The 72089-nt window shown below is 40.1% G+C and overlaps 3 protein-coding genes and 1 long non-coding RNA gene across 5 annotated transcripts; 3 read left to right on the plus strand and 1 right to left on the minus strand.

The window, feature by feature from the left end:
* The first annotated feature begins 11609 nt into the window (after nt 1–11609).
* FERD3L (Fer3 like bHLH transcription factor) lies at nt 11610–12101 on the plus strand. The gene has a single exon (XM_032865826.1). The coding sequence runs from the start codon at nt 11610–11612 to the stop codon at nt 12099–12101; it is 492 nt and encodes a 163-aa protein (XP_032721717.1).
* A 305-nt stretch (nt 12102–12406) lies between these two features.
* LOC116877144 lies at nt 12407–38976 on the minus strand. 2 transcript variants are annotated; one of them, XR_004384553.1, is made up of 3 exons: nt 38780–38976; nt 32303–32443; nt 12407–12461 (listed from the first exon to the last, which is right to left on the minus strand). It is a non-coding gene; the product is annotated as an uncharacterized LOC116877144 (long non-coding RNA). The 2 variants fall into 2 exon arrangements; XR_004384554.1 differs by lacking the exon at nt 12407–12461 and adding an exon at nt 14423–14670.
* A 3940-nt stretch (nt 38977–42916) lies between these two features.
* On the plus strand, nt 42917–44993 carry LOC116878710 (collagen alpha-1(I) chain-like). The gene is made up of 3 exons (XM_032876466.1): nt 42917–43078; nt 43931–44474; nt 44674–44993. The coding sequence occupies exons 1-3, from the start codon at nt 42917–42919 to the stop codon at nt 44991–44993; spliced, it is 1026 nt and encodes a 341-aa protein (XP_032732357.1).
* On the plus strand, nt 44884–46256 carry TWIST1 (twist family bHLH transcription factor 1). Its single transcript, XM_032873673.1, has 2 exons — nt 44884–45647; nt 46197–46256. The coding sequence occupies exon 1, from the start codon at nt 44997–44999 to the stop codon at nt 45603–45605; it is 609 nt and encodes a 202-aa protein (XP_032729564.1). The 5' UTR covers nt 44884–44996; the 3' UTR covers nt 45606–45647; nt 46197–46256.
* Nucleotides 46257–72089: the final 25833 nt, after the last annotated feature.

Raw genomic sequence — 72089 nt, forward strand, 5'->3', positions numbered from 1 at the left:
ACTTCCCCTTGTGAAGTAAGATGGGGACTAGAGAGAGGCCTCGTGCTCTTCCTAAGTGCTAGTGTTTTCTTTGTATTACTGTTACTACAAAAAGTCTCCGTTGATTCCTTCAAGACTCTAGTAGCACCCTATTAAACTTCAGTTTTTCATAACTTTAAATAAGATTCTGAAAATGGCCTATTTTAAGATATAAATGTAGGGCTTCATTCCACAATGATTCCAACATTCATTGAAATCAACCTTCTCTTGTTAGAGAACAAAGACCCTAAAATGGAACATTCCAGATTAATATTGTACTAAGGTAAAAATAATCCACTGCTTTACTCGGGTATTACTCACAGCCTATCTTATCAGAAAAAGAGCTGCTCCCTCCGGGTATTCATGAAAAGTGAAACTGATTATTTAAATGCCAGAAAATGCCTTGGTCTGGACTGGGACATACTAAGAGAAATACTTAAGCTGGACTCGAACGCATACCTTGAATGAGAAAAGACACAGAGAAGAGGTAAACATCAGATGCACAATATATAGTAAGTTCTCAAAAGTATTGCATCATACGATGACCGCTCCCTCACTGCCCGCCAAGGTGGGCTTCCACATCACGGAAATGGACCAGTCCCGGTCCGACTCCTTCCGGCAGGTGCTGCCGCCGCCGCCCACCGCCACGCCTAAGGCCCCGTGGTCCTCCCGCTGCGCAGCCCCAAGACGGCGCGCGCACTAGCAACCCGAACCCACTTTCGCCCAGCGAGTCTGAGCACCGCAAAGCAGTGTCCATGGCGCCAGCACCTGCGTCCCCTGGAAGCTCCGTCGCCTAGTCCCTGGAGCGGTGTCCCGGGAGGCTAGGAGGCGCCTCCCACGTTTGTCAGCGAGTCCCTATCCACCCTGTACCCCTCGGGCCCCCGCCTGCTGCCCGCGGCTCCGCGGACTTGGCCCAGCACGCGGAGGGCTTTGGAGTTCCCGCCGCGACCCGTGGTCGAAGCCTCAAGTCCCGCCCCCCTGCCCACCCCGCCCACCATATGCATGGAGGACCCCTAGGGCGCGGTGCGGTCGCCGCCACCACCGAGGCAGGCCGGAAGAACAGAAGCTCTCCGCTGTAACCGGAAGTCCCTAGCCCGTCTCGACCCTAGCACTTCCGCCCCCAAAACCACCTGAAGACCACTGCCAAAATCCAGGGGCTGGCCGGTGCGTACCGAGCGAGTCGACCAGTCTGCGGCCAGACCGAGCCCGGTGAGCCAGGAGGTGGGCGCCCCTGTCCAGAAAGTCCTTAGTCCCAAAACGGCCTCGAGGCCCGGGTGGTCGACAGCCCCGCCCAGCTCCCAGTCTACCTCAACGTGGCTTACCTGCCCCGCGGGAGCAGCGCCTACTGGGCGGAGGAGGAGCTCTTCCACCCGCGCGCGCTTCGCTTTAAGAGCGGCGCGGAGACCAGAGCACGTAAGAGGGCATGCGCGGGCGTCCCAATAGTGCTGTCCCCCGGGCGAGCCGCAGTGGAATTGGGTGGGACCTACAAAATTCAAAAGTGGGTCACCCTTTTTTATTTTAATATCATAATACCAGTCATATATTGGCCTAGCGGAAAGGGATATTGATCATGAGATCTGAGAGTCAATGAATAAAAGTATGGCAAGAAGAGCAAAATGGGTAGAAAGAAAAAAGGCAAAAAGGCATAATATGGAACGCTGAAAAAGTCTAAGGCCTTAGAGACCCAACCATTATAATATTGTGTGTGTTTGGCATGTTTCTTCACAGATGAGAGAAAGCGAATTGACAATGGCTAACAACGTAAGATATTGCTCGCAGTGTTGTTACTTTATTCTAAGGGCAACACTGAACCAGCTCATACTTTCCATATACTTTCTATAGCATGCCAAGTTCAAACGTGATATCCAAACAAGGTCAAAGTTACCACACTGTGAGCTACAGTTAGAACAAAACAAATCATGAAAAAAAAATTTTTTTTAAGCTATGGAGTACAGATAATTGTCAGAAACTTTAAAAAATACTCGACCATTTTTCTTTTCTCCAAGATCTTAACAATTTAACTCCAGTATCTGATCTTCCCTGCTATCTTCAATTGTCTACCATATTATAACAGTATCTTGTAATGAATTGAAAGAAGTTTATCATACACACTTCCTAGTGGATTCCAACTGAAGATAACCAATCTGGAGATAATGGTCCCAAGAGCCACTTCAAAGTCAACTGGACATAGAGAAGATAACAGATCAAACCATAGTGCATAATCATAAATAAACTAAATAAACCCAGGTAGGAGTAACAGAGAATAAATTTTAAATCCTGGAGAAATAAAGAGATAAACCGGGACTGCATACATTTGTGACATAAGGTGTGAGGAGATTTGAGAATAGATCAATGGATATGGCGACTGGTGTGGCAACTTAATTTTAAAAGTCTTTAAGTTAGGACACCTGGGTGACTCAAGTTGGTAAGCAGCTGCCTTTGGCTTGGGTCACGATCCCAGGGTCCTGGGATTGAGCCCCACATCAAGCTCCCTGCTCAAAGGGGAGCCTGCTTCTCCCTCTCACAAGACCCCTGCTTGGATCCCCTCTCTCACTGTCTCTCTCTGTCAAATAAATAAATAAAATCTTAAAAAAAAAAAAAGTCCTTTAAGTTAGTAGTATGTGGGTGAGCCGTTGTGGCCCTAAAAGACAAAAGTGAAACCCAGAGTAAATGTATTGAAAGAGGTCTAGAAAGAAGAAAACAAAAGTGTATAACAAACCACTTTGCCAAATAAGATGACTGGTATGATATTAATACCACTTGGTTGGGATGAAAGGAAATTTATTTTAAAAATTGGAATTTTCTCTTGCCATAGATGAACACTTGTGAGAGTGCTCTGGAGAGTCATCATCCTTCAGGACCCACAGAGATAATGACAGTCATGGCTTCCACCATGATGATGGTTTTCTCCATCCATGATACTAACCAATATGGAGATTCCATAATCCTCAAATGATAGCTATAAGAAGCCACAAAGAGGCTAAAGACAGTGGCAGGATAACCAGAAAACCCTGCCCAAGGAAGGCTGGTGAGTCAAGAAACAGGAAAATGGTTAGGAACCGTTTCACTTCAAAGTTTCACTTTGTTAGTTTTGAAACAGCCAGCATTTTTAAGCTTAAGTAAATCACTTAAATTTAGAAGAGATAATATGGGACAGAAATAAATCTAAATGATACCCTTGGTATCCTTACTTAAAGAAAGTTATTTAATGAAAATATCTAGTGAACCCAATACAATATCCTTCACTGAAGAAAAAAGGTGATTAAAAGCATCCAAACTCAATGCAAATCAAATTGAACATGCAATTCCTCAGACTGAAAGTTATCAAAGAAATAATTGTGTTAGACTCTGTGCTGATATCAGAAATATAAAGACATGAGTTAGTGGGAAGCATTTTAGAGAGTCTTCTGCATAAGGCTGTTGTATTAAAGGAAATAATATATGCACAGCATTTAATCCGTGGTAAGTATTCAAAAACATTTATTATTAATACTATTGCAAAATGGTGGGGGGGGTGTTTTTTTTAATGGTGGGTTTTTATAGTTGTCTTGGAGTTTCTTGGGAGGGGTAACTCCCCTCGATTACTCACAGGTGACTCCTGTGAAAGTTAAAGAGGGAGGGGGAACAGAATTGAGCTGCCAAGAGCTTGAGGCCATAATACTTATATGACACGTGCGGGGGTCGGGGGGGAGAAGAGAGGAGGAATGAAGACAACACAGTAAGAACATCAAACTATGATGCAGACCTGAAAAAAAAGCTCTGCAAACATACTAGGGAGCAAATATCACTTATTAGGAAGTCCCACATTAGGTAGAAATGGCCAGGGTCTAGTTCCTTCTGTGCTGAGGCTAACCAGAAAGAGTATAGCCTCACCTCGAATGCTGCAGTGACTCCGAAGGCACCAAGGATGGAGCGTGCTGGCTAACTGCAGTCCTTGCGGCTGAAAAAGAAATCTAGTCTGTGCACTTCCATGGTTACCACTAGGAGTTCATATTCTAATGAGGGAAACTGAAAGTACAGAAGTGAAGAAATAAATACACACTGTGCCAGATGTTTTGTGTGCTTTGGAGAAAGATAAAGCAATGCAAGAGGGTTAGGGAGTACAAGAGAGAGGAAGTACTAGTTTATATAGGATGGTCAAGAGTGCTTCTCTGATAAGCCAGCATCATCCAGGGGCCTGAAGGAAGAGAAGGCGTGAGTTATGTGGATATCTAAGAAAGGAGTATTGCAGTCAGATGCAACAGAAATACAAAGGCACTGGGACAGATTATGTGCCTACATGTCTGAGGAACAGCAGAGACCAGCATAGCTAAAGCAGAGTGAGGAAAGGGGGAAAATAAGAGATGAGTTCTCATGGGCATTCAAGTATTTATTCAAATATCACTTTCCAATCAGATTGTTCCATGATAACTATGTAAAAAAAAAAAAAAAAAACCTGTGGGGTGCCTGGGTGGCTCAGTTGGTCGGGTAACTGCCTTCCACTCGGGTCAAGATCCCAGAGTCCTGGGATCGAGTCCAGCGTTGGCCTCCCAGGGAGTCTGCTTCTCCCTCTGACCTTTTCCGCTCTTGTGGTCTCTCTCAGTCTCTCTCTCAAATAAATAAATAAAATCTTTAAGTAAATAAATAAAATAGCCACCTGTCACTAACTCTCAGTATTCATGATATCACTTATACTAAGCAGTTTTTTCCCATAGCACTTACCACCCTCAACACCATAAAGAATTTTTTTGTGTTTCCAACTTGTTTACTGATATATATCAGATTCCTACATCAATGCCACAAGGGTTAAGCTTGTCATAGGCATTCAATAAAAATTTGTTGAAAAAATTGTATAGTGTATTTTTAATTTAGTGTGCAATGCATTTAGTGTATAATAGAATAACAGATTATAATTGTATATATTGATGCAGGTAGTACACTCATATATAACATTAATTTTAAATATAATTCATTTTCTTATAAAGTAGGAGTGTCTTTAAATAAGTTAAACCAAATTAAATTGTCCACTTTTTTTAGGTTAAAAAATAGTTTGATTTTTGGAAGTTACATATGTTTCAACTTAATATTTTCCCCATATCATACATAAATAGTATAACAGGAAAAACTTTTGAAAAATTATTAAATTGCAAAGTCACACATATAGTGTTTAATCTCCAAATATACAAAGAACTTATGGAGTTAAGGATGACTATCAAATCTATAATGTTTATTACAAAAGAAAGTCATATTTTAAAGTAATGTGCAAAAATATAATATAGGAAAGGAGAGGAAAAAGGAAATTATTTGGGGTAGTAGTTTATAACATCCTGAGGGATTTTTCTTCACACCTCTTTAGTTTTCCACATGTTTTTCAAAAAGAAAGACTTTGGAAAGGGTTCAAACAACAACTAATGTAAGATCTAATATAATAGAAAATTTGGAAAATACATTTATTCCAAAGGCTAACTGAAGTGGAACTATTTCATGTGAAGAGGAAAAACCTGAGACAAAAAAAAATTAATATCTGACTTTAAGCCATATTTATAAGTGATACTTTAAAAAAGATATAGGGCTGCTTGGGTGGTATAATCGGTTAAGCCTTCATCCTTTGGTTTCCGCTCAGGTCATGATCTCAGGGTCATGGAATCTGTTTGAGTTTCTCTCACCCTCTCCCATGCCCCTCCCCCTGCACACACACATTCTTTCTCTCTCTCTCAAATAAATGAATAAATATTTTAAAATAGATATAAAGTAGCATATCACACCCAAAAAGCAAATAACCCAGTTAAGAAATGGGCAGAATACATGAATAGACATTTTTTTCAAAGAAGACATACAGATGGATAACAGATACATCAATATCACTCATCATCAGAGAAATACAAATAAAAAACACAATGAAATATCACCTCACACTGGTCAGAATGGCTAAAATCAACAACACAAGGAACAACAGTCAGTGAAGATGCAGAAGAAGGGGAACCCTCTTGCACTGGTTGGTGGGAACAAAACCTGGTGCAGCCACTCTGGAAAACAGTATAGAGGTTCCTCAAAAAGTTAAAAAACAGAACTACCCAAAACCCCCAGCAATTGCACTACTAGGTATTTACCCATAGGATACAAAAATACAGATTCAGAAGGGTACATGCACCCTGATGTTTATGTCAACATTATCACAATAGCGAAACTATGGAGAGAGCCCAAATGTCCCTCAACTGATGAGTAGATAAAGAAAAGGTGGGTGTGTATGTGTCTATATATACGGATATATCTGTGTATATACTTATATATATGTACACACACAATGGAATGTTATTCAGTCATCGAAAAGAATGAAATCTTGCCATTTGCCAATGACGTGGATGGAGCTAGAGTATATTCTGCTAAGCAGAATAAGTCAGTCAGAGAAAGACAAATACCATATGATTTTACTCACACGTGGAACTTAAGAAACAAAACAGATGAATATATGGGAAGGAGGGGAAGAGAAAAGAGAGAGGGAAACAAGCCATAAGAGACCCTTAATGACAGAGAACCAATTGAGGGTTGATAGAGGGTGGGGATGGGTTAAATGGGTGATGGGTATGAAGGAGGGCACTTGTCATGATGAACACTGTGTGTTATATGTAAGTGATGAACCACTAAATTCTACTCCTGAAGCAAATATTACACTATATACTAACCAGAACTTAAATAAAAATTTGAAAAAAAAAATAATAACAATAAAGTAGCATATCTATCTGTTCCATCTTTCAAGTCATTGTCTAATTTTTGGGGTACCAACAGAAAACACACCAATAAATAAAGAGCTCTGAGATACACTGGAAATGTATCTTTTTCTTATATATGAAGCTGAATTTGAGAGGTACAGCTCTACTCTGTTAGGGCATGTCAAGTAACAGCTTTCTGTTGCCCTGCATTACCTAGGGCAGGATTCAGCAACTACAGCCTGAGAATAAAATTCTGCTGCCACCTACTTTTGTAAGTAAAATTCTATTGGAGCTCTGCTACCTCCATTCATTGATGTATTTTCTGTGGCTGTTTTCACCTTACAGTGGTAGAACTGAGGAGTTGTGACAGAGATCACATAGCCTACAAAACCTGAAATAGGTACTATCTGGCCCTGTATAGAAAAAAGTCTCCTAGCCCATGCCATTGGGTGTTGTCATCTACATGGTCAGTGCTAGCTCTCCACCGAAGAACCCACATTCCAGGATAGGGGAAGAGAACAAAAGACCAAATGGAAGGAAAAAATCGCATTTCCTAAGACCAACTTGAACTTGCACATATTATGTCTCATTTACTATATTGTCATGGGTTAGACATGCTCAGCAAAAATGCAGTGGGTCAGAAATGTGCCCAGCTAACATATGTGTGGGTGGGTCTGTTATTAAAAGGAAAAAGGGTAAGTAGATACTGCAGAACGCTGAAGAGTTTCTGCCACAGATATGGGGCGTGGGGGGAGTGTCAGTACAGTTGGAAATAAGAGTGGAAAGGATAAATAAACCTCTTGAGACATCTGCCTTAATTGAATAAATTTTGACAATTAGGAGCACATCACAAAGTAGAAGACTGCCTTTCCAGAATTATGTCTCTTCCTTACTTATTCCTAGTGAAATGTAATTCACCCCAAAACTGGTAATGCTTATATTTTAAAGAGCAGATCATCAGGGCACCTTGGTGGCTCAGTCATCAAGCGTCTGCCTTTGGGTCAGGTCATGATCCCAGCGTCCTATGATCCAGCCCCGCATCAGGCTCCCTGCTCAGAGGGAAGCCTGCTTCTCCCTCTCCCACTCCCCCTGCTTGTGTTCCCTCTCTCGCTGCGTCTCTGTCAAAAGAAATAAATAACATTTAAATAAATAAATAAATAAAAGCAAAGAGCAGATCGTCATATTTTATATTTGTTTTCTTTCAATGACGAGAAATACGCCTTCAGTCTGGGAAAGTGTAACGTTAGCCTGGTATGTATGATTCCTCTGCAGAGCCTCTTCTTACTCTGTAACACACATCAGTGTAATTTCAGTGATAGTATCTACATATTCAGTTGCTTCAGGAGCATTTTTACACCTCCTATCCCTCTTCCTGACACACATATACAATATAAACAAGATATGTGCTCACCAACTAGATATTCATTTACATGCTTGAATGCTTTATGTTAGCAAGTCCCCATAAGAGGTATCCCAAGGAATGTGAAGATAGGCATATTAAATTGGGCAGAGTCAGCAACTACAGTTCAACAGTTAAATCCAGCCCACTACCTGATGTTGTAAATAAAGTTTCAGAGACCACAGCCATTCTTTCTCATTTACATATTGTCTATGGCTACCTTTATACTACAAAAGCAAAGTTGAGTAGTTCCACAGAGATTGTACAACCTGTAAAAAGCCTACATTTCTATTTTGCCAATTAAAGAGAAAGTTTGCCAATCCCTGAACGACGGCATTCTGAGGAGCCCTTACTTTCATTTGAATTCAGGATTATAAGTAGAATAGCAAGAAGTTAACTTGAAGGTAAGCAAGAATTTAACTCTAAGTATAGACAGACCCTAGAATTGATATTTATATTTCTTGAATTTTTTTCCTGGAGCTTCTAAGGGCAGTAAAGGTACTGATTTCCTTTGGAAATACTTTAACAAGATGAATAAGTTTAATGAGGATTAATGGTTCCTTCCAATGGGATGAACTGTTTCATATCATTTATATAAACTTACTACATTTACTATATATGTTTACTGTGAAACCAAATATCCACAAAACCATTTTTTTAAATTTTTTAAAAGACTATTTATTTATTTATTTATTTGCCAGAGGAAGGGGGAGAGAGAACACATGCAGGCAGAGCAACAGGCAAAGGGAGAGGGAGAAGCAGTGTCCCCACTGAGCAGGGGGTCCTCCATATGGGGCTCCATCCCAAGACCCTGAGATCATGACCTGAACCAAAGGCAGATGTTTAACCCACTGAGCCACTCAGGTGCCCCTCCAAAAAAATTATTTGAAAATTAGAGATGTTTCAAAATAAGCAGAGAAAAACAATTTCACTTATTTCTGTTCCACATTTATAAACAAAAAATAGAGTCAATCATTACAACTTAGAGTTTAACATTTTTGCTCTAATTGTGTCACCATGATTAGAACCTTGTAGGATAAACTGAAGTTTTTGTGGTATAAGCAGAAGTGTTAATTTTGGGATTTTTTTTTACATTTTGGGGTATTTTTTAAAGATTTTGGGATTTTTTATTGCTACAGATATACCTATTAAGACATTTTAAATAAATTCCCTAATATTTTAATATTGATATTTCAACCCAATCCTATGCATTGGGTTCCATTAATTTTGTTGCATTCTTTTGTGATAAGGTTATTGAAATATTCATACCTTTCTATAAAATCATGAAGAATTTTAGTCCAAGAAAAATGTTTCAAGTCCCATGATAGCTTCTGACATCTATTTTATTAAATTTTACTTTTAAATCTCTCTCATGTTTCCCTTCAGTAAGTGTCCTAATATATTCTGTTGTCAAACTAGATTCTTACAATATGAGGTATTTAATCCATTTACGTTTGCATTTAAAAAAGAAAAGTCATGAGAAATATTTAACAACTAAAAATCAAAGATAAAATATGTCCAAATACTGAATAACGCATTAAGTTAAACAAGAACTAGAAAGCATGTTAATGCTTGTCAAAACAAAAAATAATTCTCCCATTTAGTTATCCTTTAGCTACTGTTGAAATTCCAATTCGTTTTTTTTAATTTCTCAGTCTTCTCTTTGAAAGAAGTTGAGTAAAAATCAATAGGTAATCATAATCAAGGACCTCATGTTCATTAACATCTTTCAAGAACATATATTTCAATTCTTCTCTGCCTGAGTTATCACAATGCACATTGGAGCATAAAGAATAAATGCAAGAGAAAAGAAAATCAACCACAGGACAAAAGAGCAAGGGAGAACACAGACACAAATGGGTTAAAAGAACGAATGAATGAGAGAAAAGGAAAAATTCAAGACGATACTGCTTTAATAGTATCTAGGAGTACACAGGGGAAGGCTAGGAAGAAAATTGTGCTGACCTGTAAGAAATAGGCTGCTTCTGGGAGCTGTCCAATGTACTAACCAAACTGCCACACAACTTACCTCCTTAGTAGGAACTGTCTTCAGGGATTCTTCCTTGAACCAAGGCATCTCTTTACTCGTCTTTTACAGCTATTTCTTCTAAGCAATCTTTAAAACGATTTTCCAATATATTACTCTGCCCTTCCGTGTCTTCTTAAAAATCCCTATACTGAATAATTAAGTAAATATAGCCAGTGGCAAAAAAGGAAATATGAACCCGTCTTTGTTAAAATATTAGAGATAATATGAAATCAGTAAAATTTCATTTTCTTTTACCAAATTTTAAATTTCCTTTCATCTCAAAAACATGATCTAATGATAGCTTTTAAATCTCCCTTAAATTGAACTAATATAGTCTCCACTCTTAAGTCCTGTAGGGTAGCACAAATCAATGAGAAAAACAAGCCAGAAGGATGTGAGGATTTATCTTTGTTCACAAATACCGATGGGCAATTTAAAAGTCGAAAGATTTCACAACAGAGGGCTGATCGACCCATTGGCCTATCAAAGGGTAAATCGCATTATTGAAAGGAAATTGAAGTTGTTTTGTTTGGGCAGGGGGCGAGGGTTTGCTTTGCCCCCCACACTGGGGTTACATAGTTAAATACAATCAGAGAAAATATTAGGAGCCTTTTTTTTTTCCCATTTTATTGCCATCATAACTTTTGCCCTGAAGTAATTTCTTCCACTTTACATGAGTAGGAGATAAGTAGGGAAGGGAAACTCAAGTATCTCTGTTGTTAGGGTGATTACAACAAAACGGACTTTAGAAGTCGGGTTTGTAACACCGCAGGAGAGCTGTTTCGATGCCCTGGAAGGAGAAAGCCGGTTCCAACAGCGACTCTGGGGAATGCGCTCTCCGCCCCCCCTACCGTGCTTACTTAAGCTAATGGAAGATCCTGCCTTTCAGTATCGGCTGCACTGGGATACCAGACAAACAGCTCCCCTCGACCCCTGGCAGACAGGGCCCCTCTTCAGGACCTCATTAAAAGCACATGCACTTATTTCACACCCATTGGCAGCCTCCGGTGGCAAGACTCAGGACTCCTACTCTGAAGCCAAGGAGAAGCCAGAGTGGTGGAAAACATCCTCGCTTTGAAAATCCAAAGCTAAATTAAAAGAGCTACATGAGATAAGGAGCCTGAAGAATATTAGTTGGCTGCGGGGGTGAGGAGAGGCACAAAAAGCACAGCAGGTAAGAGGCTGGGGGTTGTCGCCAAAGTGTCCCAGGTGGCTCATGGAAAGGGATCTCAGAATTGGAGGCCTGTCCCTTTGAGACTTCCACGCGTGCTCAAGCTTGTCTTCTTCCATCAGTTTCGAGAGGACGACCTTGTCAGAGCCTTCCCTATCGGTGCCACTAATCCTGTTATCATCTTGGTTATAAATATTAATTCCTCTGGCCTTTTCGGTGATGGTGCCGCGTCGGATTCAGAGCTGTTAGGAGTCTCGCCCCTCGCTGCGAGAAACCGATGCGAGGCAAGGCCCAGCTGATACGATGGCGGCCCATCCGGAGAGGTGCGTGGACGCCAGCGTGCTGGACTTCGTCGCAGACCTGTCCCTGGCCTCCCCTGGGCACCCTCTCCTCTGCGACTTCGCACCCGGGGTTCCCTTTGGGGACCCGGACCTTGTGCTCCGAGAGGGAAGACGCGGGAGGCTGGCACGCTTTGAGGAGGAGGATCCAGAAGAGGAGGGCGAAGTAGACGAGGGGGAGGAGGAGGAGGAAGAGGAGCATGGGAGAGGCGCCTCCCCGCTGGGCCGTCCCAAGAGGAAAAGGGTGATCACCTATGCCCAGCGCCAGGCAGCCAACATCCGCGAAAGGAAGCGGATGTTCAACCTCAATGAGGCCTTCGACCAGCTGCGAAGGAAGGTGCCCACTTTTGCTTACGAGAAGAGGCTGTCCCGAATCGAGACCCTACGCCTGGCCATCGTCTACATTTCCTTCATGACCGAGCTCTTGGAGAGCTGCAAAAAGAAGGATACCGGCTGAGCCGGAGCGGGATGGAGGTGTCTGCGCCCTCCTGCCGGGCGCGCGCGGGCTTGGGGTGCTTCAGGACCCAGCAGGGTGCGGCCGACAGGCCAGGAGGGACTCTTCAAGGCAGAATGTCTGGCCTTCTGGAGTTTGGTTAAGGGTTGCGAAATCCCCACAGCCCTCAAGAAGTGGCAGCCGTAGAGTTAATATACACGCGAACGCTCTCAATTGGAGTCTGGGGCAGGGGCGGGCGGGGCGCCTTACGAGTTTGAACGCGCTGGGCTGTTGACCCGAGGGCCGGCCTGTTGGTGAGGAGCTAATCCTCTCCCCAAACTGCAGATTTCCGGGGCTTCTGTAGAGTCCAAGCTCTTCCATTTTCTTAAAAAAAAAAAAAAAAAAGAAAGAAAGAAAGAAAGAAAGAAAAAAGAAAGAAGGAAGGAAGGAAGGAAAGAAAAGAAAAGGGAAGAAAGAAAAGAAAAAAAATTAAAAAGTTTTTTTTCCCCTTTTTTTTTTTTTTTTTTAAAGCCTCAAGAGTGAGTCAGTGTTGCCCAATCCCCAATCCCGGGCAGGCACGCAGCTCCCGCCCGCGCGTTTAGGGGGGACCTACAACAGAATCATTGGCAAAGCGTTCGGGTGCGGGTCTTCTGAGAGGCCAAGGGACTCCGGACCTCTGGTCTGATCCTCTTTGGCTTGTCTAGAGACAGAAGGAAGAAGATGAGGACGTAAGGAGAGTCCAGGGGACAGGCGGCGACCTCTGAGAAGGGACATCATTTTCGCCTCTCTTCCCCTTAATTTCCAGAACCAGAAACCTTGCTCGGGTGGCTCCAGGAGACCAAAGCTTGAACCCTGAGGTGGACCGAAGGAGCTCGGTCTCAGAAGGCGGGAATGCTCCCGGGCTTGCCCGGATCCTCGGCTCTCCGAACTTCGGCCGCCGAGCGGGACTTACCCCCTGCGCTTCCGGGAAAATGACTGGTCTTCCCAGGTGCAGCGCAGTTTGAGTGCACACTTTCCAATTTTTAGCTGTAGGTAGAGAAGACAGCTTTCTTTCTAGCTGCATCTAGGAACAGGCAAAGCAAAAACTCCATTCTTCGACTTTGGAAAATATATGTGATGGAGAGGAGGTTTGAAGCAGGACCTAGGCGAGAGCCCACCTCCAGTTTGGATGCTCTGCCACTCCGTGGTTTTGCTTTGTGGGCGACCTGCTAACACCCGAACTGGGGTTATTCAGATAGGAGTAGGTAAGTGAGGAGGAACCTGAGTTAACAAGTACCGTCTAACCATAAATTCAGAAGTTCGAAAGGATAAATCCCAATACTTTATTTTGCCTCTTCACATCGCACACATTTGCACACACATATACACAATACACACACACAATTCTCCCTCTTATACCTTTAGGAATATAATACATTTTTATTAATAAGTACAATATACTCACCCTAGAAAGTTTGGAAAACATAAGTTAAAAAAAGAAAATTTAAATCACTCCACAAGGCCATAGTTAGCATTTTTATTTCCTTCTACTTTTTTCTTTCTGTACAGATATAAATTAAATATGCTTAACAAATTTGAGATACTTTTGGATGAAGGTCTTTTTCCATTCAGCAATATAGAATGAGCACCTTTCCCCTGACTTTAAATACTATTCAAACATAATTTTGATTACTGTATTTGGTCATAACGACGTATCATAATTCAATGCCAGTTCTTTACAAGTAGATAGCTAAGATACTTCCTTTTTAAAAAATAAACAATGAAAAAAAATAAAAATAAACAATGATGCAAAGAGCATTCTTTTAAATGTCTTCTCTGCCTGTGGTAATTTCCTGGTATTAGATAACTAGAAGTAAAATTTCTTCATCACATGAACATTTAAGTTTGTGGCTACAAATGGTCAGATTGTCTTCCCAGGTGGGTTCTGCCAGTTCACACTCCTGCCCACCAACACTGCAGTGACTTGCTTGTCTCTCAAGTGTCTTCATTTAAAACTTTTCCTAGTTCTTTTATCTATAGGAACTGAAATAGTTCTGAAATGACCACCCTACCGAAGATGATTTCATATTTTGACTGTGTCTTTTCACCAGGACTTTTTCTACTTCTACCATACAATCTGCATAAACAGGTAAAAGGGGAAAAAAATCCACCTAGATAAGATAAAAAAAAAAAACAGCAAAATCAGGGAGTACATTTTTTATTCTCTAGTGCCTTTAATAAAATGAATTGAAATTTGGATAATGACCCCTACGTCAGTCTTATAAAGTAAAATTACTCATTTTTCTCTTCTTTTTCTAGACAATTTTTTTGGCTAATGAGACTAAACTTTCTTTCTGTATTTTTAAAGATAAATTTAAAATTACTAATTTTAATATGTTGGAAGGACATAACTAATTACTTCTCAACTTTTCATTAAATAGTATTCTGTTTCCCAACTTCTTTTGGACTGTTAGTGGCTCCATCAATACTTCATGTTTATCCAGTTATTTATTTAATTGGTTAAAAATGTGTTGACATTTTATGTATAGTGTGAATGGGTTCAAAATTTAACGATCTTGCAGACTCTCCCTTCCTTCTCCCACATAAAGTCCTCCTGAGAATTAAACATCATGTAAAAAAAAGAAAGAAAGAAAGAAATCTATGAGAGTTAAGTTTTAAAAAAATGGTTCAATGCTAGGAATCATCAATATTTTTTTGAAAACCAGAAATTAAAAATAAAAAACTCTGTAGAAAAAAGACCTCAAAATCACTGGGTCCTAAAGAGTAAATACAAGCATCCACCATCCTTAATCCTCTCCCTCACACTCTGAACCATATTGTCCTATTTTTAATAAGCACGTAATATCCTACAGTGAATACCTCTTCAGTGTAGTAAATAATATCTAGAGATTGTAAGTGAAAAACAATTTCATCATTATCACTAGAAGATTTATGTCCACAATTCTTGAATCTGTTAAAGCGCAAATGTTTTGCTCTTTGTAATTTTTTATGTCTAGAAGCTGCTTTAAAATGTAAAGTCCCTTAAGACATTTTCTTAATCATTGTACTGATAGAATAATTTGAAGCCAAATAAGGATTATAAACACTGAGAAATGGCTTGACTTATTTCTCACATGAAATCATCCATAGAGATCAGACACGATCATCTGCATCTAGAACATGAATCTACTATACCTCCATATCTTGACACCCAACTTTTATAAGCAGTGTGACAGTTGTAATTCTTTTTCAATCTTTTCATCTAAGATCCATAAATTTAGTCTAGTTTTAATTTTTTTTTTACTGTAGCTGACACACAATATTCCATCAATCTCAGACGTACGACATAATGATTCAACAACTCTATACATTATGTTATGCTCACCACGGATGCAGTTACCATCTGTCAGTGTAATTTTTTTAAGATTTATTTATTTACTTACTTATTAGAGAAAGAAAGAGAGAGAGAGAGCTTGAGCGAATGTGGGAGCCACAGGGAGAGGGAAAAAGAAACCCAATCAAGCTGCTCTGGGGTGAGCACCAAGCCTAACATAAGGTAGGGCTTGATTTCAGGACCCTGAGATCACAACCTGAGCCTGAGCCAAAACCAAGAGTCAGATGCTTAACTGATTTCACCACCCAGGTGCCCCCAACGTACTTTTTAGTACAACTGCTTTTAGTGTATAACACATCCTATGTTAAAATATATGATTCTTTATCTTTTAAACTAACATGAATAAAATATAAGTCGATATTGTTTTTTTAATACCTTCCACCGGTTAAAAAATCCTAATGTCAATTACTTCTGGAAAATTCTAATAATGTTTTTGAAATCTAAACGTTATTTGGACATTTGGAATCTAAATATCATTTCAGATGCTGCTTGGAGGCGATTTTATTTATATACAATTCACTGACTGAAATCTGCCTTTTGGTGTCAAACTAAGTTCCCCACACTTATCCGGTTACTATTAGTATTCAGACATGTAAACCAAGAAAAAATCTAAATGAGATCATATTTGAGACATAACCAGACTTTCCAAGGAAAGTAGAAATAATCAAAGCCTTTGCCATCAATAGACAGCTATTCAGGGCGATTATCTTTTACGGCTGCCCAGTGTGAAAGCAGAGTTTGGCAAAATTAGCACTGAACACTGAATATTATGCAAGTACGCATAATTCCTGCAGGAACATACAATTAAAACCCTTGGATTGGTATATATTATGGCATTTATCAGCCTTTCCATCACAAAAACACGATGGTGGAAGGTTTATAGCAAAGCTATAAAAATTCTGATTTGAAATCGGATAAGCAGAGTTTAGCGTAACTCTTTTCTTAATTACAAATCTCCAAAGAAAATTTCAAAGGCAATGAAGACACTTAAGTACATTTTACATTTGATCTTCCAAACTGGACCGGCAATTTGAAAAGCCAAGAGACTGTATTTAATACAAAAGGTAAATTATTTTGTTTTTATCAAAAATAACTGGTAGATTAATACCGAATTTAACTACTAAATCCACTTTTTATAGGGTGATATTATTTCATTAAATTATCTTTAACATAAAGTAGAAAAATGTTTAAGTTTTATTATAGATATCTATCTGGGGGCAAGTTCACTCAAAGGTTCCTGAACTTTGCCAACATTCTGGGTGAAGTTAGTCCTAGTTTCTGGTCAGTGACCTCTCTTCCTGTGAATGCTGCACTAAAAAAGTTTGCAAAACAAGAATCAGCAGTTCTGACCATTTTGTTTTGACTTTGGGGTTTCTTTGAATCCAAAGCTCAAAACCAAACCTGGCGGAGGAGGAGAAGGAAAGGAAAGAAGCCATGCAAACTGACATGAATAAAATACCAGAGAGATGGAAAAAACTTCAAGTCTCTATAAACCAAAGCCTATAAACTTCCACAAATTTCTCTGTGACCCCAAATTTTTAGTTCTGTGCCTGAAACATGTTCCATAAAGAAATATAAGAAAATGCAAAGAATAGTATGAATGTATTTTTACAAACTCTTTATGGTTAATATTTGGCAGAATCGCACCCTTAATCTTGCAGAAAGCAAGAACTTTTAATGCAAAACCAAAAATTTAATAAATATGATGGCAATTATCATAATAAAATGACTTATGGCTACTTAGTGCTTTATGGTTTTCAAAGCACCACTCACAAACCTCCTCTCATTCGATCCTCCCAAATGGATCTCAAAAGGATCTAGCGTCTATTAAATTGAGTCATCAGTGTACCATCTTAAAAATACATTCACTCATTGAAATCAGCAAGATACTGAGATACCTAAAGAGGGCCAATGGTCACATATAAGCAACACATTACTTTGAAAGATATTATTTCCAAAGATCAAAAGCACCTTAACACACTTTGTGGATGATAAATTGTACAAAAGGCTAGTAGAGTCCTGCTCCCTCAAAGGCCAAATTTTACCACCTACTATTTAGGGCTCTGTGAAAGAGATTTCCACCTGCAGTCAACATACGTAGATGACCTCAAAGCAGCTGTTACAGACAGCTTTTTATAATTTCCAGTCTTCAAAAGGGAGGAAAATATCTATGAGAATTTGGAAATAGATCAAACAGTTGGTGTACAATAAAAGGCAACAGCATCAAATACATGTGTTTGAATGAACAAATGAATGGAATATGATTACACAACTATTTTACTGCAGATAATTTTGTGATTTCTCCAAAACTTAGTAAAATCACAAGCTGTATTTGTTACCAATCATATCTTGAACTGATGATATTTAGTCCTATAGTTTAGTGAAATGTTGGTGATATTTAATCCCATGTTTAGTGAAATGTTAGAGAAGCTAGAAATGGTCTCAAGGAGAAAAACCAAATAACTGAATTATTAGATCTAGATACAGTAACAATATCTATAATAAGAAGTAGTAATATCTATAATCCTATTTATTATATTGCTTACTTATATGACAACTCAAGTTCTAAACAGTGAGTTAGGTTCTTTCCATAACTATTAGAGTTCAAATAATAATTTTAGGATATAAACACTATGATTATACTAGCAGTGATGAGGACAGTATGGAATAGAGACGTTAAATAACTTTCCCGGCTCAAGCAGCTAACAAAGAGTAAAACTAAGATTTATATCCAGCCAAGGATTTGAGACCAAATTCTTAGGGATTGAGGTTATTTGTGAATGAGTATATGGTTATTATTTTAAAATAGAAATGATATGGTAAAAATACATAAGTAAGGATCAGAAATGTGGACATGGGTTTATCATGTAGTAAAGGGATATAGTTTCTGCAATTAGATTCGTAAGGTAGACTACTGGTGTAAGTTTTTGAAGAGGCCTTGAAATAATCTTCTATGGATATTTTAAAGCCAAAACTTTCCTCTAGTGGTTTCAGGGCAATCCTGCCAGAAGAGAAGAGACAAAATTCTTTTGGTGAACATAATGATTATAAACACAAACAAAATTTGACAGAAGCGGGTTTGAATTGCAAGTACATTACATCATGTTATGGAAACTAGTACAACTTATTTAGCCTTGCTGACCTTCAGTTTATTCATTTTTAAAATAGGAATAATAGGGGCGCCTGTGTGGCTCAGTCAGTTATGCATCTGCCTTTGGCTCAGTTCATGATCCCAGGGTCCTGGGATAGAGCCCCGCATTGGGCTCCCTGCTCAGCGGGGAGCCTGGTTCTCCCTCTGCCTGCCACTCCCCCTGCATGTGCTTTCTCTCTCTCAAATAAATAAATTTTTAAAAAAATAATAAAATAGGGATAATAATATTATTCCCCCAATAGGGCCCTTATGAAGATTGACTAAAATATGTATGCATAGTAAATGGTATATCAGCATTCAGTAAATGGTACCTACTATGAAAATATTCATTGTCATCAGCATCATCACCATCACCATCATATCCCTTCCAATTCTATGGCAACAAAACCTCTATGAACAAGGCATCACCTTTAGCACCAATGGTAACATATGAAAGTACAAAATATGTAAAAAGCAGGACTCACTACAAAGTACTTTTAAATAATTTTTTAAAAAATGAGATAACATTTTTTCCTTCAATATTTTTTATTCCTGAAATACTTGAATGTCAGCATTTAGCTCTGGTCCATGCATCTTTCTAAGGGGAACAATACACACCCAACAGGAAAAGAGAGATCAGAACCCCCTCCTTTAACCCACTACTGCAACAGCATATATATTAAAAAAGAAAGGATCGGTAAGTGACTTTAAATCTGAGACAAAATGATTTGAATTCATTCAGAGAAGTTCTAGTCTATCAGCAGCCTAGACATTACATTTAAGTATGTGTTTTCTTTTTTTTTTTCCAGGTACTATTTCTTTTTAAGTATGTGTTTTCTAAATAACTGTACACGTACTTAAATCCAATAATTTCTGATGGAATAGTTCTGTATCTTAATTGCAACAGTAGTTGCAGTAACCCTACGTATGTGATAGAATGACATAAAACTATATCTTTTTACACCAATGTTAATTTCCTAGTTTTGATATTGTAGCATAGTTACGTAAGATGTAACCAATGGAGAAAACTGAGTGAAAGCTACACAGAACTTCTCTACACCACTTTTGTAATGTCCTGTGAATCTATAGTTATTTCAAAATAAAAACTGAAAAAAATTCCGTTAATAACTATGACATTCATTTGAACATATAAAATACCTAGCAAATGTAAATTGTAATTATTTTAGGGAGACATTCACATGTACTTGATTCTTATCCTGTTCTACAATTTTTCTTCAAGAGTTTCCTGTGAAAGTAAAGCCAAGTTTTGTGTATGGTATTATGTGTATCCTGGAATGAAAATCAGGACTCCACCCATGAAGGTCTTAGCCAAGATCTGATTATCTGATTCTGGGTTCCTTAGTTCATGCTGACTTCCTTGGCCTGATACATTCTCAAGTATGGATTTGAGTGGTGGAAGAGTTATACATCCTAATTCTGCCACTTACTGAATTAGATAATAACTCTCTTAAAACATCTGGGCTTCAGTACCAGTCCTGGTCTGTGAAGTAGAAGTAATAAACACAGAGTTAAAGTATCAGAAGAGATCTCATAAAGTGCTTAGTGCAGTGCCTCATACAAAGTAAACATTTTGTGAATGTTGTTATTGTTATTGTTTATGCTATTTCAATGTTGAATGTGTATAGAGAGCAAAATGACAATTCAACCTTTTAGAAACGCTCATGGAAACACATACAAAAACTGTATTAAATTGCTCCTCTTAAACAGAATCAGCTTTTAAATAGCATGGCATTTGTGCCAAATTTAATCTGCCACCATAATAGCAAATTTTTGCTAAATTTTGTTTTTAAAACATAGAAAGACCCAGCTTCTGGTCCATAACATGTAATCACAATCTTTGATCTGCCAGGAAGGTCACTGTAAGCCCTACATTTCCAAAATAACCTCTAAAATTTGCATATAAAGTTTTTTATATGAAAAGGTGATACCCTGATTGGTAAATCCTCTGGGAATTTATTTTTGAGCAACTTCATCTTGAAAGTTGTGGTGTTGGTAATAGTAACTGAGAAGTAGGACTGCCTCAATTACTAAGCATTTATGTATACCTGACCTAGACAAACACGAAATACGAAAACCTGAAACTCAGCTCAGTCAACCAGGAATGGAGTACATAATCATGCTTTGTTTTAGGTTCCCTGAGGGATGCAGGGGTCCCTGTGCACCAAGGAAAGTTAAATGCTACCTGCTTTCCACAGAGGAGACTCAGAGAGGAAAAGAGAAAAGGATCCTCCCTGGAGCAGCAGAGAAGGAAGTTAGGTCTCAAAGTGCACTCTTGGACATCCTGTGCTATTTCTGCCATTTACATTTTTGTTGAAAATTTGGCACCTCGCTTTATTCTCTTTATTCACAGATCTTTTTTTCACTGGCAAAAAAATTATACAAAATCTTTAGAAAGTTTTGTACACTTTGGCCTTGATTTATTTATTTGCAATTTACAAAGGAATTTTTGAAATGATAAGGTTGGTCTGAAATTACACATAATTTCTCAACATTTAAAAATGGATAACCAAAAAAAAAAAAAAAAGAAAGAAAATAAAAAAATGAAAATGGGGGCACCGGGTATCTCCGTTGGTTGAATGTCTGACTCTTGATTTCAGCTAAGGTCATGATTTCAGGGTCCTGAGATCAAGCCCCATGTCAGCTCTATGCTCAGTGAGGCGTCTGCTTGAGATTCTCTACTTCCCTTTCCCTCTGCCCTGCCCCATCACTTATACTAAATAAATAAATAAATATTTAAAAAATAAAAATGGGTAATTCTTTTTTCATATCTACTATTTTAATTTTTTTCTTCTTTACATAAAAAGATAAAAGGATAATTGTCACATCTTACTGCTTTTAAAAGCTTTGATTCAACTTCAGGTGGTTTATTTGAGGGATGGTAAAGGGCCTTCTGAAATTAAAATTTTTCTGACTTAGGGAACAGACTTAATTTCAAATATTCTCACCATGGGTTCATACTTTTGACCAAAAAATGTGGTAACTGTAGCTAACAAGTATTTGACAAGAAGTGGTTTTGTTAATTGTAAATCTTATTGAACATGCCACACCAATTCTTTCATCACTATTCGCTTGCTTAATCTCACCGAAGTCCATTAAAATTAGAGCAAATGAGCTCAGTTAAAATATACATACTGAATGCCACTTTGTTTCAAGATGACACAACCACAAATTAAACTTCATACCCTTATTAGTATATTGCATTTACTCAAATTCAATCAACTGCTTCGAAAGTTAACATAAAGCAGGCAAAAAAAATGCTCAGGACTCAAAGTATTATACAACGAATCACAGCAAAAATCTTCCCACATTATATCCACATGAAAATATGCATCATACCTCAATGCAAACCTCAAGGTCCTTACCCAAGACATCTCCAGAGCTTCTCTTTCTAGGTTATAATCCCATCCTTCCATTGTATGGTTCACATACATGCAAACATGCATACATGTAAAAATATATATATCAGAATGCCTTCACTTGTATTTTAGAGTGGATGGTGCATATGTAAATTTTTTCACTGCTAGCTCAAATCTTAAAAATGGTTTCAATTTGGGCACCAGGGTGGCTCAGTTGGTGAAGCGACTGCCTTTGGCTCAGGTCATGATCCTGGAGTCTCAGGATTGAATCCCCCATCAGGCTCCCTGCTTGGCAGGGACTCTGCTTCTCCCTCTGACCCTCTCTCTTTTCATGCTCTCTCTCTCTCTCTCTCATTCTCTCTCTCTCTCAAATAAATAAATAAAATCTTTTTAAAAAAATGGTTTCATTTTTCTTCATTTTCTTTCATACTTTGGTAGTTTCACCTTTTTTTTTTTTAACTAATAGCCAATTTTAACTTTCTTGAATATTTCCTACATCATATTAATGATTGTTGAATATTTCTTTTTTTTACCAAAATTCAGGGGAGCATCAGTGTCTTTACATATATTGAAAATAAGCCCAGGAATTACTCCAGTTATCAACTAAACATTAGCCCCATGTAAGTATATCAGACCTGAATATAATTACTAAGACTAGCAGCCAGTAAATTGTAGAAAAGAAAGTGTCTGGTATTGCCATTCGTGAAACCTACAGAACACTCATTGATTAGATGAGGGTCATTTACTCAATGAGAAAAACAGAATTTCCCTGGGAGCAGAGCTACTTCCTCTTGGAGAGATTCAAGACTATCTGAAGTTCAGGTAATTTACCGTATCAAGAAAGGTGTTAGAAAAGATTCAAGAAAGCTCTCTGAACTTTGGCTCTAGTTGGGAAGATCTAAGCTGTATTTTACAACATTAGGACATTTTGTCGATTGTTACAGCTTGCTTACAGAAATTTCACGGGTAGGAATTTAGCCTAGGAAAATAATACTATGTACAAAGATTAGATTGCAAAAGATGCATCTAGGTATTATTTATAATATTAAAATTGAGAAAATAATCTAGATATCTAAAAATATAAGTCCTTAAAAAAATGTAAGTCCTCGTTTTAAATTGTTGTGGTCAGTCAGGGGCACCTAGGTGGCTCAGCTGGTTAAGGGTGTGCTTTCAGCTCAGGCCATGATCTTAGGTCCTGGATTTGAGCCCTCTGTTGGACTCCCTGCTCAGCAGGGAGCCTGATTCTCCTTCTCTCTCTGGCCCTGCCCCCAACTCGTGGACATGCTCTTTCTCTTTCAAATAAATAAATAAAATCTTAAAAAAAAATAAAATAAATTGTTGTGGTCATTAAACAGATGAGGTATGAAAGAGACTGGGCTGTGGAAAGATGATTCCAATAAATCATAAATGAAAAAGTATAAAACAAAATTTAAGGCATGATTTCATTTCGTTTCATATGGGAATATGTGGAAATGCATATGGGTATGTAGGCATATCTTTATGTATATAAACATAAATGTTCATTTTATACATGCTATGGGAGAATTGGTCATTTTTGTACTTGTATATACTTTTCCAGTCTTCTAACATTCTCTTGTAGTCAGGAAAAAAACACAATTATTTTAAAACAAGTGGGACCATATCAAACTAAAAGCTCTGCACAGCAAAAGAAACCATCAAAAAATCAAAAGATGGGGCACCTGGGTGGCTCAGTGGTTAAAGCCTCTACCTTCAGCTGGGGTCATGATCTCAGGGTCCTGGGATCGAGTCCCGCATTGGGCTCTCTGCTCCACAGGGAGCCTGCCTCCTCCTCCTGTCTCTCTCTACCTGCCTCTCTGCCTACTTGTGATCTGTCTGTCAAATAAATAAAAAAAAAACTTAAAAAAAATAAAAAATAAATAAAAAGACAACCTAAGGAATAAGAGAAAATATTTGAAACCATCTATCTGATAAGCAGTTAATATCCAAAATATGCAAGTAACTCATATAACTCAACAACAAAAACACATATAATCCAATTAAAAATGGACAAAGGAAGCAAATAGACATTTTTCCAAAGAAGACCTACAAACGGCCAACAGATACATGACAAAGTGCTCCACATCACTAATCATAATGGAAATGCAAATCAAAACCACAATGAGGTATCACCTCTCCAACTGTCAGAATGGCTATTATCAAAAAGAAAAAAGGAAAGTGTTGGCAAGGATGTGGAGAAAGGGGAACCCTTGTGCAATGTTGGTGGGGATATAAATTAGTATTATCACTATGGAAAACAGCTTGGGGGGTCCTCAAAAAATTAAAATAAAACTATTATATGAGCCAGCAATCCTACTTCTGGGTAAATGTCTGAAGGAAATGAAATCACTATTTGGAAGAGATACCTGTGCCCCTCATGTTCACTGCAGCATCATTTACAATAGCCAAGACATGGAAACAACCTAGTGTCTATGGACAAATGGATAAAGAAAATGTGGGAAATATATACAATGAAATACAATTTAGTCATTTAAAAAAAAAGAAGAAAATCTTGTCTTCTGCAACATGTGATGGATTTTGAGGACATTATGCTACAGGAAATAAGTCAGACAAATACTGTATATTCTCACTTATATGTGGAATCTAAAAATGCCAAAGTCAGAGAAATAGAGTAGAATCGTGGCTGAAGGGAGTTGTACAGCAAAGGAAATGGGAAGATGTTAGTCAAAGGGTACAAATTTCCAGTTATAAATAAATTCTGAGGGTCTCGTATACAGCATGATGACTATAATTAACAATACTCTATTAGAGACTTGAAAGCTGATGAGAGAATGTATATCGAGTGTTATCAAAACAAAAAAAATAATAAAATTATTTTTAGTCAAAAATAGCCACACAATACAAATTGTGAATTCTATTCTTAGTTGTTTGTCAGGATGCTGTTACTTAAGTGAGAACTATTGCCTTCTAACTCTAAAATATTTAAAACTAGGTATTTAATATGCTTTGATAAGATATTCTGTAATATTTTTCTTTGGCTCTGCAGAGCATAACATTATCAACATACTAGAAGGCCCTCTCATGCTTCCCTCTAATTATTGCCTTTTTCCCCTACAAGGATATCCAGTAACCTGATTTTTAACAGCCTTGATTAGCTTCCCAGTTTTTGTATTATTTTATATGAAGGAAATCATTGGGTTTTGGTAAAGAGTGCTTTTCAATTATAAATCTGTCTTCAATAAAACAAGTATTTTGACATTCTTCCCAAACATACAAGAGAAGTTGAAATTAATTAGAAAGATAAGAAATAAATTTACCATTAAATACAGAGTTAAAAATTGTAAGGAAAGTACTTAGCAAATATGCACTTTAATTTTATTGACACTGAAATGGAAAATGCAAATGGAAATTTTGACAATGTTTTGAGCCTTCTGAAACACAGCTGAGTTCACCCGCAATTTACACACATACACACACACATACACAAGCCTAATAAAAATAACCATAGTAAACTACACTAATTTCTAAGGAAATTCCTCATTTTTAAACAATTAGTACCACATTTTTCTTCTTATTAGCCCCACAGGAATTACAATGCATATATGAATGCATGTGCATATGTCTTGTGTGTATTTGTGTGTGTGTGTAAATTGCTTCAACATCTAAAAGCATACATTAGAACCAGATAAGCATGAGCCTCAAAACCACAGTCATACGCATATTCATTTTCATGTACTTTTCATATTCATGTTTGAAAACTGCTATATATTCAAAGAAAAAATTCATTTCTAATATAATTTCAAATTATTTCAAACTTGCACTGCTTTTAATAACTTTTATTGTTTTTAACATGTGACATTTTATCCCCATTAGCAACAACAGATGTCTAATGCATTAAAAAGGAAAATCCTGCACATATGTTGAAATAGAGGACTTTCCTGAAAGGAAAGCATGTGCTTTGATTTATATTAGTCAAAATTTAGATACTGTACTTGTGCTATTTCAGGAAATGAAAAGGTGAGGAAACGGTTATATACTAGTAAACCAGAGCAAAATTCTCCACAGAAACCAAAACAGTTTCAGTGGGAGCCACACAAGCTAAGTTAACACCTAGACTATGGTCATATTAGCCCCTAGAGAGCTAATTCGTACAGAACAAAACCCTGTCTCTTGGTTCATTTGTGTTACATAGTATTTACAACTCTTTTGTTCACATTTAATTGTTAAAAACTCATCAGTCATTGACAAAATGAAAATCTCGGTGAATGCTAAAGAGAAAAGATCACAAGTGTTTACTTACTCTTCCCCAAATCCATTATCTTCACTATGAGTCAAAGGGAACACAAAGGGCAAATTGAAAAATAACAAAGGATAAATCCCATGTTATTTATTCGGCTGGTGTTTTGCCTCAACTCTCACAAGCACTTCTGTGGATTTAGCTCCACACTGCAGACAGTGCCATGTGACGAACCACAAGACAGTAGGGACAGCAATTAATTGATTGAACAACTACTATGCTGCCTACAAATTCTATGTCACCCAATCCTTACAAAATACTATGATGAATATTAATAAATCCACTTCAAAATAAAAAACCAAGTTCAAATTAGGTATATCCTGTCCAAGCTTAGAGAGTGGTGGAACTAGATTTTGACCTAGTTGTGTCCTTCTCTAGAGGTAACAGTGACAAATGTTGCCGTAATGGAGCTCTATGCCCTGTCAGTTAGCTGAGGACAGCATACACTCCTTGCAAACATTGTGTGTGTGTCCAGTTTGGTAAGGAACTTTTACAAGCATAAACTGAAGGGACTCCTTTAAGAGTTACCATCAATTCCTATGGTTTCAATCTATACCAACTTTCAATAGTATATTTGTTGCTAGTAAGATGGTTTGTATTTCATGCGATTTGTATTTTGTTCCCTTACTCTCATTTTCTGTATTATTATTGCTTTGTGTTCATAGAGTGTGAAAGAAATCGTTTCTTGCATCTAAATTCGGCTGTTTTCTTAGATGCTTCAGAAATATGTGACACACTTGTATAGCTTCGTACTGGCTGATACAGTAACAAAAAGGCTACCACCTCAAGACCACATAATCCTTGGTATTTCCTCCATGTGATGCATTTCATTAGTCTCTGGTTCATAATTAATCATAAGGTAGGCTGTCAGCTAAAATACCCTGTATGTGATGTTTATTGTATTTATGGTGCTTGGGGAACAAAGGGGTGGTGTGGAATACATAAGCATTAGACAAATCTGTGTTTTGGCAGGTGTGTCCTACTAATCAAACTGAATATCACAACCTTTGTGCTAGTGGACAGAGTTACTGTCCATTTTTTTCTTTTCTTCTTTACTCGATTTTCTTACTCTTTAGCAAAATTAAAACTAAATTGAGATGATCCTCTAAATGCGAAATGTTAACCTTAAAACAGAGAAAACTTGCTTGTAAGAGTATCTATTTCATCATCTCCACAAAAGAAAAACACAACTTATGGGCTGAAACTAAGTCTGGTTCGTATCTATATTCAGTTCCGGTATAAGACATAATTTGCCAAGTTATAACGCCAAGAAACCCAAAACAATGTCAAGAGCAGCAGCAAGATCAGAAATGCCAGGTCCTACTTATAAGAGGACAGTGTGGACAAACCCCAAGGAAGCATTTTTTAAGAAGAAAGGGTACTATTCAGACTAACCTAAACTATGAATCTGAGGGTGGCAGGAAACGTTTCATGGAGGCTGACTGCAAATTTACTACTGAGTGGATCAAGTGACAAAAAGTGAATACAATTCTCAGATTTATGACATTTAATTCAAAAATAGAGGTTCTCCTGAAATAAAATTCAAACCATTGGGAGAATTTCCATGTCAGAAGATAAGATTTATAACATTTTCATCATCAGCTTAAAGTATAAGGCCATTCTTATGTCTCTGATTTTGTGGATGTTCTTTGGATTACTTCACTTGCATAAATCTGTTTTTCCTTCATACTGACTGATTTGCTACAAGTCAGTTGTAGTTGCTTTTTAATATTTCTATATCGTTAGTAATTGGCTTTCAATGTACGACACTGTATTACAGTTCTACTAGCTCTTCATTGATCATTCATGCCACAAGGATAAATGGTTATGTATAACAAAAAATAAAATCGTTATAGATCAATTTTTATTCCCTTCACTTCTCTCTCCCCACATAGCTTCCCCCCTCCCCGGCCCCGTTCATGCTGTCACTCTCTTGGACTCACTGACTGAATTTTACACAGTAGCATATAAAATTAAAAGTTTCTTTTCTAGAGTCTTTCCTTCTTTTAAAATACATGCAGATTATGTTTCCTATAGAAATTATAGAGAAAGAAACATGAAGATATATTTTACTCTATCAGTGAAGTTAATAGGCTACATAAGTATCTCTTTGGGGGGAGAGAGGTTGACAAAATGATCAAGAAGGTGCACAATTTCCTGACTCCTCTTTCCCCAGTCAGTGTGCATGGTCATTCTTATGCATAGCCCTAAACTAAGTAAGCACACAAATGTCATAGCAAGGAGAGAGTGAAAAGCAGCAATAATGTAGGCTCAGTTTACATTTAAATTGGACTGGATCGGATTGTGTTTTCTTGCTCTATTCTGCATCCAGTTCTTGTGCTAACTTTCATTACTTACTTCACAAAAATCTATCAAATTATATACTGGATGCTTACTATGGACTTGGCTCTGTTTGCAACACCATTTTCTTATTTGGTTAAGATATCTTGCCTAAAATGAGCTCACAGTAGAATGTCCCTCATTCATCCAGCTGATGAGATATGTGGGAACCTTAGCAACACTAGCTATTGGGATAGAATAGAAGACACGTAGTTAATATATTTTAAGTTCTGTAGTAGCTTACACTTCAATGCCCTTAGGTTGAGGCTGCTGGGAAGAGGTACATTGGCAGGCTGAGTAAAAGGGCCATACACCTAGCATGCAGACTATGATGAGGTCTGAAAGAGTAAATTCTCAGGTAAGAGCTACATTGAAGCCAAGATTCGTGACTGTTTTGTTCACTACTTGATAAAGAATCTGCTAGTTACCTAAAACTATCCATTCTCCCCTTCCTCCTTTAGCAATAGAAACTGTGAAGGTTGCATTTGATATGGCTATCGAGCTAATGACTCTATTTTAGAGGCTCACTTGCAATTAGTTGTGGCTATGGGACTATGATCTGGTAATGGGGTATGAGCAGTAGTCACAAATAATTTCTAGATATGGCTCTTAAAAGATGGACATGTCTTCCCTTGGCCTTTCTCCTTTCTCAATGGCTAGAATCCAAAACTGAAATGAGACCTGGGGTGGCCTTGTGGTCTAAGAGGTGGAAGTCATATTTTGAGGATAATAGAGTAAGAAGTTAAATCAACACGGCTCAGCCATTGAGCCAAACCTATAACACCTATCCAAATTTTTAATAAAGTAAATAAACTGTGCTGTTTAATCCACTTTATTTTTCAATTTCTTTATTATAGTGTCTTATCCTACTTAATATATCTTCCCCCAGGTGCCTGGGACAGTGCCTGACATATAATAGGGTCTCGTTAATATTGTGCACCATGAAGGGGTAGAATAAACTCACACTGCACAAGTTTTTAAGCCTGAGGCCCAGGAGTACACACAGGCAAGGACTAAGTTGAAACTGTCCTAACCATGGTAAGCTGATATGAGAGAGGGAGTGCTACACCTTATGCCTTTCCCTCACCTGTTTATAACACACCGCAGTTCCTCATACCCAAGTTTCATCTCACAAGGTACCATTCTGAGGGTTTAGAAAAGAAAAACACTCTAACTCTACAAAATGAAAGAGGGCATGAAATGGGACAGAATAGAAATTAGCTCGTGTACATTATAAAACACGACTCAAAGTATTGTCATTCTGCGACAGTATAAACAATATAAATTTGAATGTAATATAATTAAAAAAAAGTTATCTTATCTAAATTTAAAATTTCAAATCATAAGAAATTAAGTATGCTTTTAGTTCATCTGTCTTTTGTGACTTTCCCTTTGACAATGCAGATGTGGGCTAATAGTACTAAATTACAGAAAATTGTAACTGTTAATTGTTACAGTCTTGCCTCCAAATAGGGGCAATAAAGCTTTTAACTTAAGTATGTTTTCCATTTAAGTTATTGTTGGGCTCAATGGTTTTTGCAACCTAGATTACTTCATTTGAGTATCAAGTTTCAGGGAACACAATCTCAAAATCACTTCTCAAGAACTGTCAATATCTCAGCTAAGAAAGACAGTATTGGGGCACCTGGGTGGCTCAGTGGGTTAAGGCCTCTGTCTTCGGCTCAGGTCATGATCTCAGGGTCCTGGGATCGAGCCCCACATCCGGCTCTCTGCTCAGCGGGGAGCCTGCTTCCCTTCCTCTCTCTCTGCCTGCCTCTCTGTCTACTTGTGATCTGTCTGTCAAAAAAAAAAAAAAATTAAAAAAAAAAGACAGTATTTATAGAGGATAACCAGAAGTAGATATATTATTCAAGACACTCAAAAATCTATGATAGGACTAAACCACACAATTAGAAAGAAATTACCCTTTGGTAACATTATTTTTAGTTAATCATTTTTGTCACCATACTATCCTAAACCTATGTTAAATAACATTATTTTCAAAAAAGGAAGAACCCTGGGTAATTTATTGGGTATTTAATATACAGATATTGTCATATGAAACTGAATGCTTCCTTTTCCGATTAACTTAAGCAAAAAAAGAAAAAAAAATCTTTCAGGCAGGTCACAGTATCAGGAACAGTTGGACTTCTCCTGGACTGTGTGTGTGTGTGTGTGTGTGTGTGTGTGTGTGTTTCCCTTACGGACTCTAAGGATCTCACAATTTTTTGTGACACTTGTTCATATCGTATACTAGAGTTCTTAGAGCCAAGTTTCTGGATCCACCATTAAAAAATACATAGAACAAGAAAGATAACTAGCCTACTGGAATTCCTGACATCTTAAATGTAAGTCCTCAAAAAAAAAAAAAAATAGAACAATGCTTCAGCTAATTTACATTTTACTTTCTATCCTTGGTTTCTTTTTGTTTTTTGTTTTGATTCATTTATCTTGCTTATTTTTAATATAGGTCTTCCTACTGACTTTTTTTTCTTTAAATCATCTACTCAAATCTTTTTCTGGAATTGTTACTTATAAACACATGAATTTTTTTTTAAGATGTTCTTGCTTAAGAATTTTTTGTTTAGTTTCACACTTACTCTTGTCATTTTTATAACAACTGGTTGGACCTAGGTTGCTGTATTTCCTTGTATCATTGCTCACCACATTCTTATATCATTCTTGGTAACTTAAGAATACACTTGACCTTTTGTTGTTGTTAAGAGGAAAATGGTATTTTCTGAGTCTTTCCACACTTGTCCATATGTTTAAGTGTGACTTTGGCTCATAATGTGAACTTGATGGGATATGATATTCTTTTGGCATGTGTTCTTATGGAGAAGACCTACATAGCCTTTCTTTTTTAAGTAAATAATCTATGTTCTCCATCTGAATGCCTATAGGATGGTTTCTTTATCTTCTTCAACATTTTTCTGAAAATAGTAATGGGCGTGGACCTGTTTTCATTCACTTTGCTTGGAGTGTGCCATTCCATTCCGTGAACTGGGTTAACTGTTTTTCCCACTCTGGAGAATTATTTTATGTCTTGCATTATTGATTATTGCTTCTTCTCGATGTGTCCTACTTTCTTCTTGGAAAAATGACTTATCTCTAATTTCATAAATATCACTCTACTTGAAATTGTACTGCCCCATCAACCCCCATTCCCCTTCTGATTATTTTTTCTCTACAGAATAATTACCATCTTTGGTTTTTCCACTCCTTACTTCTTCCTCACACATACTCCCATCATGATCTCCAGCATTACACAGCTTCAAAGGCCACTGATATGCTGTTATATTCCGAATTTTACCTCCAGTTCAGACCTCCCTCACACACCCCAGACTAACAAGTCCAATTGCCACCCAACAATTCCACTTGGATTTCTAACTCACGTCTCAAACTCAACATGTCCGAAATGGAACTCTCTCCCCTGAAATGTGCTCCACCACAGCCTTCTCCATCTCAGTAATTGCCAATGCCCCCCTATTTTTTCTCAAATAAAAAGCCCTGAGGTCCTTCTTGACACCTCCCCCACACACCTCATATCTTAAGTGAATCCTACTGGATCTGCCTTCAAAACATAGCTAGAATCCAGTCATTTCTTTCCAATTCTAACTCTAATGTTACCATCCAGTTTGTGTCACAATTGCTTCTCACCTAGATAATGGGAAGGTCCTCCTAACCAGATTCTGTTCCCCTCAAAGAAAAGCCATATACCCCATAGACCTTGGCACATTGCTGGGTCAGCATTATTTCTTCTACATGGGGATGTCATCAAGTGAACACTCTTGAGTTCTGACACCTGTGGTGGAGTGATATCTTCATATCGTGACCGGAATGGACCACTCCTTAAATGGTTGTGCCATCCTGAGGAATCAGGAAAAAAGAGGATTGATGTTTCAGCAAAGAACTAACTATCCTCCCAACTTGAACTTCCACAGCCTCAGATTGGGTACTTCCCTCACTACGTTCTAGCAACTATTTCATCACACAAACCTCCAGCTCTCTGTAACAATTAGGGGGGAAGGTCTTCCTTTTCCTCTAGCTCAGGGTCAGCTGTTGCAACTTCTTCTTTGCAAAAGAAAATAAAACAGAGAATTTACAGATTTTTTTTTGCCTTTTTTTTTTTTTGCCTTTTACCTCCTCACCAGTATTTGTGCTAGTGCTGCTATAAAAAAAAATGCTAAATATGTATGGGTATACACGCATACACACACACATACATATATGGGACATATATAGCTATAGCAAGACTAGATATGTTTATTGAACAATTTCAGAATCCAGTTAGTGGCAATATTTGATTAAATATCTGTGGGAGGAAACAGTCTCCAAATTTATTTATTTGTTTATAAAGATTTTATTTATTTGTCAGAGAGAGAGAGAGAGGGTGAGCGCGAGTGCACACACAAGCACGGGGAGCATCAGGCAGAAGGAGAAACAGGCCTCCTGCTGAGCAAGGATCCTGATGCGGGACTCAATACCAGGACCCTGAGATCATGACCTGAGCTGAAGGCAGATGCTTAACCAACTGAGACACCCAGGCATCCCTCAAAATTAGTATTTTTAAACTAGGTATTTGTAATATCTGATTTTTGAGGAATATGTAATACTCCATTTTACTGTTCAAGTATATTAGCTAAAATAGAAGGTTAAGATAACACTGAAGTAAATTAAGAAATATTTAACCTGTGATAGTACCTGAATTTTTTGTACATTTCTAAAGAGACTAATAATCAATAAATAAGTATTTATGGACTGCGCATTTAGCACATTATGGAGCCCATGAGGAATTTGGGAAGATCCCAGTTTCTTAAAACAATTAGACATCTCAGGAAGAAAATACTAATAAATGAAACAGATTCCAATATGAGTCACTTAACATTAAGCTGTGCTGCAGGGAGTCTCAATGATGTGAACTCTGGAAATGCCATCTCTGTTGGAGTTGTAAATACACCGCACCCAAACTAACTTCCTACTACCATGAAAATATCCAGTCTGTCCGTCTTGGTAGGAGACTGTACTCCACATGATCACTTGGATGGAGGAGAGGGTGGTCTGAGAGCAAGAGATGGATTAATGATGGTTCCTAGGTTTTTAGGCTAAGCAATGAGATAAATCAATTACTGAGCTTATGGGAGGAACAAGTTATATCAGAGTGACAATAAGTTCAAGATGTCTGTGAGAAAGTGTCATATCAAGTGGACACTTGAATATGAAACTTTAGCTCAGACAACATACCACCTACTATGGAAAATGGAGGTTATATGCCTCCTGTTACCATTTCTTGGTAGCAAGGGCATAGATAAATTATTGAACCTCCTCCAATTAGTGTCCCCACCCTGAACTTTGAGTCTTCAGGGAGTGAGACAGGAATATAGGAATAGTTTCTCTTCAGACAGAACTGGATCATCAATTATTTTCCTCGTTTACCCTTTAAACCCTTCTTTTGCACTTAGAATTGAATGCAAATGCTACATCAACATCTACAAGATATGCATAACTTAGTCCTTATTTAAAATAATAGTATGAAACACATATCAAGTGCTAGGCACCATTTTATATACTCATGACAACCAATGACGATGTACATATTCTCTCTCTTTCACAGGAAGCCTGGGGGAGTAAGTAACCTATCTAAGGTTACACAGGTAGTGAGAAGTTGAGCCATATTTGAACCCAGGCTGACTGGCTCCAGAATCTGGGCTGTCATCTACTACACTGTTCTCCATGACTATACTATTCTATTCTATTCTATTCTATTCTATTCTATTCTATTCTATTTTTCAGTCTTTCAAGATTCATTGTTTATGCACCACACCCAGTGCTCCATGCAATACATGCCCTCCTTAATACCCACCACCAACCAGGCTCACCCATCCCCCCATGCCCCTCCCCTCCAAAACTCTCAGTTTGTTTCTCTGAGTCTACAGTCTCTCACGCTTCGTCTCCCCCTCCGACCTCCCCCAACTCACTTTTCCTTTCCTTCTCCTAATGTCCTCCATGTTATTCCTTATGCTCCACAAGTAAGTGAAACCATATAATTGACTTTCTCTGCTTGGTTTATTTCACTCAGCATCATGTCCTCATGATCATTCTTTCTTGCCAGAGAAGGGAGAAGCGCTCTGGACTTCTAAAATGTCTTCTAGCACTAGCAGTCTATGAGTTTACTGAAGTGCTTTTTTTATAAGTAGTTTTTCCAGTTCTGCAAGTGTAATGTTTTAAGAATTTTATAATAAACTAAACCAAAAATGATTATCTAATTTAATCTAAGGAAATGACATGGATTCTTAATCTGCCTTCTATTCTATCCTACCCTATCTTATCCTATCCTATTCTCCAATAATACGATCCTCTGCCATACCTATTAACTCAGGGAAAAGACAAAAGCTAAAACACCTTGTGACTGAAGCTTCTGTTGCTGACGCATTCACAAATAAAATCCAACAGTCATTCTGTTTTACCAAAGCTGACTGTGAAATTCTCTCTCTCCCATTTAAAATGTATATTAAGGGGTGTCTGAGTGGCTCAGTGGGTTAAAGCCTCTGCCTTCAGCTCAGGTCATGATCCCAGGGTCCTGGGATCGAGCCCCGCATTGGGCTCTCTGCTCAGCGGGGAGCCTGCTTCCCCCTCTTTCTCTGCCTGCTTCTCTGTCTACTTGTGATCTCTCTGTCAAATAAATAAATAAAATCTTTAAAAAAATAAAATAAAGTAAAATAAAATGTATATTAAACAAAGTACTGTAAAATGTTTAAGTGAATCTCTATAAAATATCTGGGTGCCCGATTTGTCATGTAAGAATCAATATAATGAACATAAGAGTGAATAAATGTTACAAGAACCAACAAGTGGAGTTGATTTTTCCTAATAATTCTATCAGAGTATAGGCTATTTTGGAGAATGGCCCTGTTAAAAAACAAACTAAACAGAACTCATTTGCAGTGTCTTTTCTTCAGATAGTCTGAGCCTGCCAAGATGCTTCAATTTAACATCTCTGTCTTTCTCTTCAGAATATTTTTAACAATTATTTATCCCCGGCCCAAAAACTTGGCTGTGAAATTAAAATTGTCATTAAAGTTGCTTATGACTACTAATGGCTATTTTAATTTTTCTGTCATTGTATGTCTTTCATATTCCATGGGAATAGTTCCACTCTTGAACAGAACTGCATCTAAATGGTTCCATTATAATTAAAGCAAAGAGACTGTGATTAATATTTGCTCTTAACACACAGCTGATAGTGAAATAGAAGAGTATGTTTTCTTTGATAAACATTGTTCAAGGTTCTAAGACCTTGGAAGACACCAAGAGGATGAGACAAGACCAGTGGATTCTTGTTTCCTCACTGTCTCACTGTGCTCTATCTAGAACTGAATCCAAAAGAGAGAAGGGGACATCAGCCACATTGAAGGGCAGGCATGGAAGGCTCGGACAGGCCTTGGAAAAACGGCAAAGGCCTTAGTACCACAATCATTCCTTTCTTAACAACTTTCTTTGACTTCCAATCCCAGCTTTCTTTCCAGTTTGTCCCAGTGTCCTTCGTCTACCCTGGGGCCCTCCCTTCCTGAGAAAAATGTCATACAAACGAATTCACTTAAAGGTGTTAGTGAGCTAATGTGTTACCTCACCTTGAGGCCTCTGCCTTCCAATAGAGGAGCCTGGAGAGGACAATGCCAGGCCCCAACTTAATGAGTTACCAGTGAAAGGTTTAAAGCATGACTATGGAAAGAATCAAGTGGTTTTGGAGGAAGCCTCTCCTGCTCCCCTTCAAACCACTTTTCTGCTTATTTTACTCATTTTTGGTACAAAAGTTTAGGCCCACAGTTGGCCACAAGCAGTTTGCAGAAGGAAACTCATTCTCATCACTTAGGAAAATGCTTGCAGGTTCCAGATATTGCCAAATTGTGGCATTAAAAGCAGTCACAGGCAAAACTTTTTTATCTATAAACCTGTCAGATGAGATAACTTCAAAAATGCTTTCAAGTTTATACATTTTTGAACTTTTTTATATTACTGATCTGATTCCTTCATTTGATAGATGAGGAAACTAATGTTTCCAAAACTCCCTGAATCCAGTCCTTTCCTTTCAGATTCATTCTCCTGTTCACATGCCCCATAGCTATTACCATGTGTAAGTTCTCATAAGTAAACTGATGTACTTACCTAATGTATATTGTAGGTTGATGCAAGAATTTCCAAAATATAATCACATAGCTGTCTAACCCATCCCCGCACCGTCTGTTCACAGGGTGATACTTCTAGAATATAAATCTGATCATGTCCTTTCCTTACTTAACATTCTTCAGTTTTCCCAACTGCATTTAGAATAAAATCCAAATTCCTTAGTATGGCACACAAAGTTAGTGATCTAAACTTTGTGTCATTTCCAGACGTCCTCACACCGCTTCCTTCTCCAGCCCTGTAAGACTCCTCCCAAGCCCCCGAGCAGGTCACAGAGGCTCCTGCACCCCTGCCGTTGCCCATGCTGCTCCCAGAGTCTTTCCTATCTTCTATCCAGGTGCCCGTCTAGAGTAAAGCTGAGCTAAAGGGTACTTCAGAAACATTGCAGTGTATGCTTCCTGTAATATTTATAAATATTCACTTCTGCTGAGGACAATGGAGAACATGAAGCATAGAAATAAGGCAAAGAAAATAGATGACATTACATATGGAAATAAGTAACAAAAGGACATCTTAGACATCACAAAAGTAAGTAGGAAGGGACAGAAAAACTATGTAACATCAAATAGCCATGGGGCTCTCAGGGAATTCCATATTCATGAGGTCTTGGGCTCCCTGTTGGTAATGTCCTACCTGGGCCTCTTGTTCTCTGGCCCAGAAAGATTAAAATCCATAGGTGCTCAGAAGATAAGAGTCAAGTTCTGGCTGTGGACGACACCATTTGCCTCTGTAATAGAGCAAGTTATTTGACCTCCAGGCACCCTCCATCACTGCTCACCCTTACCTTGGACCTCTTTAACCATCCCATCAGCAAGGAAGGCTGACAGAGGGACAGAGAGGGAGAGATCACTGTGAACCTGTGTATTGCAGGACCTGGGGAACATGGACCTCCCTGCATGCTTGCAACCTATTCTAGTATATTAACCTACTTGACTTCCTTTTCTTGCTGTGTGTTTTGAGTTAATAAACCATGTGACATGTGCATTTTAATTTGGTCTGTGGGCTTGTGTTTCTCTCTGGGACAGACTTCCTGGAAGTGTAGCGGGAGGCTCCCATGGCAGGGAGGTAATTTCCCAACCCAGAAAGCCATCCTGTCATCTCCGACCAGGTCCACAGTCCTTCCTTGGCGCTCTGTGAAAACATCTATGAGAGCAGTTAGCTCTCCATGTTACAAAACTGCTTTCATATTTTACTTCTCATTAGACTGGGACATCCTTGATGTCAGGGACTAAATCTTCTTACTGCAAGCACGTAGCATAATTAGAGACTGACCTCTTTTTGTTAAAGAGTCAAAAAACATGTTGTAAATAATTAGTGCCACTTGAAACCAGAATTCGGGTCTTCAGAATGCACCATCAGGCAGAACCAGAAGCTTACAGTCTCTCAAGGTCTTGAGTAGGGAAGAGTGAGAATAAAATGCATCACTTAAAGCTATGTCTTCCCGGAAGTGTCTGAGGTGGGGAAGGCAAAGGTATTGATCTTGGCTAACAATAGGGAAAGACCGAAGTCAAATAGAAAACAAATGATGAGCTAGGATTTCTAAAATCCTACCAGGGTTCAAAGCCTTTTGCACAGAGTAATGGAATCAGTGTCCCCCAGATATCTTCCTCTCCACCATCTTGAGAGGCAGGAATGACAACATATATCATCTTCACTCTAATTCTGGATAGACCATATCTGTTAGATGAACACTAACCTCGATTAAAAGTTTCATGGCCAGGGCACCTGGGTGGCTCAGTGGGTTAAGCCGCTGCCTTCGGCTCAGGTCATGATCTCAGGGTCCTGGGATCGAGCCCCGCATCGGGCTCTCTGCTCAGCAGGGAGCCTGCTTCCCTCTCTCTCTCTCTCTGCCTGCCTCTGCGTCTACTTGTGATCTCTCTCTGTCAAATAAATAAATAAAAATATTAAAAAAAAAAAAGTTTCATGGCCCTCCACCCAGTTCCTTAGTCTTGTTAGGACTTCAGTGAGAGTGACAGGGATTTTTAAAATTAAATGCCTATAGAGGGAGAGGTAGCTACTTACAACAGTCTCTTTGAGCAGAAACCGAGGCAAATAATCTTGGTACTTTTCTGCGTCCCACTGAGTGCAATTCTTTCCGTCTCTTGTGATTTAAGTCTTTTATCATTGACCCCCACATATGAAGCCTGATTCTTTTTCTCTATCAGTCTTGGTCAGTTGTTCCAGCTCTCTCTTTCACTCTTTTCACATTCTTTTCACTCTTGATCTCTTCCTTATTTTCACTGTTTTTTCCTTCTTGTCTTTTTCTCTTCTCTTTCCAGCTCTTTTGGTCCTCCAGCAGGGTCTCAGAAAATGTGATTAGGAAAGTATCTGCAAAAAGATAGAAGTGCAAAGCAAAAGCATTGAGTTCCAGGGGGCGCCTGGATGGCTCAGTGGGTTAAGCCACTGCCTTCGCCTCAGGTCAGGATCTCAGGATCTCAGGATCTCAGGATCTCAGGATCTCAGGATCTCAGGATCTCAGGATCGAGCCCCATTGCAGGGGGCTCTCTGCTCAGCAGGGAGCCTACTTTCCCCTCTCACTCTGCTTGCTTTTCTGCCTACTTGTGATCTCTGTCTGTCAAATAAATAAATAAATAAATAAGTCTTTAAAAAAACAAAGAAAAGCATTGAGTTCCAAATGAAGCGGGGATTTCCCCAGCCGGAGTTGGCACCCGCACTCTACCAGAACCCAACCGTAAAATTCTTCTAGAAAAATATCAAGACATGCTTCATTTTAATGTATTATTAATTTACAAAGTAATCGGGATGCTCTGAAACTTTTTTTGAGAAGTAGTAAGAAAGAAGAAAGTGATCTTACATTAAACAGTGTGCATAATAATTTGGGGGAAGTGTTGGGAGTTGGTATCTTAAAAATGTTCTTTTTCCCTATGTATGAAAAAAAATTTAGTTCTTAACCTACGATATGCATTAAAATATAATCGGCAACCATAAAACATAATTTCCGTGCATTTTTTCGACGTAAAGATATTCTAAATGTTAAAATTAAAAATTTAAACTTTCAAAGGTATTTTGGAATAGTCACATATTTTTAAAAGAACTGTTTTACATTGCCAAACATAGTTCTAAAATTGAGAAAGCAAAATTCCAGGTCACTCAGTTTTGTACAAAATTCTACTAACATAAAATAAACATTTTCCCTTAAAATGGTAGTATTTTGATATATTTTCATAAACATTTTTCTTTTGCATTCTACAATAAAGAAAAAAGAGAGAATCTTCCAAAAAACCTAACGTTTGAATGCCAACTCATGTATATTTTTCAATTAATAAAAGTGACATAAATCAAACAGGCATACCCAAAATGACAGTCACAGATTGTGCAGTACTTTTGCTATTTTGTTAGTTTTCTTCTTCTATAAGTTTCTTTAAAAACAAAGTTCTCTAGGAAATTGTGTCCTCTTGTGGTCACTGGCAAAAACAACATGTTTTGTGCAGGAAGAATCAATCAAAACAATGGAAATAGGATTTAAGGCTTCAGGAAAAGCCATTTGTGAAAAAAGGAAATCCCTTGAAGTGCAGAGAGATGAAAGTTATGAGTAATCAGAAAAGCAACTTTATCTTGAAAAACACAAAATATAAACCATTAGATTTAGATTTAAATTGCTTGATGATGAAATAGAGAAGATAAAAATGCTTACTAAGCAGGAAGCCTGTGGCAATGATACAAGCCTCCATGAATAACTACATATTTCTTCCATTATTTTTTCAGTTATTCCAGCAGCTCCCCAAAATAGGTGAGAGTGTATTTCACCAAGGTTAACCGGCAGCTAAGGAGGGACCCGACCTCTCTAGCCTGTATAGCCAATAAGCCAATAAAGGTATGTGTGTGGGGGTGGGTGCTGGAGGCTGTTCAATACTCCGTACTTTCCACACGCAGATTCCACTCTACATGCAAGTTCAGCATATCATGCTTCTTTGCCTTATCCTCATTTGGAATGCAGAATGTCAGATATTTTAAAGATTAATTTATTTGAAAATTTGATTTGCTCATTTGAGGTGCTCTTGGCAACTCAATTTCTTATGCCATACTCTTTTTCATTTTATTTCTGGACTGGAAGTGTCCCGTTTTATGATTTTAGTTCCTTAAGGGGTTCAGAAGGAGAAATACAGAATCAGTTAAATTCATGAATTAAACTATTATTAAAAGAAAGAGAAGGACTTATTTAGCACAAGGAGTTCAAACACCATCAAGGCTGCCTGTGTTGCTAAGAATCTGCTCTACACAGTCAGAGAAATCACTTGTGCTGACACAAAATTTATATTCCGCTTTGATAACATTCTCTTACTTCACTATCAAACTAGGCAATCCCTGTGGAGTGTTCAAAACAAGATGAAATCTAAGATGTACACTCTAATTCAACTGCAGCCTTTTCCAATTTGCGCCCCCTTCTGTGTGAATGCTCCTGTGCTCTATTCATGCAATTCAGAGAAATTATTTCACAAAACTCTAAGCCAACCTGCAGGTGGTAGGTCATCCCAAGACTAAGAAGAAAGACTAGGAACAGATTCAAATACTCACCTTTTGTGCAAACCCAGTTCCAAAATTTACTGTCTTGCCAACAATTCTATATAGCGTATAAATGTTTCTTTTCCTTCTCTAAAAGTATTTATAAATGATTGTTGCTAAGAGAATGCCAGTGCATATACATTCAAACTGGAAAAGTACAGATACATACATACTTACTGCATATGCTCAGTATGAGATTCCTAACTTTGTTTCTTCTAACAGTATTTTTTTTTCAATTTTTAACACAGCACACATTCCTCAGGAAGGACTGCGAGCATGCCAAGTTTGCAGTTTTGAAAACAAAGCTCGTTTTGAAATATCCGAGTGCAAAAGAAAAACTTTTTTGTTTTCAGTTAATTTTTTTTTCAGGGAATTTATTTTAGAAGTAGACAAAATGATTTAATTCCAATTAATCCAGTATTCCCAAAGAAGGTAGTTCTCCACTACCGTCCGTCAAGTCAAGCTGAGTTCAGCCCCAAAGGGAAATTTCTAAAACAGTTTTTAAGAGCCTGAAATTAGGATTCTCGAACTAAGTCTGCTTTCCCCAGCAAGGGTGGACAAGAAAATTGTTAGATAAAATGTTAGGTAGGATACAGCTACAGATGAACAGGGTGGGACAAACCGGCCACGAAATATTACAGTTTGCAAAGTAGGGAGTATCAAGCCCCAGACATTCTGAGAGGTAATTCATTTGGCAAACCACAGCCTTCTGCTCAAAAAGTATCATGCAGGCACTCAGAATCCCTCTCATTCTCATCCTCCACTCCTTCGAAGAGTTCAAGAGAAATTTCTTCACAGTCATTCATTGTGACTCTGTCAGGAAGATTCCATGCAGAGATGGTTCTGGGTAGGTCATTCATTTTAAACTCTCTTATTATAAGCATTCTGGCATCCAGGGCACGGCCTCAGCCCCGGGGGGGATCCCTGGTACCCAGTGGCCAGGCACTCTTCATCCCCTAGAAGTTTAGTGACCTGAATAGGGTTCCGTTCACTTGTTTAAGAACCAGTCTTGGAGACTGACGACTTTGAAAGTCCAGCTGGCTAATGATCCGGGGCTGCTGTGTTTTTGTGGACTCGATTTCTCCTCCAGCTCCTCTGCCCTCATTTCCATCCCCCAACCCCAAATCCCCTTGGTCAGGTAAGGTTTCCTTTTACACTTTGCCCATACTTTCCTGTCTTGCTTACCCATAGCCACAAAGGAAAAAGCCCAATTATTCAATCTCTTTGGTTTTAAGAATTCCACTAAAGGGAAAAGAAAAACAAAATTAAGATTTGGGATTGATTTTTAAAAAGAGAGAGACGTGAAGGTGGAAAATTTTCAAGACTTCTGCAGCCACCTTTAAATAAAAATTGTGGAATAATCGGCGATTCGGAGTTATAAAAGAGAACACTTGGTAGAGTGTGGCAGAATTCCTGCCTTATTCTCAGCTTCCAACAGATAAAATCCTGAAGGCAGGAGATGTAAACAAAAGGGTGACTTAACACAGTACGCTTGGTTTTAAGGATACCTGTCTGCATACTGGTAAGTGGAGTGATCCTTAATTTTCAGACAGGATCTCATTTTAAATGAGGGCAGAGACTCTGCAGGCAGACCAGTTGGCACGCTGTGGTCATTGTTTATGAATCTTTGTAAAAATGGTGATAGCCAAATCCTGCAAGTTGCCTCCAAAGAAGGCACAGCCCCCATTGGACCCCCACGGGAGAGAGGGATGCCTCTTGCCCTCACTTCCCCCCAGAAGTCTGAGCCCTTCAGCCAGCTCCAGGCGCACCAGACCCCAGGGTCTCCGGACTGAAACTGTGAGCCTCCGCGGGGCACGGCCACATGGCCTGCCCTCCAGTCGCCTGGGCTCCCTCCTCCTCCCCCCCACACCCAAAGTCGCCACCCTCAGTCAGGCCCCGAATGGGGCCTTTCGCTGAGTTAATTCTCATCCGACAGTCCAGTCTGGGGAGAGCGTGAGCGGAGGGCGGCCTGCGCAGGGCACACAACCTCAGCACCCCTAAGTCCCCCCTGAAAACCGACTACTGCTTTTGACCTCTAGTTTGCCTTGCAACTAACGGATGAACACGAAACGGTTATTCTATCCCAACTTGTTCCAAAAAAAGAGAAACAAGTCTGGCATTGCAAAGAGGGGTTTCTCTTTCCAAGGCTTTCCTTCCAGCCCACCAACTTTTGTTGCCTATTTGCCAGAATCTGCATTAACACCCTCTTTAGGGCTCTGGGGTTCGTTGTTGTTAACGTATTAGATAGAATTGCTTAAAATATACAAGTGTCCAAGTGGCTGGAACGCCTTTGGGTCACACGCAGCGTTAACTGCCCACTCCACCTCCTAGGAATGAAGGGTGCAGAAGGTGCCTCTCACAACCGTCAGCCGCGTGTGTTCGGGGGCTTGAACCCCATCTCTCTCTCTTACGACGAGCCTACCTTTAGAGATCACAATGTGGGGCTTTGAGAGTAGATTTGGGATGAAATGCCCACAGGGTCCTCCACCTTGGGCTGGCAGCTTAGGAGATTGGGGCCGCAGCGAAGACGCTGCACTGTCCCTCTCTGGCCCCGGTGCCTTCTTCAAGGACAGGACTGCCTTCGGAGAAAGCACGCACTGTCGCTAGCACGGTTGGAGGTGTAGACTTTTGAGTGGTAGGAACCTTTAGATCGGGTCACTGTGGAGGGAAAGGGAAGGCCCAGATGCTTCTCAGGGAGGGGTGAGAAGAGAGCAGGCCGGGGAGCAGACCCGCAGTCCCCGCGTCGCGGCCACGTCTTCAAAAACGCCCACGAGCTCAGGGCCAGGCGCGGCTGTCTGGCCTCTGCGACTCTGGGGGCCCGTCTACCTAGCTACTGGGGGGAGCTCGGCGGTTGCCAGTACTCCTGCCACTGCCCCCACCCCAGCCATCCCAAAGCGGCCCCACGGACCTAGAGGGTACAGGGGCGAGATGAGACATCACCCACTGCGTAGAAGCTGTTGCTGCCGCTGCTGTCACAGGCTCCGGGAGGAACTGACACCGGGCACCGGGGCCGAAAGGTCCCCTCCCGCCGCTTTCCCGGGCTGCGATCGGGTGCGGGGGCGCGGCCCGCGAGCTGCTGCGCGGAAGGAAATCGCCCCGCGCCCGCCTGCGGAGGGCGGCGGAGAGGGAAGGGGGAGGGCAGCGAGGAGGCGGGCAGAGGGGCCGGCCGCCGGAGCCAGGTCGTTTTTGAATGGTTTGGGAGAACGAATTGTTAGACCCTGAGGAAGGGGGGGTGGGGACGGGGAAGGGGGGCTGGAAAGCGGAAACTTTCCTATAAAACTTCGAAAAGTCCCTCCTCCCCACGTCAGGCCAATGACACTGCTGCCCCCAAACTTTCCGCCTGCACGGAGGTATAAGAACCTCCAAGTCTGCCGCTTTCGTCCAACTCCCAGACACCTCGCGGGCTCGCCGGCACCGGCAGCGTTTCCGAGAGGCCGAGCAGGGTGTGCTTGCGGCCGTTGGGCGCCTTCTTTTTGGACCTCGGGGCCATCCACACCGTCCCCTCCCCCTCCCGCCTCCCTCCCCGCCTCCCCCGCGCGCCCTCCCCGCGGAGATCCTCCCCGTCCCTCCTCCCGCTCCGTCCTCGGCGGGCCGCACCGCCCGGGCCGGCGCCGCGCGCGGGGGAAGCTGGCGGGCTGAGGCGCCCGGCTCTCCTCCTTTTCCCGGGCCGCCCCTCTGCCCCGGGCCTGCGAGGCCGCGCGTTGCCACCTGAGAGATGATGCAGGACGTGTCCAGCTCGCCAGTCTCGCCGGCCGACGACAGCCTGAGCAACAGCGAGGAGGAGCCGGACCGGCAGCAGCCGCCGAGCGGCAAGCGCGGGGGGCGCAAGCGGCGCAGCAGCCGGCGCAGCGCGGGCGGCGGCGCGGGGCCCGGCGGGGCCGCGGGCGGGGGCGTCGGAGGCGGCGACGAGCCGGGCAGCCCGGCCCAGGGCAAGCGCGGCAAGAAGTCTGCGGGCGGCGGCGGCGGCGGCGGCGCGGGGGGCGGCGGCGGCAGCAGCAGCGGCGGCGGCAGCCCGCAGTCGTACGAGGAGCTGCAGACGCAGCGGGTCATGGCCAACGTGCGGGAACGCCAGCGCACGCAGTCGCTGAACGAGGCGTTCGCCGCGCTGCGGAAGATCATCCCCACGCTGCCCTCGGATAAGCTGAGCAAGATCCAGACCCTCAAGCTGGCGGCCAGGTACATCGACTTCCTCTACCAGGTCCTCCAGAGCGACGAGCTGGACTCCAAGATGGCAAGCTGCAGCTATGTGGCCCACGAGCGGCTCAGCTACGCCTTCTCGGTCTGGAGGATGGAGGGGGCCTGGTCCATGTCCGCGTCCCACTAGCAGGCGGAGATCCCCACCCCCTCGGCAGGGCCGGAGACCTAGGTAAGGAACCGGCGCCGCTGCGCCCCTTCGCCCTTCCGCCGCTCAGGTGGCAGACAGACTGACGGCCGGGCCGCGGCTCCCCGTCCACCTTGCCTTCCTCAGCTCCCTCTCCCACCCCGCTCTCAGCCTTCCCACCCAGCCGGGCTCCGCCACCTCCACCCCCGAGCTTCCCCGAAAAGCAGGTCGGTCCCCGCTAGGGAGAGGGAGATGCGCCCTGCTGAGGAGTGTACGTGTGCGTGAGTGTGCGTGACAGACAGCAGGGCGGACTGAGAGCGATTCAAGGGTCACGAGTGTAAGGACGGCTTTCTTGCCAGCGCCTCCCTTTCTTCTGGCTTTAAGTTTTCGTTCTCCTTAAAACAAATGCTTCCAAATTCCACCTCCTCCTTCTTTCCGCCCACCCACTTCCTCTTGCCCTTGGGCTGAAATCCTTCCAGGTTGTTCAGCGTAATTTCTCAGTAGTGGTGATAAGAACAGTGCTCACTAGTCTTAGCAAGCAGCCACGAAGACCTAAACAATAACCAACTTTCCCCCCTCTCTGGGTTTTTGCAGATGTCATTGTTTCCAGAGAAGGAGAAAATGGACAGTCTAGAGACTCTGGAGCTGGATAACTAAAACTAAATATATATGCCAAAGATTTTCTTGGAAATTAGAAGAGCAGAACCCAAATTCAAAGAAACAGGGCGTGGGGCGCACTTTTAAAAGAGAAAGCGAGACAGGCCCGTGGACAGTGATTCCCAGACGGGCAGCGGCACCACCCTCACACCTCTACATTCTGATAGAAGTCTGAACAGTTGTTTGTGTTCCTTTTTTTTTTTTTTTGACGAAGAATGTTTTTATTTTTATTTTTTCATGCATGCATTCTCAAGAGGTCGTGCCAATCAGCCACTGAAAGGAAAGGCATCATTATGGACTTTCTCCATTTTAAAATGGTAACAACCAGAGGAATTTTAAGAACGTCTTTAGAAATAAAAATACGGGGATCAAACTGACTTGCAAAATCACAGTCAGTTAATTCCTTTTTACAGCCTTCCTCTGAGAGAAAAAAAAAAAACTTAAAATACAAAAAAACAACATTCTATTTATTTATTGATGACCCATGGTAAATGCAAATAGATCCGGTGTCTAAATGCATTCATATTTTTATGATTGTTTTGTAAATATCTTTGTATATTATTTTTCTGCAATAAATAAATATGATTGAAAATTTTAAGAACCTCAGAGTTTGGTCTATATTTTTAAAGCTCAGGATTAAGCTGGAGGTAAATACCTGCTTGTTTAACTCTGGAGGCACCCAGGAGGGAGGGGGGGCACTAATATAAACAAAGCAGTGAAAAAGGCAAATAAACTAGCTACTGACAGGCACAGGCATGTTATTTAGAAAGACAGCTTTATTATTATTCCAGTTTGGTGTTCAGTGGGCTTTGTAGCATCTATCCTTCATCTCTTATCATGTCCCCAAACGCAAAAACTTATCAAGTTTGTTATTCACTTCTCTTGCTTATATTTTGAGGAGGCAGCTGTAAAACAGTTAAATGCAAATAAGCAATATGAAGCCAGCACTATTTTCTCTTGTTACTGTGTATTTTTGTCATGCCCTCTGCTGTGTGTGAGGATTTCTAAGTAATAGGTTCATTGCACTGAAAGGATGCACGAAGTTATTAAAACGATCTATTTCTGTACACATATAAATCAGTAGGAATGCATAGAAAATAATAAAGTTTAATTCAGCAGTAAAGATAATTCCATTTGCAAAGGAATTTGCCTTTTTTCATGAATGAAAATGATATTTAGCGTCTTGTTTCCTTAAAAGAAAAACCAAAGTTAATATTTTTCCATGTTGATGGTACCATTCAGGAAGCAGTCTCCTTCTTTATATATAAAGAACATACAACTATGGAGTAACATACAATTAAGAACCTGAACTTTCAGTATCTTCAGTAACTATTGGAACAATCACAATTTTAAGTACTAGAGCTATTAATTTTCTACTGAGCCCATTAGCAAATATATTTTATTCAAAATGGGTTTTGAATAAAACCATTTCCCCTGGTTACTTACAGGTATACAAAACCTGAAGTTAAGTAAAACAGTAACAGCAAAACAAATGGGGCTTGATTTTTATTTCATTCTGGTTATTTCTGAGCCAGGAAAATAATGGCTTTTATAACTACTATCATTAGAAGTAGTAACTTTGTATTACTTCTTAACTTTTACATCTAGTTGACTGCATTCAGGTGTAATCAGGGAAGCTTTCAAACTGGAAAATAATTTTGCTGTCTAATTCAAACAATGGCTATGGCAAACAAGTGTATATGAATTCAAACAGATTGTGTTTGCTCGACTCAGATTGAGGTTGTTATTGCCTGAAGGTTTTTGTTTCCCTCCCACACATCATCAGAGAATGCTGACATAACAATATTGTAAATTTACTATTCTGAATATCTTAGACCATGTTTTATGATTAGGAACCTGTAGCATTGACTTACACACTGAGAGATTAGTAAAGGCTTGGGGAATTAATTTTTGATTTTGATAGTCCTTTACCAAATAACTACATGAGCGGGGAAAGTGATTACGTGTGAGTGTACTTGTAGGGTCTGGGTATATTTGTAGAGTGTGTGTGTGTGTGTGTATGTTTGAGAGAGAGAAAGAGAAAGTGTGTGTGCACGCGCGCGCGTGTGTGTGTGTGTGTGTGTGTGTGTGTGTCTAGGGTAGAAATGTAAGGTGGGTACCCTGGAAGGATGAGTGAGAGCATCAGGTTGGTAATTCTCTCTTCTGTGTGTATCATCCTACCACCTCCATTTTCTAAACTGTTCATGGAGGAATCTCCTTGTTCACTAGCTTGGTATGACTATTTGATATTTCAGATTTCTTGGTGTACATCAAGATGGAGCTGACCATCATTGCTGAGAAGGTAATCTCTCTTATCTCTGATGATAGAAAACCCAGAAATTTAAAAAAAAAATTGCCTTTTAAAAATTTTTTGGTGTTTATTATCTTTACATTTCTCAAAAGAGAAAATCCTTTGGAGAAAAGCAAATGCCATATTTATGTTGCTAACCTGAAGATAGTATTTCCCCCTAGATTTTCAGGGAAATAAATAAATGAATGAATGAAAGGTGATGGATAGCTTTACTTTGAATGAGAATAATTCATGGTGGAAATATTAACTATTAGAATAAAATTTTCAGCTTCCATTTGTATTCCCAATGTCCTCCCCCATATATATGCCAATAGTAATTCTTTTTTAGAAGAAAAATAAAGCCACCTGTGTTTCTCTAGCTCTACCGTTATTTCCTGTTTTCATTTTATTTTTGCTACCTATTCTTATATAAAGGACAATTGGAATGAATTACCTCTGCTTCAGAAGTGAGAATTTAATGTGGTGGCTAGACCGGGGAACTCTATCCTTTAGCCAGAATGCATTTCCTGGAGAGAAAATGCTGTATAAAATTGCCTTGGGTGAATTCTAAACTACTGAGTAAGAATGTGCATCTATGTAATTTTTAAAAAAATCTTTTAAATTTTGTTGCATTGATAGCCTTCCCTCATAAGAAAGCAGTACATGTTTGTCCTCATATGAGAACATATGCACACATTTCTAAGCACATGCACACATGATGATTCATGCACAGTTGCAGGTACCGTCCCTAAAGTGGTACATATTGTTAATAAAATAACGTTAAATAGCAGAAACTCACATACTGCATGTACTTTTTTCCCACACTCAACAACGGCACAAACTTCATGATCCTTCAGTCTTCAGGCTCATGTTCATAATAGAGCTTTTTAAGGGACACTTGGCCTCTTGCAAAAAAGTCGAGCATTTTGCACATTCCACGGTTTGGCAAACTCAGAACTGGTTATTTTCTCTAGACCGGTATCAAGTTCTTCTCAGGCATATGATTTCACTTGAAGTCCTGCCCAGGAATCCTTCAAAGTGAGCGTTTGTCCCGCTCTCATGATGTCAGGCGGTTTTCCCTGCATCTGTAATTTGAAGAAAAACAAACAAACCTGCGGGGAACAAACGCCACGGAAACCCAAACAGAACTCCGTGGGGAGCGGGAGTCTCACCTGCGGCGGGCGCGGGAGGGGGGCGCCGGCCCAGACTCCCCTGCGTGGGTGGCGGGCCGGTGCCACACGATGGGGAGAGTGACAATGTCCGTGTCCTCCTCCGACTGCGTGGACGCCCCGGGTCCCGTGCCTGGCTGCTGCGCGGAGGCGGCGGTTCCAAATGTCAGCGGTAGCAAAAGGAGCAGCAGCAACAGAGTCAGGCAAAGGCCCAACCTCAAATTTCCAGAGACAGGCCTGTATTAGCGACAAACAGGGGTCGGGCGGGGGATCCCCAGGGGCCACTTTTCCAGAATTTTCTGCGTGTGTGTCGTAAAGTGTGCCCCACCCCCAGCACCAGCGAAAGTGGAAGGAAAGTGCACCGGCAAAGTGGAAGGAGAAATCGGTCACCTCATAATTTCTCAAAGCCGGCAACCCCACTCTTTCCCAAGTAACTTGGAAACCGAGACCTCGAAAATGCAGACAGGATTATTAATGATCCTTATTTACTGAACAGCAAAAGATAGACCCAGTAAACAGGGCATGGGATACATTTGCCGTTTGCTTTTGTCCCAAGGCCCCAGGACGTGAGCCCACTTAATGTTCTTAGCAAATCAAAGCACGTGTCCTTTGAAGAAGGTGTGTAATTGGAGTTTAAGGCATGTATGGAATTCCCAGATGTCTATAAAGTAAGAAGGAGCATGTGGCAGGTCACTGGAAGGTGGGGCAGGTTAAAATCACTGGCACAAAAATCCCCCCTTTTTACTCTCCTTCTTTATAAGGGCCAGGGAGATAAACCTTGGGGACCGAATGGGACAGGATCATAATAAATATCCAGCTTCTCCTATCAGAGTCCTAGTAACCATGGCAAAAAGCACATGGTCAGAAAACCTCAAGGAAAACACTCAATTATAGCCGGGATTTCGTGAGCGCCCTGCAATGAGATCGTTTGGGGTTTGCTGCAGCGCAGGCCTCGAACGGCTGTCTTTCTTGTTTACGTGGACTGTTTTCTTTTCCTTCCATTCCCCAACCCCTCCAGTTTGTCGATGTGTACTTATGCGTGAACAAAATTCCAGATCAGGAAAAGAAAAAAACATTTCTAAGAACATTCATCCCAAAGGCAGCCTTCTTGGGGGAGGGAGAGATGACGAGCAAGTGAAATTAAATTTCTCTAAAACACGCAGTTTAAACATCTAACAGAGAGAGCGAACGTTCGATGAAAAGACAACCATCAGAATCAGCAGCACTCTTTTTTGATTTCACTGAAGAATGTAGAGATGTATAGGAGACTAAGCGCGAGTTTGAATATTGCTTATTAGGCAGTTTAGTTTTGTTTTGTTTTGTTTTTGGTCTGAAGCCGGAACCGAAGGCAATCCCATTTTCCTCATTGGGTTCAAGATGGTGCCTTCATTTACCTGCACGGCGGAGCCAGAGGCGGGAGATGTAAGGATGGGGTCGCCCAAAAACGCTGGCCTTGGCCAAGGTTGGCGTTGGGAGGGGGGCGATGTGGGGTCCCAGGAGGCTGGGGGCCGGAGCGTGGGGGCTAGAACAAAGCACCACCGAGGCAGGCGGGAGGGCGAAAAGGACCCACCGGGGGTGATGCGAGTGTGACAAGTGAAAAGTTAAGCAGGTACCTGAAGGAAGTTTATCTTGCCCAGATGTTAGGGCTTTTATGAAATGTCACGTGAAGAGAACAGATGTACGATTTGCAAATGGGGCCACGCCTGTAAATACAAGGACGGCAAATGCTTGGAGGAAAATCCAGGCATCAATCATCAACCTCCTTTTCTAGATATCTATTTTCTCCTTTAAATACTTGCTTCCGGAAAGGGAAGACACATCTTCAATCGTTAGGTGCCTCCTCCAGGAGAGGTCACAATCTTATCCCTTCCCCAGCGCCCGCTCATCCCCTAGATGCCTTAGGTGCAGAGGGTTAGGGTGGCTGGCAGATTTCTTCCCTCCCCGCCCCTCGCGCTAGCCTTCTTCACGTTCCCCATCCCCCACGTTTCTGTCTTGGCCTCTCGGAGACTTTTGATCCTGAGAAACGTATCGGGTCTCGGTTTGGAAAAGCTGAAACTAATCAATTGCCTTTTTGAAGGGGTAGAGAGTGATAAGAGGGAAGGAATGCCAGGACTGACAGACCCTAAACCTCCAAGATGCTCAGCTGGGCTGAAAGATGAGCGGGTGATCCCTTCCTCCTGGGACCGGGTCCCAGGCTCTGGGGATCTTTGCTGCCCATTGGGTAGGGCTTTTACGAAGTTAAATTATCGGTTTGATTGAGGATTCTTAAAAATCATGTGTACAAATAAGAGGCTCCCCCACCCCCCCCTTCCATGCAAGAAGGAAGCTCATTTCCTAAACAAAATTAAAATGAATTAGTAGTTGCCCAGTTGTGGAAGACAGTCAGATTCCTTTCTCTGTTCTAAGAGAGATGTTCATAGAGGCTATTGTGAATATTAACGCGTGGCTCAGGCCAGATCTCTGCACATATTAAGGATTTAAATATTTGTTGACAATACCTTTAAGACTGTACATTAAATGAATGAATTGTTCTGTGGCTCTTCACTTAAATGCAATATTATTCCTAAGTCACTGTTAAATTGACAATTGCACCTGGCTTATATTTATTATATAGCTGCCCATACAGCTCTGTACTTTTTTAAAATTAAAAGTTGGGGTATTTTCTTACACAATATTAAATCTAAATTTACTGTTGGAATTTATATTAATCTTCTTTGGGTTTCCAAAGAATTGAAATAAATTCAAAATGATCACATTAGCTTTAAGGGTGACAGTTTTAAAAATGCGCATGACCAGATAAACAGACACATCTTTTCTCTATGGGATTTAATCTAAATACCCACCCAGCCATCCCTGAAGGAACTTAACCTTGATTTATTACCTTTGGGTACATAACATATCTGGTTATAGCCCCTACAGCGTCCTGGAGGAAGACCTCAGATCCTGCCCCTCTGGGTTTGCCTAGCCAGGATGAATGTTGGGTTGAACTCCAACCCCCAGATTCTCATATGTGTTGCTTTGGGGCTTCCAGGCCTCCATTTCTAAACATACTACTGGACACAATAGTCCGAATTTATTTTCCTCTTTTGTTTCTGAAACAACACCAATTAAAAGAATTGTTACTATTGCTGAAAGCCAGCATGCGGCAGAAAGAGACCGAGTCAGTACTGCACATTAAGTAATGATAATGAACCCTTCAGAGAGGTGTGTTGATGAACCCCTACAATCCTGGGCAGAACCCGACCTTCCAGAGCAGCATTCTTTAAAAGTGTCCTTATAAATCCCTGTTCCATTATGGCAGAAGGAAACTTCTGTTAGTCTCTTGCTAAAGTTGCCTCTCCCCTCATTCCGCCCTTGACTTCTTCTCTTGCTACCCCCATCAACACACACCTTCTAAAACTTAACTATGTAACATATTAAAGAGACCTGGAGCAGAGAATCCTTCTTCCTCTTCCTTCTGTCCAGGCCTCCACTGAGTGAAACTTAAAACACATCTCATAGATCAGTTTTCCTTCTCTGAAGTTAGGCACAGTCCACGACCCGGATTTTCAAATAGCCCAGGCTGGAGTCTGCAATATTTAATCCAGTCAGCTATTAAATGTCCTCCAGCTAAATCAAGAGTATAAGAATCCGTGGTGGGATAATGATACCAACCAAGAGCAGTTTGGTAAAGGAAAGGGGGGCTGGGAGGGGGCATGGACTGCAGGGATCCTTTGATTTGGAAAATCCTGTTTTTAGAACTCCCGTCAGAGTAATAACAAAGCAAAGAAACATGAAAGAGCAGCTCTTTGTTCCAGGATATGGTTTTAATGAAATACTACTAACACACACACACACACACACACACACACACACACACACACACACACGAAAAGAAAAGGATCTACTATTAACAACCGCTTCTGAGATTCCGCTTTTCCTTTACCTATTAGGGACTAGCGGGCTGAGCAACGTGATCCCCCCTCCCCCTTTTCTGCCTCCTCCTTCCCTCCCTAGTTAAGCCGAAGTGATTGTTCTGATGAGTCCCGGCCAGCACAGAATCCCGGACCACACTGCCCTCCGCATCCGGGCTCCAAGTCCCTTCTCCGAGCAAAGCCGGTCCCCACGGGAACTTGACTGCGAGGGCTTTGCCTTCTCCCTTCCCAAGGCGGACACCCGCACTTTGGGAGCTAGTTCTCCGGGTCCCTGGCTGGAGGCCTTCATAGGACCCCAGCACATGTGGCACCAAGGGGATAGCGTGCCCCAAATCTGCCTGCCTTGGCTCCCAGCTGACCCTGCCCAGCGCTTTTTTGTTGACTTAAAACATCCGGAGGGACTGCAACTGATAGAGAGAACGGGGCTGGGGGCAGGGGAGGAGAGCGAAGAGGCAGGGGGTGGGAAAACACCAGAGAAAAAGCAACAGCATTTGGGAAAGGGGGAGCAACCTTTTAGGCAGCGGGAACGAGGCATTTTAGCAGCCGCGTCTGTCATCTGTAACAGTGGACAGATAAAAACCGTCCCAGATCAAAGAGGTTCGTTCATAAATCACCCGTAAGAAATGGATTGTGAGGAGTAAAAGACACGTGTCCAATAATCTCAGCCCTGCGGTCAGCTAGCTGCCAGCGCCGCTCCTAACTCCCCCTCTCGCTGCACCCGCGCAGCGAGCGCGTCTCCCGGCAGGGGATGTATGGGGGGGGGGGGTCTCTCCCTGCTAGTAGCACCCCGCTCCCCATCAGCCAACCTCCGGCTCTCCACCCCGCCGCCCCCTCGCTTCCGCCTTAGACGCCCGGCTGGGCCATCCCGGCTCCAGACTTGAGATTTCAATAAATCGGTGGACTAGATCGACCAAGGAAGTCATGGTAAAAATTGGAGTCTTCATTTCTGAGGCAAGAAAGTTGCTCTCTCAGAATCTTAGACATCTACCCCTCGAGGTCCCTCTTAGTGTGCTTGTCCCTCTGCTGATTCCTCTAGAGAGAACTCGGAAATTTATAGTGTTACAGTGCAAACGTAACTCAGCCCGGAGAGGGAGTTCAGCGAGAGCAGAAATTGCCTGGGCGGGTGTTTTCTGTTGGGAGTTTTCGAAGTTTCGGATGAACAGTGCTTCGCAGTCAGGTTTGCCGCACTAGCGTTATCCATAAAGAGGACTTGCTGTCCCTTAACTAGGACCCAGTGAGTCTCTCTCTCTCTCCCTCCCACCTCCCCAGCTTGGGAATCTCTCGCACCTGCTCCTCTGCTGGTTGAAAACACAAGCGAAAGCGAATGTCCAGCCCCGCGTTCTAAACTCTCCAGCCAGCTGTTCGGGCGACCCCAGAAACGAGTACTGAGCGAGTTTAGAAATGCTGTGGTTGGCCATCCCCGAAAAAGCAGCAGACAAATCTAAGACAAGATAGAGCTGGTGAATTTGTGCGGGGGATTTACATCGACAAATACCTCTTACTCCTTCCTTCTCTCTTAAGTTTCAGCATCCTCCAGATAAGTAGGATTTTGCTTATAATAGGTGTTTATGGTTCCAGGAATTGCACTTTGATCTAGGATTTTGGGGGTGGAGTGTCTAAGGGGTCTCTAGACGCTTGTCTGATTTGAATGCCTTTCAGGATGATTTATGGCAAAAGACTCCTTTCTGACACTTCCAGATGCCAAAGCTCTTACCTTCCAGGAAGGGGTGAGGAAAACCTGCTTCCAATAGCAGCGAGGATGGGAGCCGGCGCGCCTACCGCGCCACCCTGCGGGTCCCCTTAAACTGGCAGTATGCACCACCAGCCTTCTTAAGTCCCTGATAACCTTTCCCCGCCTTCCAACTAAGGAGGAGGGAGAGACCTTCTTTTCTGATGACCAAGCTACAGAGGGAAACCAAGTCACCGTTGTAAAGTTAGTCTCTTGCAGTTAACTCTATTTTATGCAATTAACCACCTGCTCCCGCCCCGTTGGTGGTTTGGTGTTAATGCGATTTGACCCCCAAATGTGAAGCGGGGCGGGAATAAGCTCTCCATTGGGACCCCTGGTGGTTTCACCCGCCGGCCTAAGCCTCTGGCCGAGGCCGCGTGGATCGAAATCTTGGTTCCCGCGGGGCGGAGACCCCAGCAGAGCTCAGAAGCAGCCGGGGCCTCGGGGCAGGGGGGTTGGGGGGAGCGATGTCTTTCCGAAAGCTTCCAGCAGTCTCAGGACGGTGAGGCGAGGCCAGGAAAAATAACCCTCCCGACTCAATTACTGAGAGCTCCACCGTGAAGCCGAAAAGCTGAAATGTGCGCCGCTGCAGGGGGGCAGGTCAGACAGGGCGGACGCCATTGCGATTTTAGGGGACCCCTAGGGCCCGCGGAACTGAGAACGCGCCGAAGACATTTGTCAACCTGAAGCTAAAGGTGGGCCCGACTTGCAGTAGCCTCCAGCAGACGCTTTTCCCAGTGGAATCGACGTTTTCCAGCCATTTCTTCTCCGAAATGTAGCAGATTGGGGACTGGGGAGGAGGAACTTTGTTTTCTTCTTTCCAAGGTGAAGGCAAATTAAGGAAGGAATTAGCCGCGCAGGCTTAAAGACCAGCGGTGAGGAGGGTCGAGGCCAGGGCACCGCTGGAAAACGTCTGCTTACAGAAGAAGGTTTACCCCTGAGTGATATTCTGGTTATTTGCTTAGAATCCCACAAGGCTGGGAATCTGTGATATTTGGGGGAAGAGTGTTTGACTATTTCAGTCTTGCTTTGACGAGTCTCCACACTCCCTCCTCCCCTTGAGATTAGTAACTTGAAGGTCAGCTGTTTGCTTTCCCAATTGAGAAGTAAACCTGATTTCCTGGGTGAAACAGAATGGATTAACTCAAGAAACTTAAAAAAAAAAAGTATTTTCCAATATACAAGCTTTCTTCATTCTTTATAACGTTACAAAACAAAGAACCAGATCAGAGTTTATTGGTTTATGCAGAAACGATCCTGATTTGATAAGCTTAATCATATGACAAAAGACATACCAATTCTTCTCCTCTCTAAGGGCAATCTGAGAGTTTTTGAAAGTCCCTGCCTTCTTCCTGGAGTCCCAGTCACTACATCAAAAGACTCAGGTCACCTCTTGTCTTTTCTGTATGTATATATTCAAGAGCATAAAAATATTAAATAAAAAACTTTTCCAACTTCAAACCTATCAAATGTTTAACAGCTGAAGTATATTCATCTTTAGGAGGCAGGCCAAAATGTCAATAAAAATTTAATTATTTCTGAAACATATGGGAGCACTTACAAGACCCAAAATGTGATACTAAGTATTGATATTGAGAGGAAACCAAACAATATACTTTCATATTTGCTGGTCAAGACCTTATACCCTGAAAAAGTTCCACAAGCCACAGAAATTTTTATTCTTCCTGACAGGGTTTCTAAAACTAGCATGAAGGACAGGTTGGTGGTCAAAGGGGTCATCTGTATTCTGTGTAAGGAAAAATTAGTGTTGAACTCTTACGTGTTTGGCATTTATTTTCTGTAGAAAACTGTCTGTGATGTCTGTGATAGTAAATAGTATTCCAGTAGGTAATGGAGGGAAGTGCGCACTGGTGTGGCCATTTTTTATTTTTAATAACTACCACGAATTGCTTTTCTGAGATGTTTCATCCAAAAATTATTTCCAGCTTACAATTCTGCCATATTGAGAGCTAGCCCTTTATGCCGGAAGGTGACATTGGTGGTATTATTTGAGTAGTTAGCTGTGATGAACAAGACTGATATGCAACTTGGAATTATCTCCGAAGTATAATTAGGGTCTCTTAGGTAACTACTTTTTCCACTGATGAGCTCTAGCTTATTTTTCACTTACAGCTTCCATAGGACTTTTGATTTCTAAAAAATGACCTCAAACTTCAACTGTTGAATCGCAGGTTAATTTCTTGGTCAGCTGCTACTTTTGGACCAAGTCTCCGATAAACCCCGATAGTTGGTTTGATTTCGTTGTCATCATTTCCAGTTTCCCCTGGGGTTCACTTCATAATGCCTTTAGGAGTTTCTTTGGGTACCTGGTTTTCTGCTTCCCTAGACAAGTGGTTTTCAGTGTCAACATTACCCTGGTGGTGATTTACATACCTTCCTTGACTGATAACCCATTTAATTTGCAGCAAAGGACTCTGGAGTTCAGACAAGAGTGTTTAAGGTATTTGCCCAAGACAAACTGGGCCTAGTATGTGCTCATTTCTCTACTTGGGAGCATGGTTTCAAAATTCCAACCAGGATAGTAAACTCCAGAATTGGCCCGAGTATAAGAATTACCCATTTTTTTCTAGCTGATCAGCTATTCCCCAAGACTCACTATTTTTCTCTTTTACTACAGTTTTGCATAAACAAAGCAGATTACAGGACCACGACTGTCTGTTAGTAAGTGAGGCTGGATACCTTCCTGCGTATAGATGTAACAGTTGGTAAAGTATAAAGACCAGCATCCTAGTTAGCTGTTTTATCCTTTCATTTCCCAAGAATGAAAATAGGTATGTCTTTATTTTTACTAAAAATTCTAATAGTAATATTATGAGTACAAATATGAAATTACAAATTATGAATTACTTTATTTTGATTTTTACAACTACTGATACAAAGTCTTGTTTGTGAAAAAATGCCCCAAGTCCATTATTTTTGTCTCTTACAAGGATAATTACCACTAAGAATACTCTTATGAATTCAAGACTGTTGGAAAAAGAAAGATAATTTAACTAGCATGTGCAGAAACTGTTTGTTGGGCAGAAAAACCAGGAGTGTAGTTTGCCCCATGGAGTGATTATGGAATGAGGCAGAACCAAAGGAGAGTGATCATAAGTGGGTTTTCCTATTCTGTGCAAATGATCCCAGAGGCCTTTTCAATCTGTGATCTGTGATGCTATTCTTATGTCTGACATGCTTTCTTAGTGGGTTTTATTTCATGAGTTACTGATGCAGGGGACAATTTGAAATCAAGTTGCCGGTAGCATCATTCTGGAAAGTAACACCCTAGGTAAAAGAGTGTGAGAACTTTCTCGCGTGTAGAGCCACAGGTCACTCTCATTTACTCCTGTGAATGATCTACTCAATTGTCTGATCGTCCGCCTTGAGTTAGATATCATGTAGATCTGCAGAGGCAATTTCAAAATCTTCACTCTTCCCCAACCAGCTGCGTGGCTGGCCTCTACGACACTGCCTTCAATTAAGCAGACGTGTGATTTTTCAGTCAACAAATATTTCTTTGGGCCCTCTCGAAAGTCTAAAGTCTATGTAGCAGTGACTGTGTCACGTTCATCATAACAAACAAAGGAATCTCTAATCACAGAAGGTTGGTCTTACCTGTGGATATTGGCTGCGTCTGTGCTGAAGGCCCCAAGAGGTTTTCTTTGATATTCTGGGGTGGTGCAGAAAATTAGGGCCCCCCTACCTGTGGAAGAACGGAAGTGGAGAAGCAAAAGTGGTTCACTCTGCATTTCGCATTCTCAGAGTGGAAACTTTAGAACAGAGAGTAAAAGTGATGCTAGGAACATTTTCTTTTTGGCCTTTGCTACTTTTCTTTCTTTCTAGTGCACATTCATTATTCTGTAGCAACACCCTATAGAATATAGTTGCTTGTTAGACGAAGCTTTTTGTGCCTATCCAGCTCACTAGTAGAATCCCAGCATTTTGCTTAGCACCTGTCACATGAGATTTTTGTTGATTTGAAAATCACCATTATACTATGAGAGAAACCAATGCAGAGAGGCAGAATTCACATCTAAAAGAACGCCCCCCCCCAACGTGACAATATGACAGTCCCATACTACGATGGTGGGGTAATTCATATGCTTCTCTCTCAGGTTTAGAACGAAAACCCAAATAAGCACAAAAGTAGACATGTATTAAGACAGTGAGGTTCAGGCATTCACTATAACTTCAGTATTTTTTTCAAAGATTTTATTTATTTATTTGACAGAGAGAGAGAGAGATCACAAGTAGGCAGAGAGGCAGGCAGAGAGAGAGGAGGAAGCAGGCTCCCTGCTGAGCAGAGAGCCCGATGCGGGTCTCGATCCCAGGACCCTGGGATCATGACCTGAGCTGAAGGCAGAGGCTTTAACCCACTGAACCACCCAGGCACCCATAACTTCAGTATTTTAGAGTGTCTTTCTGTATGGAGCCCACAGCTGTCATTTGCCTGTATAATTTCTTTGTGTGAAGAATTAAAGGATCCCTTTCTTCCAGGGCTTCTGGCTTGCCTATCAGAGCAGGGCTGACTTCAGGTCCCCATTACCCATGGACCAGGTGCCCTTGTTCAATGAACATCCCTCCCGATGGTGGATAGCAGCCTTGGCACCTCAAAAGCAGTAATTGTGAAATTTAATAAGAAATCTGGCTTGCTTGTTATCAGTACATTTTCCTGTCTATGAAATTGATTTCACTGTATTTCTGTCAAAGACCCAAATACAGAGTCCCCACATGTGCCTCTTAACCAAATGGGGGCAGTTTATTCAGAAGGCTCTTTTCTGGTCCAGCCAGTTAGAGTTCCATTTCCCTATGTTCCTGGGCTCTACAGAGCTCTACATCACCCCAGCACCTCCTAAAACAGTATGAACACTAGTAACTAAACAGTGCACATCAATCACTATTTACTGAAAAACTGAAACTCCAAGTTAGTTACTTATTGTGTGTATATATATATATACATACATTATTCCAAACCCAAGAGTGGTGGTTTAGGGATTTAAATATAATTGATTATGAATTGAAAAGAGGTATTCTAAAGCTATTTTAAATTTGTCATGATTCGTATGAATGGAGAAAACCTCTTCTCCACCCCATTCTTCTCCTGCCTTCCCCCTCACTCCGGGGATGCGGTGAACTTGTGTAATTTAAGGCAGGTGGTCCACGCAGTAGGCTGACCACAGAGGATGAGAGAGTGTGCATTTGATACCCTGACTGCTGCTCTTTAATAGACTTTAAATACACTATGACTATTATTTGGCTTTTGGCTATTACATTTATTTTCACTTTCTTTCAAAGCCTTCTCTCTTTCATTTTGTCATTTTCCACACACTGAAATGCAACCCAGGTCCAATGGCACCAAATGCAGAATTTATCTATATTGTCATCAAATTAAATGCAAACGCAATATCAAAGGGGGGCAGAGGGCACCACTATGTATGGCTCTTGGATGCTGACAGAAAATGCATGCATTTTTCTTTGCCTAGGTAATAACAATACTTTATTTTTATATAAAGCCTTTCATCTGAGAATCTCAAAGGCCTTCAAGATGTCTTTTGGGTCTGGCATTCTTCAATGGGCTGCCCTTTGTCTCTTTCAGTAAGGAAACACTCCTGCTGGACGCAGCTTCATAACTGAGCTCGCACTTGACTGTGCCCATTCAGGGGTCCAAGGGCACTGAGTGTTTCTTGAATAGATCAAACAAATGACCAGTTATGACATTCTCAAAACAACCCTGAGAGGAAGATGGTGGCAAAGGTGATTATCTAATTTGCAGATGGAGCAGTTGTGACACAGCAGGTTAAGTGACTCACCTGAGGGCACACAGTGGAGTCTTTGTTACTGCTGGAAACAGTAGTAACGTCTACCAGACCATTAGCATGGCTGTATTTTTTGGACATCCCACCTATCTGCTCCTTGCCCTTTCAGGATGAAAATCTCTAAGAAATGGCACTCTTGTGCGCATTAAAAAAAAAAAAAAAGTTCCAATGCAAGGAAGGAGACTAGAGTAGCAACTTTGGAACTGTTTAAGACAAAGAAATGTGTGGGCCTTCTTCAGGAAAATCAGTGAGTCTAAAATATAAAAAAAAATCCCTTGCACATAGAAAGTGGAAGTATGATCTTTAAATTCCATTCCTTATAAGTAAGAGAGCATGTGTTCATCTCAGCCGGGAAGCATAAATTTAATGTGATATGTGTTTCTGTGTGTATATATGTAAATTCTTTAAGCTATTTGCACATTTTAACACTTCAAAGAATTTTTCATTTATATCTGATTTATAACTATCTTTTTCTTTCCTGAAATTTTGTTTTGCTCATCATTTCAAGTATAGTCACTAGATTCAACATCACAGTTATTAATCTGAAAGAGGCTTGAATCTGGATTTTTCCTTGGCATCACTATATGATTCTGTTAACTCCATGTTTGGCAATTCTGACTGTGATACGCCAGTTAACACATATGTTTTAATATCCTCTAGGGACACCATCTCATAATTTACTTTTAATTTTAAAATTCAGTGGGACAGGGATCCCAACTCTGCTTTTGCAAGTAAAGCCACTTCTGGATTTTATTCCAGAAGGAGTATGTATATGTATTTTTAACAGAGAGGATTTAATAATAAATGAGACTATAGTTTACACCTGAGCATAACTGTACATTTGAAACAAAATAATTTACTAAATAAAAGATTTATTTGTTTCATTTTTCTTTCCTTCATCTTATATTCCTTTTGAGTTTCTAACATGGAACCTACCTTTCCAAGTGAAGGATTATTACCAAAAACAAAACAAAACAAAAAAAGTTCTGGAGCAATTCTAGTATCATACATCCCATAGCCATCATCAGTCCATCTTACTGTCAGTTATATATAAAAAGAAAAATATCCTGGGTATGTATCTTTCTATTTTTCTCAGTTTAGAAATTTTTAGATCCAAGATATGTAATTCAGAAAGTTTAGAAAAAGCTGTTCCTTCTATAACATTGGTTTGACCATATCAGGGGTAGAAATCTCTGTGATATGCCCATTTCTTTATCTGTACATACCATCTAGGTTCTCAGCTTAGTTTTGATCTGCTCCAGAAGAAATATGCATAAACAAGCAGGAGTAATGATGAAAAGAAGTTAAAAACTCGATGATCTTATTTTGCCCGAGTTTGAGAGTCTAGAATCCGTACTGCATCTTGTCATTATCAGTCTCTGTCTTCCATGAAATCTCAATAGCTTTGTGCTCTCTCTACAAATGAAGCCACATTGGAGAAAGAAGGTGAAGTTTTAGCAACATGAAATGAAGAAAGATACTTACGATTTTTTCCTGCTTTCTTAGATAATCTAAGCATGGTTTTTGCTCTTCTGTCTCTTAGAGCAATCAAACCCTAAATGCTGGTCTTTTTATTGGCATATGTGTCTGTGTTTTGAGGTTATGAGGTCTTCTTGCATTATTGATTTGCCCTAAATGAAAGTTCCATGGGTGATGTATAGTTTAGTTAGCTTAGGGTATAAATGAAAAGAGAAGAACAAGTCTAGCCTAAGCTCCGCCACTTATTAGCTATGTTATTTGCCAATTAACTGAATTTATCTGGGCATCAGGTTCTCTAAGATTGGGGAAAATGGTAGATTACATCACAAGCATTATCATTCTGTCATTCTATGATCTAATATCTCTGATGATGCTTCAGTAAAATACAGTTGTAAATTACCATTGCAGACTAACTTATCAAGACATTTTCTGTTAGATGCCAAATTTTAAATCTACAAGATTGATTAAAATGCTGTATTTTCTAAATAATTTTAACTTAAAAATTGTGAAATAAGGCATTACTTAAAAATCCAAAAACTCATTCTAAACTACAAATTACTAGAGTTAAAAAAACAAAAATATAAACTTGAAATCTGGGAGCAAATGCAAAAGCAGTGGTAAGTCGATAACATCCCTGCTTTTAAAAGTCATTTGCTAATAGCTTAACTATTATTTTCTTGTTGAAGGAAAATATTTGTTATTTATCCCTTAAATCAAAGATTATTTCTATCTTAAATCATTCATAAGATATCTTTACTCGTCGATATTAATCTTAGTCAGTAGTTCATAGCCATGGTATGTCCATGAGAGAAAATGAGTATGTGTTTACGTACAATTAGCATGCTTATTACTGATAATGAAAATGATGAATACAGGAATGTATATTGGTTTCGAGGCTACTTTAAAGTATTAGTTCACAATTCTTCACCAAAATTTCCTTTTCACATATGACATCAAAGTAAGGGTTTATAACTTGAAACTTTTCTTGGGATTCATTCTCTGAAGTATTTCTGTTTCTTGTTTTGTTTTGTGGTCACTAACCACAGAGAAATTTGTCTTTTTTACATACGCTGGAAATAATTTACTGCTTTTAGAAATATTAAACCACAAAAAAAAAAAAACAATGTTAAAGAAACATTATGGGTCTGCCGAAGCCCTCAAAAAACCAGGAAATTGAGAGTTAATGTGGAAGCCCTGATTTGGCTCTACGTCCAAGGGACTTTAGACCTCTGAAGAATGACAGGTAGCACCCAGCCCACATACATGCAAATATTAAAAAAACAAAAAACAGTATTAACAGGAGAATGTCGTAGAGGGCACACATGATTAGTGCAATTTATCTGAGACATTAATATTCACACTGACTTACCATAAAATAATACTCTTCATAAACACCAATTCTTGCCTAACCTTAATCCATAGAGAAAAATCACAAATTCAATAGTCTTCTTGAATGACAATGCAGATTTTGATCTGTTGTATTTAACGGTATGAACTTGACAAAAATTACATTCTCAAGTACTGTTCACTTGTACAGTCTTTGCATTTCGTGTATGGGGAAACAATGCTTTCAATCTGTTTTACTGATTTCACTGAAGAGGCCAGAGATCCAGGTTATTCACAAAGATTAGGTCCCAGGAAATAAAGTCTCCTGTACGTACATAACACAGAAGGCAAAAGTTCAACGGCAGTAGTGTGTATATATTTTTAAAGAGATGTTTTTCAAACATTATCTTACATATAATCATGTAGAAACTGAAATTCATAAGTCAATTCAGAGCAAATTTTTATTGATGAAAACACTTAATAACATTGTATTCAAATAAGTTAAATGATATAACACTTTTCCTCAAGAACTTATACTTGCCTGTTGTTTCCATTTTAATATTTAATTATTATTTAGTGCAGAAAATGTATTTTGAATTTTTAATGAAAACATCAATTTTAAAAGTGGTTTTATTTAAAAAAATATTGAGTACATTATTTATTATCACAATTAAGCCTAATTTATAGCAAATTACATCACTCTATTCAATACAATGCTTAAATTTTTAAAATCTATAAATAGAGACTAACAGTTCTTGTATTATAGATATAACCTTGATGGTATCATTCAAAATGAATGGTCATATAACAGTAATAGTACAGTTTTAAAAGTATTTCTGTTGCACTGGAGTTTTGTCAAAATAATTAGACAGTGATAATTAATAAATTAATGTATTGCTCCATTTATCATCATATTGTTTGCTTTCTTTGTAAACAAAAAAGAAAGGTGATAAGAACCGAATGCATCAGTTACTTAAAGTAAGCACATTTGGAATCTGAAAGATAAAGACCTCAATCAGAAAGCATAAACGGCTTCCAATTTTAATTAAGAAAAATAATTTTTGTTTTTTGATATAAACATTACCTCATCAAATATGTTTTTTTTTCATTTTAGAGCTCAGTTTTAAAAGCAAATAGACTGTGAGAATGCAACACAATGGATGATATATTTAAGAAGTACTAATTTCTCAGTATACATTTCAATTTATTGAACACTGATAATTCGCCTGCCTATACTAGTGATTTCAGAAAATACTGTATAATAACAATCCTTTAGTGAGACACATTTAACAACCTATTAAGTTGGAGTTAAATTATTTTTATACTTCTAAAAGGATTAACTATTGCAGTCTAAAAACACTTTCCACAGGGATTGAATTTTTACATCTTAGTTTAGATCTAAAGTCTTGCTTTCTGTACTTGAACATAGAAATGTTTAAGACACATTGCTGAATAAAGATTCAGAAACACAATTATAATTTTTCACCTGATAAGTTCCAAATTATGGATTTGATTGGGCTTCAGTTCATGTATAAATAAATGAAATTATTCAACCTACTTTTTAACATAATTTCCCCCCATAAGCACAGGAAACATGTTACCAGGCAGAAAAATTAGTGCAAGAACAAAAGTTGTCCTAACACACTCCTAAAGATTAAACTTCGTGAGCGTAAAAATCACAGCTTTACAAATAAAAATCATTTTGCCTTTCTATTCTGGGCTTAGAGGAAGACATTTGACACATTTACATGGCAAACTTAGTCAATGTTTGGAAATGCTTTGTAGTGGCCAAAAGCTGTGCATTTCCTTCTGTTGACCCGATTTTTTTCTTCCAATAAAGTTAATTAATAGAAGATGCATCAAACAGGATTATTGCAGATGTGCACATACTGCAGTGCTAATTGCTCTTATATTTTACAATCCAGTCCTGCACATGCTTTAATTTATATTTGCCTGAGTTAGCTTTTTAGAGTGAATTAGCGGCACTCTGCCACACACTGAATAGTAATGGGCTTGCATCACTCGATTATCTCAGATGTGTTATTGTCTAGAATCCATGCTCCTAATTTCCTTACCACCCACACCCATCTCTTTCCTCTGGTTGGAAGGCTGATTTGTGTTAAGAAGGGACCACCAAGCTATTAACTCTAGGACATAACTGGCATTGTTCATAGAGAGCTGGGCTTATGATCATATCACATTTTAACTCTTCCACCAGCATTATCCTTGTTTCCCCAATGCTTTCAAGAGGCAATAACTCCAAATGCCTCGCATGGAAATGATAAACTGCCTGTTGTGCCTTTTCTTTGAAGGAGTTCTCCTGCAGAGTATCATATTTAAATAAATTGCCATTGAGTTTAGCAAGCAGCACAATCATGCCCATTGAGGTAGGGTCTTTTGATCATATTTTGTAATGCAATCAAGGATCACATGAGGATTCTCAATGAGCAGGCCAGCCTCGCTGTGTGCTAAATAGGCGACAGGAGAAAGAAAACATTAATTGCTCTGAATCCCACTGACATAACAAAGCACACCTGTGTCCCAGATACTCCAGACCCTAAGGCAGTGGTTACACGAACGACCAGGTCACTCTTTTCACTTGATTGGTCAGTGATTTCAAACTACCAGATTAAAAAAAAAATGCCAATATATTCATATTGTCAAAAAGGCTAAAATGTGTGCATGTAAGCACAGCATTTATGTACTTTTGGGTAACGGAATGTCCTAGATAGGAAGCAGGAGACGTGGGTTCTAGGCCCACCTATTTGTTGATGTCTCTGCCACTGGTCTCCTCCACTGTCTCACCCTCTCAGGAGTTAGCAGGACAGGCACAGTAACAGCCTACTTAGGAGAACAACTGTCTTGAGGGTTACGTGAGAGAATTGTTGAGAAAAACTTTAGAAATAGAAGGGACTTTACAAATGTGCTGTTCTGATAACTGTGTGGATGTGTGTGGTACAGACTGTAAATGAACGGTGTCCAATTCTCATGACCTCTTTGCAAACATTTTTACAGTATTAATGTTTCTAGGAAAAAAAAAGGACTTAGGGGTCTTTCATCTACCAAAGATAAAGAGGCACTAGTAGGGAATTTCTAACTGACAGATTAATTGAGGAAACTTGGGGACACTGTTGAACTTCAGTCAATGGATTTAAAAACAGGCAGCAGATGTGGAAGTGGGGGCTTGTAAGGAATTTCCTGCTCTGCTGGTCCAGCATTTCGACTTTCTGTTCAACTCTAAGATATCAATGAGAAAGAACTAGTCTATACCATTCCAAATCATTTCCTGCTGACAGATACTGTTTATTAACCTGTTACCTCTCTGCTTTTTTTTTTTTGATGAAATGAAAAATCAAGGAAGTAATTAATAAACATAAACTTTTTTCAATCTCCTCTAAGATAGTTTTGTAGTTCAGATTTATCTCCACCCTCAAGAATAGGATATAATTTTATGTTGCATTCCAGTGAGACCTCAGAAATCAAAATGGAAATGCCATTTTTTTTTTTTTTCTAGAATGTTTCTCTCCTTTCATAAAGAAGAAATGTGGATGTCTGGTCCTAGTCTAATACCTTACCTCTCTGCCAAAAGGGAATAAAAAAAACAAGCGGATTGAAGTAGGAAATCACATCTTTGGTCCTGAAGGGTGAAGACTGAGACTCCTAAATAAATGTTAAAAAATATTTATAATTCTACCTCCTTATTATGAGTTGAAGTCACATAACCTGAAAAATAAATGACTGAGAAGGCAAATAGGCTATGTGCCTTTCCTATTACTTTAGAGCCTATGTTAGTTAGCTGGGGCTGCCATTAGAAAGGATCACAGGCTGGACTGAAACAACAAAAATGTATTTTCTCACAACTTTGGAGACTAGAAATACAAACTCCAAGTGTGGCAGGGTGGGTGTCTTCAGAGGCCTCTCTCCTAGCTCGTAGATGGCTGTCTTCTCCCTGTGTCTTCACATAGCCTCTCTTCTGTGTGCTCTTAGGGCTTAATCTTCTCTTCTTTTTTTTTTTTTTTTTAAAGATTTTATTTATTTATTTGACAGAGAGAGATCACAAGTAGGCAGAGAGGCAGGCAGAGAGAGAGGGGGAAGCAGGCTCCCCGCTGAGCAGGGAGCCCCGATGTGGGGCTCGATCCCAAGACCCTGGGATCATGACCTGAGCCAAAAGCAGAGGCTTTAACCCACTGAGCCACCCAGGCGCCCCATAATCTCCTCTTCTTATAAGGACACTGGTCATATTGAATTAAGCCCACCCTAAAGACCTCATTTAATCTTACCTCCTTAAAAATTCTGTCTCAAAATACAGTCACCTTCTGAGGTACGAGGAGGTTGGGACTTCAACCTGTGAATTTTGGGAGGACAAAATTTGGCCCATAACAGAGCCCCTTTTTGTCCAAAGAATACTGAAAAAGTTTGCTTGAAATCCTTTGAAAAGAAATCTCTTCCCTCAAGTCCTATTGACATTTCAGAAAACATAAAATGTATTCAGTTTACAATCCTGCCAATACAGGTGGGATTCCTGGGAGATACAGTAACGATTTTTGGATTAAAAAAAAAAAACCCTCCAAAAAATCCACCCAGCTGGAGAAATTAATCAAAACCTAAATTAAGGACACCTGGGTGGCTCAGTTGGTTAAGCGACTGCCTTTGGCTCAGGTCATGATCCTGGAGTACTGGGATCGAGTCCCACATCAGGCTCCCGGCTCCATGAGGAGTGTGCTTCTCCCTCTGACCTCCCCTCTGATGCTCTCTCACTCTGTCCCTCTCTCTCTCTCAAATAAATAAATAAAATCTTTTAAAAAAAAACCCTAAATTAAAATCAGAAGTGGATAATCCACTAAATGATAAAAATTTAAATAATCTAAGAAACATTTTTTCATTGTATAAGGGAAGAGCTACTTCAAACATCTGCTTTTTTTTTTAGATCGTTCCACACAAATAATCCACAGCCCCAATTATAACCCTGTTTTATATTTCCCCTATAGCCTTTGTTTCTTGCCTCTCCAACCTGGTAGCTCTGCCCCTGTCATTCCCACCCCATTTTGCAAATGTAAATTTTATGGAGATAAAGTGTTGTCTGTTTTGGTCACTTCTATAACCCCATGTTAGCCATAAAATGAAAGCTAAGTAAATATATCTCGAATAAGTAGGAAGGTTGTTGCTAAATATTAGGGGCTAGGAATTTGGAGCTCCAAGTTACTCTCTATAGCATCTTATACTTTTTGCATTGCAGGAGCAACAAAAAATAATCTGGGTCTCCTGTAAGTGTTTAGCTAAAGCAGATCTTTATAAAGACTCGAAAAAGTCTGGGGCAGTCTCAGTCAGATCATGGAACATTTTGATTAGTAGATATACCTGTGAGCCAAACACTTTATCAGATAAAAAAAATCAGTTGTTTATAAGACAGCATATATCCCATCCATATACACATCACCTCTAATTCTTAAAGTAATCCACAGAGTGATGTATATAATCTTCATTATACAAATGATGTAATAAAGTTCAGAGAGGTTAAGTAACTTACCAAAGATTTCACAGCTATTAACCGACAGAGTCAGGATTTCAAATTAAGTTTGTCAAGTTCAAGGCCCCATGACCCCACCCCTACGCAACTTCGTTTCTACTCAAAATGGCCACTCTAATGGGGTTGGGGACACATAAATAGTTAGAGCCTGGTAATATTTTTAAGTATCCTGCTTTCTTAGAAGGGTAAAAGAATTGTTAAAATACTACTCTTCTCAGTAAAGTCAAACAAAAATATTGGCTTGTTGTTATAAATACAACATGTGTAATTAAAAGCTGGGTGGTATTTTCTGAAAAGAAAGGAAAATCATCCATCCTTTCTCAACCGATTTTCTCATAACTTAACTTCAACTAACCTTATTAATCAGGACAATGAAGAAAAAAATTCACAAGACCCATGAGTCAGCCCATTTCAGATTCTCAGTGTCAGCATATGGCCTCAAAGCCCAGATGCAGTATTTTCACATGATGCATCTTTGACTATTTATTACAGGGGAGGTAGGAGAAGAGGAAAGCAGTCTGTTTTGTTATCCATCCAGGAACACAGTTAATTGTCTTCATTCCCAAAGGCAACTTGGCAGTTTTGGGCTTGATGCCCACATTGTTCAAGCTGCGTTTGTTCTCACGTCTCCAGAAGGGCTTTTAAAAAAATATTTTAAATATTCCTGTTTCTTCATGTCCCCTTCCCATCCTCTAGAGAAATCGTTTAAATCATATGATTGATCTAATTTAGGCAGCAACTCTGCTACGGCTCTTCAGCAGGGAGACTTGTTTTCTTTTAACTTTATGGTACTTTATATAGGACCCTTTAGTCATTTTTATATAATTTGTAGCAGTCTCCGATCCCAGAGTCTCATCTGTTTTTTAAAATGCTTTATAAATTGAATATTGTGTACACAACTGAAAGTCTTTCTTTCCAGCCATAAGCAAAGTAAGGTCTAAATTTTTTTTAAAAAGGTCTAAAAATAAATTTTCTTTTCCATCTACATTTAATTCTAGTAATTGGATTTTAACATGGGGTAGAAAGGATGTGTTTGGGGTCCATGTGTATATTCATTATATATAGAAGGTTTTCAGTCAATGGTTGGTGAGTTGAACTAATATGCTGGCCATGTGGCTGTTCACTTGCCCAGACCCCTCCCTCACTGTCACATATTTGTGAGGCCTGTGGCCTCCAAAGTCTGTTTCCTTTGATTCACATCTCCCCTGTGGCTGCCCAGCCATATGATATTTTGCAAGGCGCTCAATCTTTTTACACTTAGTTACCCCATTTGTTAAGTGGACAATAAAGGTATGTGTCTTGAGAGGGTATGCAAGTTAAATATGATTACCTATCCAGGTAAAGGATTTAGGCCAGGGTCTGTCACATCACACTCCCTAATAACTACTTGGTTTTGTTATTATTGTGGTTACTACTATCACCACAGAAGATGTGAAAAAAAAAAAATCACTTTTCATTTTTGAGGAAAGGAGGAAAAGCTCTCTATGGACTCTTCTCCCAGTGGTTCTGTGTATGTTTGGAGCTGAGAATCCCTCAGCTTTCTAATGCCAACATGGCTGCCTCACATTTAGCATACAGACTTGCTACCCTAAATCTAAATTTCTTGTTAGTTCTGCCCACACTTTAAGTCCTGTCCCAGCCACTCGCAAATGCAAAAGAAAGTGTATGCAGTGAGGGTGGAAGGTTGGACAGTCTCTCCCAAATAACAGTAGTTCACAGGGATGAATGGTTTTCCCTTCACCACTTCCCCTTCCCTCAGTAAATCTGATTTACTCACAGTAACTCAGGAGCAGTTGAGGTAAGGATGACTATTCCCCAGCAATGGAAAAGGTTGTAAAACTGTTTCTGACTTAACAATAATAGAAAAGTTCCTACTGGGTGGAGGAGGATGTAGGCTGGGTCACTTGATATCTAGGACCAAACATTATTCTAAAAGTCTTTACGTGATTGATCATTTTCAAAACCTTACTGACTACTCAAAGTTTAAGGGTAACAACAACAACAAAAAGCCCTATTTCATTGGTTACTGACCACACTATCTGTCCTGCCTCTTTAAGGAAGGACCCTCGTGGTAGCCCTTCTCACCCCCCACCAATGCCCCAGCCACAAGAAAGAGAACTAGAGCAGAGCATGTTATGGGTGCTATGTGTTACTTAGCATATGGCTAAAAACTTCAAGCGTTTGAACTTGCTATCTTGCTCATCAGTGTCACATGTAATCTACTTCATCACTCAAATCAGAGGAAATAATACGTTCCGCATTTTTACAAAATGTAGGACTCCCTTGCAATTCCTGAGATCTGAGTTTGGAACTGGAAATGAACCTTTCCAGAACTAAGTTAAAACTAATGTTGTCAAGCACAGCATCATGGTTCAGAGGGAAAAAAAGGAAAACATCCAACTAAGGTTCACCACGTAAAAGATTTGCCAGTCCCTTTAGTCATCAAGGGCCTCCTTAGAAACTTTGTTGATGAATTACATGTAAAGCAATCATAAACAAACGTATTATTAACACAAGACTTCAAGGGGAAAAATATTGGGCCATGTGTTCTTTAAATTTTCTAAATATTGTTCAGTT

This window comes from Lontra canadensis, unplaced genomic scaffold, assembly GCF_010015895.1.
Source record: "Lontra canadensis isolate GAN:19392208 unplaced genomic scaffold, GSC_riverotter_1.0 scaffold2, whole genome shotgun sequence".
NCBI classification, from domain to species: domain Eukaryota; kingdom Metazoa; phylum Chordata; class Mammalia; order Carnivora; family Mustelidae; genus Lontra; species Lontra canadensis.

Excerpts from the sequence above, each read along its gene's own strand:
- LOC116878710 (XM_032876466.1), top strand. The coding sequence starts at position 42,917 with ATGGTGATAGCCAAATCCTGCAAGTTGCCTCCAAAGAAGGCACAGCCC. Across the intron at positions 43,079-43,930 it reads AGGGTCTCCGGACTGAAACT|ATCGGGTCACTGTGGAGGGA; the intron begins GTGAGCCTCCGC and ends AGGAACCTTTAG. Across the intron at positions 44,475-44,673 it reads AGCCAGGTCGTTTTTGAATG|ACACCTCGCGGGCTCGCCGG; the intron begins GTTTGGGAGAAC and ends TCCAACTCCCAG.
- TWIST1 (XM_032873673.1), top strand. The coding sequence starts at position 44,997 with ATGATGCAGGACGTGTCCAGCTCGCCAGTCTCGCCGGCCGACGACAGC.
- FERD3L (XM_032865826.1), top strand. The coding sequence starts at position 11,610 with ATGGCGGCCCATCCGGAGAGGTGCGTGGACGCCAGCGTGCTGGACTTC.